Source organism: Condylostylus longicornis, unplaced genomic scaffold (assembly GCF_029603195.1).
Source record: "Condylostylus longicornis isolate FDR11 unplaced genomic scaffold, ASM2960319v2 ptg000135l, whole genome shotgun sequence".
Lineage (NCBI taxonomy): Eukaryota > Metazoa > Arthropoda > Insecta > Diptera > Dolichopodidae > Condylostylus > Condylostylus longicornis.
The window spans coordinates 8,203,830-8,275,918 of NW_026578103.1; the positions used below are offsets into that span (position 1 = coordinate 8,203,830).

The window sequence follows — 72,089 nt, forward strand, 5'->3', positions numbered from 1 at the left end:
ACACAAAAACCATTTCGATGGCCACAAAAACCATTTCCATGTCAAGACTTTAATGGTCCTAATAAAATGTAATGTGTAATAATTTTTGGTTTTTATTAATTTTGAGTTCTACAATTTCAATTTCAAAAATTTATAGTTTTTGATAAATTACCCTAAATTGCATTTTAGGGCAATGCAATAGAGAAATTAAATTTCAGTAATCAATGCCTTAACGTATATCAAAATGGTATGGTATAGGTCAAGGCACTAATTCCGTAATGTGGTTTAAATATTCCACATCCTCGGGAGATTCATTTTACAATTCAGATTTCAGACCTGGTAAGACTAATGGGGGGGGGGGAGATTATATAAAGAAATTTTTTAGTTAAAGAAGGAGTTTTAGCTTTAGTATGCTATACTTTATAGTAGAGTTATGGGACTGTCTAAGTTGGACCTGGGTTATTTTTTAGATGGAGTCATCCGATTTCTGCACAGTTTCGTGTTGAAATGATTCAAGCTCGTTTTCCAAAATTTTTCAAAAAAAAAAATTAAGAAAATATGAAGAGAATTTGCACACCTTTGTTTAAAAACCTTTATAATATAGTTTTTAGTTTTTATAGTTTCATATTTAAGTTTTTAAATTTATGCGAAAATATAATATGAATGAAATTTTCTCAACTTTATATGAAAATTTAATTTTATTTTCTTATCTTTTGTATTTAAATATTGTAGAATGGAATAACGTATTCCCTCTAAGAAAACGATCTAAAATATTATAATCTAAATTCTATAGTATATACATATGGAAATTTTAGAGGTACACTTATAACGTATACATTATTTCCTTTTACTCAATTCAATTTTGAAAGGATAACGAAAATAAAAAAACAGCAAAAATACAAAGAATTTTTTTTTTTCATTATATATAGTAAAAAGATACAGAAAGAAAAAAAACTGAAATTTTTGAAAATCAATTTGGAGAGAATCAAGTTTTGTGTATTTATATAGACTTTGAATGCCTAATATAAATTTTAAAAAAGTTGAAAATTCGGCTTAAAAAAATAAAATGGTGAAAATAAAAAAAGTGAAAACGAATCATATCATCTCTATATATACATACATATGTACATAATATTAACGATTTCGATTCATTCTCAACAATATTTACACTGAATAAATTGAAAATTTGAAGATAGTACACATAAGATGCTTTTAATAACAATAAAAACAAAAATATAAGCAAACAAATACGCATACATGTGTTGTTTGTATTACAATAATACCATAATATAAAATTCATATATAAATTGTATATGTATGTAAGTAAATAACAATAATGGCACATGGTTGTACATACAAACATATACCTGTTATTATAATGTACAAAAAAATATTTGCATATATGCAAATTTGATATTTTGTAATAAAATCGTGTACATAATGAAAGCGTGTATGTAGGTGTAGAATAGGCATCGTCATATATACATATATGTATAATTTTTTGAATTAACCTCGACTTTTGTTACATTTTATTCAATTTGTTATTATAACTTCTAAATTTATTTTTTTCTGTGTACCTTTAACTTATAACATGCTTTTTAAGACTTTAACTACCGATTGATTTATGTTTTATTTATGCATTACGAGTATTATTACTGCATATTTTGTATTTAATGTGATTGCATATTTTTAGTCTGCTCTTGTGTCCAAAATGAGGGTGCAAACTACAACTTTTGAAATTTTGAGAAATTTTTTTATATATGAAATTTTTTTCTATGACTTTCGGCATTTATTAATACTCACAAACTATAATAAGGAGTGACGTGAGAAACTATTTGAATGCATTTTAATAGTAAATTTTAACTTTTTCAAAATTAATTTTTTCGTAAGTACTTATATTTTGCTTAATATTAATAGAAATTTGTAATTACATACTTGTATACCAAAACGAACGAATGTTCGAGAGTATACTAATTATATACCTGTACGAACGAATGTTCTTATACCCGTACGAGCAAATGTTCGAAGGGTATACTAAATTTGCCTTACCGTTTGTAACGCTACGAAATAATGGTCTGAGGTATACACTCAAGTGTATGTTTTTGATCAGGATTAAATTCTGAGTCGATTTAGTTTTGACTGTCCGTCCCTTACCAAATTTTCACAAATGATTTATTACAGTAAATGCCAGAACTCTATCTAAATTGGACATGACCGATATACTGGCTCAGGTAGCTCCCATACAACTTCAAAATTTATTTGGCACCATTGTGTTTGATAAGACTCATTGAAATCGCTTGACTCCTTCTGGGAGCTGCCATACAACTTAAAATGTTATTTGGCTATATCTTAAAAACCGTTTAACCTATAGTACTGAAATTTTGCAATATAAAATATGGTAAAATAGCAGTTGTACTGTACTCATTAAAAGTTTTTGAGATCTTATGAACACTAGTGATAGCTGCAATATAACTCTAAAAGTTATTTGGCATTATCTTAGAAATTATTGGAGCTATAATATAAAAATTTTGTGAAAGTTAATGTATTACTAGAACTGTTATGTGTGATAAAATTCGTTGAAATTTCTTGATTTCTTGTGGTAGTTACTAGAAAATATCCTAGAAAATATTGAAAGTACAGTACTGAAAATGTGCATAAATTAATATGGTAATATGGCAACTTAAAGTCATAGTCTGTCCCATAGTCAGCTTAATAACATATTTGCTCGCGCATAGGATAACAAATTCGTATGGGTATAACAGAGTTGACATAGTCAACTATATTTTTTCTTAACTTTCATTAGAATTATAAATATCCTTGAATTATGACAGCAATTAATGTTTTGCAAATGAGAATTTAGTAGAATTAAAACTGTCCGTCAAAAATGTTTATTGAAGATGTTGATATTTTTCCGAAATAGTGATTTTAAATTTTTAGATGTATTGAAAGAAAACTACTTTTTATTCGGGATTCAATATTTTATTTTTGCTAAAATGTAAATATTTCGTGCAATGCGATCTTCAAATTATCAGAGATTAATGTTTTCTTATGACAAAACGTATGTCTTGTTATAGTACATTGTAAGTGTTTAAAATTATTTTATAACAATCGGCCAAAATTATTAGATACGAGCGAACAAATAGAACGATTAAATGTGAATTCAAAAGCATTTCCTCAAAATGATCACCGTACATAAAATTTAGCGAATTTTAGTTTTGTGTTGAATGCCGTGGAAGCTAAAAGTATTTGCATTAAAAGACATCCTGTAATGCCAAATACATATTCCATGTATCTATAACTTATGATAAAATTTACATACATACATAATATGTGAAAATTTATTCATGTAAAGTTTTTGTTGGAACATTTGAGAAGCGAACAAAATTGTCATTTTTATCTTGAGCGATTTCTTTTATCATTTTTTGTTTTTTTTTGCTGATATTTTTTATTTTTGTTATTGTTATTGTAAAATCGCGAAAAATAATCACAATTTGCGACAAAAAGTAATTTACCGTTATATTGTAAGAGGGCTTAAATAGAATTCGAGAGGTTCCTTTTCTTTTTATCAGATTTTTTTTTTGTCTTTTTCAAAACATTTTCTTATTGTTTTTTTTTTTTAGAGTAGGGGGTAGAAAGTAAGTAGAGGAGAGGGGGTAGAAAGTAATTTCAAAGTTTTTCCTGTTAAATTTGAATTTTTTTTTTGTTCTTGATTTTCTACTGTTTATTGTGTAATGTTTTTCAAGTCAATTGGAAATAACATTTTTAAAAAAAAATTGTACATACATAATACGTATATGTACTTAACTATTTTTGTATATAATATTATGCACATATGTAAACAAATAAAATGAAAGAAATCATGGTTTAAGAACGTCGGTAAAAAGTTTGAAGGCTGGGAGTATCACATATATGCCGATTATACATGTAATGAGTATATTGTGATTTCGTATGTCTACACATAGTATGTTATTTTGAAATTAGGATTGCCGTATGTGAGTTATTTTTTGTGATTTAAAAACCTACATGTATGACTTTCACTGAAATTTTGTTCCCCCATTAACGTTTGTGTTTTAAATATTTATTTATAATAATATTGTAATTAGCACCCTAGCTAATTCAAATAAATAATTAATAATAATTGTGGTTACTCATGTCATGAGCAAAAAACATAGACAAAAATAAATTCAAACACATTAAAATTACTGATTTTCAATGAGAAAAGAATGAATTAAGTTTAAACTTTTAATATGGATATAGATTTTAATGTCATCGAATTTAATATTTTAATTTCCTTTTCTTTGAACTCTTCAAAATAAATTTCAAAATAATAAATGCCATGTAACTAGCAAATTTCGACCCCGAAGTTGATTGTTACTCAAATTCTAATTTTGAATTCGCCTACGATTCCAATTTTGAATTCAATTCTCAATTCGATTTCAACTATGATGTCAATTTCCACTTCAACTCTTAAAACGATTTCGGTTCCTCGACTCTTACTTGAATTTTTTGAACTATAATTTCGGTGATTTGCATTCGTGGATGGTGGCAGTTTGCCTTATTTTTCATGAATACTTAGTATACAGTCGAACACGATTTACTGTAAGACGTACATATATATATATATACATATATTGTGTATATAAGCAAAACTCATTAAATAAATCTCGTACTGCATGTTCCCACATATTATTTTTTTTCTAATTTTACCTTACCTTTTGCAAAACTTAATCTAATTCGCTTGATGACACAAAACTTTTATAAGCACAAAAAAAAACAAAATAAGGAATATTTTAATAACAATTTTTTTTTTTTTAAATTAAACTACATTAAACGGTGGGGCATCTAGCGTTAATTGTATAAAATATAAATTAATGTTCAATAATAAAAGAAATCCATTCTAAGTACAGTGTACACATTGTTCCATTAGCTACGAAGTTAATAAAAAAAAATTTCATTTTGTCAGAGGAAAATGGATTATTGGCACAACACGAATTTGAACACACAAAAATTTTATCAAAAACAAAGTGCGCATATAAGCGTGTTCTACTGTATAAAAAATTTTTTTCTTTATTTGGTGTGTACATACATGCTGTATATATATATGCATATATGTATATGTAAACCTTCACAGCCCTTTTGTTTACTCTTATAGAGATGGTTGAAGTAATATTATATTTTATCCTTATTTATTATCCTTGAATCTACAGAAGTAAAAAAAAGGAAAGAAACTTCTAAAGTAATTTTTATTTGAATTTTATACTTACTTCATTTTTTTTTTTTCGCTTTTTATTGAAAATTATTTTATTTCATTTTGGTTTTTTTCTTTTATTTTTTTTTTAACTGATATTTTCATTGATTCCACACACATTGACTCGTAAAATCGTTTTACTTTTTTGTTTGTTTATTTATTTTTTGATTTTTTAATTAAAAAATAAAATATTCTTTTACGATATTCCTGATGGAAAACCATGGAGGAATGGAAAATTCCCTTACTTATTTGTGTTTATTTTTTATTTTCAACTATAATAATAATTATATGAAATAATGAGCTTTAATAAAAATAACAATAAAACGGAAAAAAAAATCCTTTTAAAATAATTTTTGAATATTAATGGGAATTAAATGAAAAATATTTTTTTCGATTAAATTTTTATATATGTGTGTATGATTATTTTTGAAAATGCTTATTGTTATCTATATCGTAAGGTATTTGAATAAAATAAATGAATAATAAGCTGTTTAATTTTCATAAAATACTCCAAATATTCAATTCCAATTTATCGTACGAATGAGTGTTTGAACTTTTGTATATATAGGATGATTTTCGTATTTAAATGCTTGTGGGTTCGAATATGTTCTTAAATACATACATATTTTGAAAATTAAGGATTTTTTGTTTTCATCTTTAATAATATTCATTAAAAAATCAAAAATATTATAAAATGTTTATTAAAAAGATTTTGGCAATTATTTTCAATTACCATTTTAAATTTTCAAAGTGTGTGTTTATCATATTTTGAATTATCTGTGAATATAATAAAGTGGAAGCAAAATAAGTTAAGATTCAGACGAATGTGGGGGAAAAATATGGGGTAGTATTTAAATTTGAATATTATTGAATTATTAAATTCATTTATATTTCGATTATAATTTATATTTAATATTTAAATAAGATTATTTTGTTTTTCAAAAGATTTGTTAAAATCTTTATTTGATATTAAACTTGAAATTTAATTGAAAGATTAAATTATAAATGGTAATTATTTCAATTGCCTCGCGCTATGAATTATGTACTAAAATTCAAAATTACAATGTTAATGAAAGAGAACAAGTAAGATTGAAATTTGTTCAAGATAATATCAGCTTGTATCATGTGCCGAAATAGCTCAGTTGGGAGAGCGTTAGACTGAAGATCTAAAGGTCCCCGGTTCAATCCCGGGTTTCGGCATTCAAAACGTTTTTTTTTTTTGTTTTTAAATTCTAATTAAAAGAATAGTATACAATTTGAAATTAACAATGACATACATTAGACACATAGCTAATAATGCCAATATTTGAGATTACATAAATTATGATTGCTTCCGAAATTATTTTTCATATGTCATACTAAAAAATTTACGGTTCTTGTTCATTAGAAACGTTATCGTTGAATTTAAAGGAGAGCATTAAAATAATTTTTTTTTTAAACTTGAACACATTCTATACTTACGTTCTACTCGTAATAGGCATATTTGTTTATTTTAAGTTAGCAAATCATATAGCATCCTTACTTAATATTTCTTTTTTCTTATCTAGATTTTTATCTGTACTTAACGAAACTTATTCTAATTTTGAATAGAAAAAGTTTCGTTGACAATATGGTTGGAGGTGCTGGCATATTTGCTTATTAGATTATTATGTGTCGTAATTTGCTTGTTTAATATTTAAAATTTGTTAGATAAATATGTGATCGTATTAGTTTTCTTACTTGTTTCTCCATTACTTTTCCAATTAGTAACATTTATTTATGAATAGAAAAGTACAGGCAGTTATAATTAATCTTATACTACTCACATACGTCTTCATGTTAACAAAAACATTGATTTTAAAGTATTTCCTACTTCTTGATCCTAATATGATAAAATAATAAAAATGTATTAATTTATTCTTATTTACAGTTTCAAAAACACGTTTAAGATATGCAGACAGTATATTTCTACTTTCCATTTATTATAAGAATTGCAGTTCCAGTTTTATTTAATTGTGGTCTTTATGCATTTACTTATTAAATTTGATTTCGGATTGCAAATATAAAAAATAACTTTTTTTGAGTAACTCAACAACTGGCCCATTAGCTCAGTTGGTTAGAGCGTCGTGCTAATAACGCGAAGGTCGTGAGTTCGATCCTCCCATGGGCCAACTACTTTTTTTATCTCCTTTAATATAAAAAAATCATTGTTTGAAATTTTATTATTTATTGATCGCTCACATTTTGTTGCGTATGATACAATACACAAATAAAATAATGAAGCGAATATACAGCCGCAGCGAAAAACAGCTTGTTTGTTTTTTATTCTATTTTTTAAGAGCCTTTTACCATTTAAATAGTATTGCGTGTTAAAAATACATATATCATTTTTCTCACTTGATATTGTTGTTACAGTAGGGGAAGTAAAATTGAAAAGAAGAAAAAAATCTCGTGAAAAGAGAAAAAGAATTTGCTTATTTCTCATTTCGTCTATTGCAAAATTTCTTATATTTTTATACCCTGCACTTCGTGAAGGGTATATTAACTTTGGTATGGAGTTTGTAACTACTTGAAGGAGTCATCTGCGGTATGGACATATATATATATATTCTTGCTCAGCGTAAAATTCTGCGTCGATTTAGACATGTCCGTCCGTCCGTCCGTCCAAGTGGCTGCCATACAACTCCAACAGCAAATTTTTTATATTCGGAAAAATAATATAAAAAATATAAAAAATTTGCCTTTGAAGTTGTATGGCAACTACCCGAACTGGTGCAGCTATCCCATTAAAATTTTTAGAGCATATGTACAATATAATTGGACACAAGTATACAAAATTTTATGTTTGTACCTTTATTAGTTTTTGAAATATTTAAAATAAACTCTTTGAGTTGTATGGCAGCTACCTGAGCCCGTTGTCCGAATTAGTCCAATAACAATTGGGTTCGTCCATGGCACAAAAGAAACAACTTGTGAAAATTTGGTGTCGATTGCATTATTCGTTTTTGAGTTATCGTGCGATTGGACGGACGGACGGACATGTCTAAATCAACTCAGAATTTTACGCTGAGCAAGAATATATATATATATGTCCATACCGCAGATGACTCCTTCAAGTAGTTATAAACTCCATACCAAAGTTAATATACCCTTCACGAAGTGCAGGGTATAAAAAGCGTTTGTTGATTTGATAGTTAATGGTGTCTGTTCATTTAATTTGATTAATTTGCAAGCATTTCGACAATTAGTGGGTCCTATGCTGAAAGAATTAAATGTTACAATGACAAATTTAAAAAAAGAAATAAACTTGTCCACCTCAATGTTAAGAAAAAATGTAACTTTAAATTTGAAAAATAAATTAATTTGCTTGAAGCCAACAAGCTTGATGAGGTTAGAAGACTTAACAGATCTGTTCTCGGTATAAATATACAAATTATAAACGGCACTGAAATTGAGATATATACTATAGGAATGGTTGAAATGAATGGAAGCCATAGCGCTGAGTATATTAAAAATATAATTTTAGAAAATTTGAAAAAATATGAACTAACTATAGATCAAGTGTATTCAGTTACAACAGACAATGGAAGGAATATGCTTAAAGCAAGTTTTCTTTTAAATTTGGAAACAGTGAGTGACGAATTGGATGATTTTGATGGCGAAGAAGAAGAAGACAATAACAATATCCGAATAGACGATGATAATAACACAAAATTACATAATATAAGTTTCCCTTGGAAGCAGCACTTTTTAGTAAATACCGTTCGTTATGCAGCTCATACAATTCAACTTTGTATAACTGACTTGCTAAAAGATTTGCAACTCAAAGGAAAAATTAGTATATACTACATAATAATAGCAATAAAGTTATGTACGCCAACACACAGAGGTCTCATTAACCAAAATAAATTGAAACAGCCAATAATAGACACTTCTACAAGGTGGAACTCGTCATTTGACATGGTTTCACGATTACTGGAATTAAAAGATTACTGCATTCGTCATCAAGATATATATTCTGATCTCAAAATTGATACTGAAAATTGGGAGTTTGCAAAAGAATTTATTGAGGTGTCCGAGCCTGTAAAGCAGGCAACAATGGCACTACAGAAAAAGCAACTTCCAATTGGTGATTTTTATAAAATTTGGATTGAGATGAAGGTAAAAGTTAAGCAAAATCACCATATATTATCAAAAACACTAGTAAAAATTATAGAAAAAAGAGAAAAGGATCTTTTAGAAAATAAGACGATGTTAGCTTGTTTATATTTAGACCCGCGATTTAACTATTATTTAAAATTTGAAAATAAACAAATAGTCGTTGAGCATTTAAAAAAAGTGTATGATTACAGTGTATGGTTAGAAAATTCGACATCTGAATCCCAACTGAGTGAATCATCATGTTCACCTAATATGTTTGTTTCACAATAATCAAGAAATTTCGAATGGTCAAGCTCTTCAAATGCGTGTGACGTTAATGATGTAGAATTTTTAATGGCCGAATATTTAGCAAACGATATCTGGTAAAAGAATCGATATTGTTGAACGAATTCAAGCATATAAAAAAATTGAAAATTTTTCACCTGAAAGATTAAATTTTGGTGTTAATATCTTACACTATTGGGAAATGAAGCGTGCTGTATCATCAATATTATCAAAATTGGCAAAAATTGTGCACGCTACTCCAGCTACGCAAGTAAGCGTTGAAAGATGCTTTTCCTCCTTAAAATTAATTCTTTCCGATAATAGAAATCGTTTGTCAGGAGAAAAATTGGAAAAAATATACAAATACAAATTCAATATACAAATTCATATTAATATGAATAAATAAGAATATTTAGACCTGCAGTTTTCAAAAACTTGAAAGTATAAAACTTGGAGTATTATAAGTTTAATTAAGTTTTTCAAAAGCAAATGGAATATGTTTATTATAAGTTTTCTAGTTATTTCTTCAATATTAGTATGTAATATAAAATAAAATAAAAAAAAGGGAAAAAATTTCTAAAGGCAAAATGAAAAACGAAACAAAATAATTTTTTTTATTTGTTAAAAATTAATATTTAAAAATTTTTTTGTTTCCTATTTGTTTTTTTTTGAAAGTAAAAACATATAATACCAGATTGCCGAAATTGATCTCTGAAACCTATCGTCCGTTAAATATTTATTTCGTATAACGTGCTATTTAAATGATGCGACTTTACAAGCACAAAAGAGTAACATTATAATAGAAAAGAATATCACCACTGCAAACAAAAATGTAAAAGAAGGTTATTGATTTTCCGTTTAAAAAATAACATCTACGAAAAGTTAAAGGCTTAGATTTCCATAACATCAAGCTGGTCCAAGAATTAATGTCTTCAGACATATTTACATACGGAAAAACGTATCACTTGGGATAATTGAACGCTAGTGATATCTTCAGATTTTATTTACAGGAAAAATTAGACCGGACCTCACACTATAGTTCATATCAATGACATTGTGTTGACAAGAAATTATATGGAAAATATATATTTGGACACATAATAGGTTTTACTAAGATTATACTACCTGATCATTGATACCTGATAAATTACGAGTATAATACGATAAGTTGATTTAAAAAAATTGACCTATCACTTGTTCTTTAAGATCTGCGGTAAATGCAGTCCTGGATTTATGCTGATGGAACCAATTTGGTGTCTTAAGAGTCAATTTTGTGTTATTCGTTCTTAATATTGCGTTTATACAAAAACGTTTTCAAAGTGTCAATTTCATGTATATTAATATCATTTGACAAACCACAAGATTTTGAATTAAGTTTCTAAGTTATTAAAATGATTTATTTTATTTTTTTCAATTTCAAGTTTTATCGAACTTAAAGAAAGTAAATAGCTACTTACTATAATTTAAATATAAAATTTTTGTTTTATAGTTTTATAGTTTTATGAATCCAAAAAAAATAATCGCCCCCGGGTGGACTCGAACCACCAACCTTTCGGTTAACAGCCGAACGCGCTAACCGATTGCGCCACGAAGGCATATAAACTATTATATTCAACAATTCTGGTGATTATGATTTTGTTTTTTGTTCTACAACTATAAAATCTGTATTTAATCATTTCATAATTCCACTTTTAATAGGCCATTTTATTAAATTTTAATATGGAATAGAAGAGTATGTAAACAAAACATTGAAATCATGAATTTAAAAAGCTTATTATTTTTTGTTTTTATTTTGTTTTTTTTTATTCATAGAACTTATAGAATTGCAACAATGTTCTATTCGTTTAACTAACGAAGTAGCACTGTGCTAATACATAAAATAATTTTCAAACAAAAACTAATAAAGCTGATTATAAAAGCTTAAAAATTATTATTAAAAAACAAAATCACTGGTTATCAAGAGCTTATGGTCAGTGTTGTTGTGAAGTTAATTCCAAATGGAGTTGTAAGTTTATATAAAAAACATTTTTTTTTTTTTATAGACTATGGTACATATATGACATCAGATTTAGTTTATTATGTGCCATTTTTTAAAATGCCATAATAACCAAATGGGACTTGATGAGGAGGTATAGTAATATACAACGAATTACAAAGATGAAGTAAATTTTTTGTAATATGAACATTTTATATGTAGTAGGTTTACTATATGAATATCGCCTATGAGATCATTCAGAACAAAATAAAAACTATTAAAAGCTCTTACAGTTGTGTTATCTGAAAGCATTTTTAATCGTGTGAAACTACGAACTACATATCTCTTGTTTAAATTACAAACATGTAAGGTTATGTATGACATGAATATCTATATGTACATAGTATGTGCAGTGTGTACGCTTATAATTTTTAATATAATGATATACAAGTGTACATACGTATGTCGTTCAGCTATAAGCTATTGTGGCAATGTATTTTGTGCTTAAATATTTGTTAGAATGGAATTTTGTTATAATTAGAATAGAAATTGTGTTGTAGGTAAAAAAAAAATTGTGAAATGGTGTAACTTGTTGTTTAGTTTAATAATTATAGTAAAAATTTTATGGAAACTATTGAGAATTAATTAATTTAACTATGAAACGTAAATTGTAAGAAAATGTATGAGAACGGAAATTTGCCGTTTATAAAAAGGTGCTTTAGAGAAAACTCTATTCATGTTTTAACCATAATAATTTTTTTAAAACATTTAAGTAATATTGGTTGATTTAATTGGTTTTCCTGAGATGTAGTAAGTGCTACGGCTTGTATTATAAAATACCATTTAAGTAACCAAATAACGAAATTTTAATTAATTTCTTAAGAGTAGCAGAAGTAATTGACTAATGCTATATTTGATTTGGATTTATTTGAAAAAGTTGCTCTTAAAATAAAAATAATTCATTTGAAAAAGTTGCTTGATATAAGACCAAATGTCTTATTTTCCGATAAGACATTTGGTCTTATATCGGAAATTATTGAGGCAGCAGAGAGTCATTCTTTCAATCAAATTCGGTTGTCATGTTATAAGCTCTTTAAATAGTAAAAAAAATTTATAACTCACAATGTAAAAAAAATATTAATTTCATCGAACATTAAAAAAAATTCATTTACAGAACTATTTAATGTTAACTGTACGAAAAACGATAAATCATCCCATCCCGTATTCATATAAAAAGACTAATTATATTTTGGTAATAATTTTGGCTGAAGCGTTTTTTTTTTATAAAAGGACAAAAAAAAGGTTGATGTTTTTGATACTAAACATCCTTTTGTGGCCATTATTTCATCATTTTTCAAAGAAAACAAATTATTAAAAAAACGTATTAGTTGCAAATATGAGAAAAGTAGTAGGAAAAAGTGTGCTTATACTAGAAAAAAGGAAGGTTTTCTATTTTGTAAAGTTTTTTCAAAAAAAGAAAACATTCTACAATTTTAATAACATTTTTAATATGTACAATTTTTTTTATATTTCATGGTTACAGATAACAGGGATGGTGCAACTTTTAAATAATATTTAATTGGTTATTTTATTTGCACTTGGCGCTCCAATCGGCTCAATTCATGCTCGCGCTTGTAGAGTTGGCATCAACAAACAGAGTAACGCTCATTTGGAGGCCGACTGTCAATGTCTTCCATTAGGGGCAGACTTGGCGCTTTGCATGAGGGGGTATCGAATCTACACTAGGAGGCTACTGAGGGATGTTATCATGCGAAACTGTCCCTTCCATCTTGCATAAGGAAGTTTTTCCCAGAGCTGTTTGGAATGGACAGGAATCGGGTTTGTGCTGTTACTGCTTTCTTCACTGATTCTACCAGGATGACGTTGAGTCGGACATACATATTCTGTGTAGGTGTTCTGCTCCGGCTGTCAAAAGGTGCAGATGGTTTGGCCGGAGCTTTCTTAGTGTTGGACAGCTAACGCAAAAGGGATATCTCTATGTGTTTACTAGGAACCGGGATATTTTAAGTGAAATAAGTCATGTTTGGCTGCAGTGGTCGGAAGGGCGGAATTCCTTCGCCTATATCTTGCTTTAACAAACTACAATTAGTTTATCACAATATTGTTAAATTTTACTTTTTGAATTTTTCTATAGCTATTCAAAAAATATTAAAAATTATTTTATTGTATGCGTGTTTTGCCTTTTTTGAAATAGGTATGTAATGTAGGTAGAGTTTCAAAAACACGTTTAAGATATGCAGACAGTATATTTCTACTTTCCATTTATTATAAGAATTGCAGTTCCAGTTTTATTTAATTGTGGTCTTTATGTATTTACTTATTAAATTTGATTTCGGATTGCAAATATAAAAAATAACTTTTTTTGAGTAACTCAACAATTGGCCCATTAGCTCAGTTGGTTAGAGCGTCGTGCTAATAACGCGAAGGTCGTGAGTTCGATCCTCCCATGGGCCAACTAGTTTTTTTATTTCCTTTATTATAAAAAAATATATAAAAAAAATTGAAAAAAACCATAACAAAAAAATAAATTACAAACATTAAAGATTTTTTTTTACAGTTTGATCCTTTACTTTTTATGGTAACCGTATAAGATCAATGAAATTATTTGTCACTTTGTAAAAAGTGTAATGAGTTACATTAGCACAATTACTTGCAATTTTTTGACATTTGTGGATATTATCAAGTTAAAAACAGAACAAAGGTAATTTTTCGCGGATTTCATCGCGACGGTGAAATAGCACAAATTTTAATTTTACCTTTGGCGGGTTTTTATTTGACATTATCCGTTTCCATTTGTATGTGAAATTATATGGAGCATACTAAGCATTTTGCCTTTCCGCTCTTGTTTTGAGTTAACAACAGAAATCGGGTGTCGTTGTCGTTCTTAGTGTTGGAAAACTAACGCACAGCTCTCTGAGGGAAATCTCCAGATGTTTACTTGGAACCGGGATATTTTAAGTGGAATATGGATGGGCTACAATAAGCCATGATTGGCTATGGTGTTCGGAAAGGAGAAATTCCTTCGTCTATATCTTGCTTTAACAATCTATAATTAGTTTATCACAATATTGTTAAATTTTAATTTTTCTAAATTATTATAACTATTCAAAAAATATTAAAAATTATTTTATTGTGTATTATACTCGTATTTACTTATCTTATTGTTATTTGTAATGTATTTACTTATCAAAGCGCACCGCGCATCTGCTAGTCATTCCATATAACTTTAAGTATTTTGCAAATGCGGCCATGCTCTTTTATTCACGGCTGCTAAACAAAATCTCTATGCAAAATTTCCAAACGAGAAATACTATATAATTTATTTAAATAAGCACATTAATATTTTTTCCTCATTTAAACAACATAATTATAAAATATTGTTAATAATTTTCAGTTTCAGTATATAGGCCGTTCAGTTTCATTCTGAGAAATTGGAATATAACAAATTTTGTAGCTCAAGTGTTATTATTTTATTTGCAAAATTTGGGATTTTTTTATTCAAATGTATCTGCATATGTATCTGCATTTTTAGCTTAAGCGAACATTTACCGCGCAGTCGATTTTTCTGCCACCCCTGATATTTTTCAATGGGAATACAAGAATGAATATAAATATATAATAACATGTTTAAAAAGAACCATATTACATTTAATATTAAAAAAAAAATTTAACAAAAAACAAAAAAAAACTCACAATTTTTTTTGGTCTAAAGACCTGCCTATCCTTGAAACTATTCTGTATAATGTTTACATAAATTTATTATTATATTTTACATTCCAAATTTTGAATAAATTTGTTTAGGTCTGAAGTTTTAATATTTATGTTCTTTATATGCAAGAAGTAGTTACCATACCATTTCATAATAAAGTTGTTTTTTTTTTTAAATAGTTTTCGTCTGTAAATTTTTTTTTTTCAAATAAGTTTAGAATTTAATTTTGTCAGTTCAAAATTAATATTATGATAAATTTTCAGAATTGACTTAAAAATAAAATTTTAAGGCAAAATTAAAGTGGTACCCATTATACTGGTCTTCGGTTTCATGAAAAATTAATCGTTATTAAAATGAAATGTAAAATGAGCTTTTTAAAAAAATTTGTGATTTAAGAAAGACTCTTAATTTATTTATTCTTAAACTATTTTAAATTTTTTCGAACTTCAGTCATATAATTCAAACTATGTTGTACGATGAACTTTGGAAACTCTTTTTAAATTCCCTACGTCAAGGTGCTCAAAACAAGGACTCTCATTCTGAATTCTTAGACCATTTTCAGCTATAGTATTCCGTTTATTTTTCAGATAAACCATTTCTTTCTAAATTTTCTTTATAGGAAAATGAGGGATAGCTAAAAGAAGTGCCAATGTACTACAAAGGCATATTGGAAGCTGTTCCTGATTGTGTACAAAAAACACATATTGAAAAAAAATTCCATTAAATTTTATTTTAGCATTAAATTGCTTTAAGGTGTAACATGGTTCTGAAAAATAAGCTGGGCTTGTTACGTTCTTAAAAATATTTAAATAATTTTTGGATTTCAATTAAAAAATTTTAAATTTTCTGATACTTTCAGGTGATTTGAAACAATTGGTTCAGTTATATAATTGACGAATAAAATTTTACACTGATCGAATTTTTTATATTAGAAAAATTAAATTTTACTTAAGTTTTGTAATTTTGTTTCTTTTTAGTAGCAATTTACTTATATAAGCTGCGTCGGAAATAGCTACTTTGGTTTAGTATAAATCAGGTTAAGCAATTGAGCTCAGTTTTAATTGGAATTATAGGCATTTTCACAATATTGAGTACCAAGAAAACACTCGATACCAAATAAATATTCGTCTTTCATAAAAATTAAAATTAGAAATGTCGTGTTTTAAGGTCTTTTTCATTAATTATTTTAGTATATATAAATGTTTGCGTATGTATAGAAAATGCATAATAACCATAATTAAAATAAACTTAGGATCAAAGCTTAAAAATGATCCATTTTCTTCTTAATATCGTATAATAGATAAATGAAATTTTTCCGAAGAATTACGTATACTAGTTTCTTAAAAGGAAAGAATTCAATCCAATTATATGGTACTCTTTATTCCTATATTATAAAGTCTCAATGGATTTTCGTAACAAATCTTTGACTTATTTCAAATGAAAATGTAAATTTAATGTTTTCACAAAAATTACATTAGTAACAGAACAAGAAGAAAAAGAAGGAATTGTTTCCTTTTCATGTTTTTCTACAAATTTTCCTTTTTATTTTTTTTTACTTAACGTTTATATAATAACATGAATATGTATGCATTTTTTTGTTTTTCTTTTAATATTATTTATAAGAATACAAATAGTTGGATTATGTGAATTAGGAATGAACAAAGCAATAAAACAGCACAAAATATATTTAAAAAATAATGTATGAAAAGGAGTGAGACATTGGAAAACTGTGTAGGAAAATAGAATAGAAAAAAAACAAGATGACAGAACTAATTTTTTGGCATCATATTGAGTTATCCTTTTTTTTCTGTTTTATTTGTTTGTTTCAATTTCTGTAGAAGACCCTTTTCTAGAACTTTTAATGCTTGTTATTTTTTAAATCTATTATTATACAATATTTTAAGGATTGCAGGCAAAATGATGAGAATTTTATATATTTTGATTTTAACAAGAGTTTTATTTTTTATTTTTTCAGAAAAAAAATACAACCATATATAAAAATGATTTGAAAATGATCCTATCTAAATTGCTTTTCAGTTTCAGGACTTATGTGAGTAACTATTTATATACATTATCCTTTAAAAAAAAACAAAATTTTTATTTTTTAGACAGCATGAAAAGTTTATTTTGTTTAAACGTTTTAGTTAAGTTTTTACATTATGTTCAAGGTTTCGTACTAGAAAAACAAAAAAACAATGTGCTAATTGACAGTGTCGACTTTGATATTTTGTATGAACAAATAAATTGATCCTATGTACTATTCGTTTAACTCGTATGTTTTCACAATTAGTTTGTATTTAAAACAATTTTGAATCTTGAATAGTCTCTGAGACTTTATGAAACTATACGTTTTAAAGATAAAACATGAAAATTATATAAAGACATATAAATTTACGGAACATATTTAGAAATACATATCATACTTCAAAACCTTATGTGTACATACTATATTAAAAAGCTCAGAGCGAATATTATTTTCGTTTCCTTCAAAAAAAATTTTGGTTTCATAGATGGCATGCGACTGTTCTGAAAATTTATTTTGAGAAACATTTTGAAGACAAAACTGCTAGTTGTCAAAATAATTTCTGAAAGTACTTTAAATTAGCCACTATATATTATCGGAATGAAAATGGAAAAACAATTACTTTGTTCTTTATTTTCAAGAATTCGCTCGAATAGAGAAAAAATAAAAGTGACGTATAACTTGTCGAATTCATTCGCTATTGTTTTATTATTAGATTTTGAAAATAAATTGTGTGAAACAAGAATTATCCCTGAAATTATTTGCTACCTTATGCGAAACACCGTGTATAGAAAGGGCGAACATTTATTTTGAGAACTCAGAAAATCTGAGTTTGATAGTACAAATATCTTATATACTCCTATATTCTATGAGTAGGAAATTAAATTATTTGACAAAAAGAAAATTATTCAAATTAAATCAATTTTTTCTGAGCTCAAAACATGTTTTCTGAAAATTTCCGCTAGACAAAGAGTTAATGGAAACGATATTTTTCAAACTGCTTGCTTAGAAAATTTTTGTTTGTATTAAAAGGATTATTTTATTCTAGGCTTCTCTTTGAGACCCATAAATACTCAGCTTAAGTAGCAGTTTTTCCACTAACTCTTATACACAATTGTAGCGGCTCAAAAATAAAAAAAAAGTGATTTTGTTGCAAAAACTTTGTTATAAACAAAATATTAAAAATAAAGAAAAATGTAAAATAAGGATACAATGTGAAAAAGGTGACATTGCAAATTGCAGTTTTATAACTATAATAGCAATTATTGCTGAAAATCTGGGCGCTACAGAATTTGATACCAAAGTTTTTTCCCCTTACCTCACCCTCTCAATATTTTACAGCTCACCCTTCAATATTGACGTATTGTCTTGTTAATTTTCTAGTTTTTTCAAAAATAAAATCACGAAACGCGATGCGCCACAAGTTCTTTTTTTTAATTTGTTAATTGATTAAAATTACAATGTTTGGATTTATGCCTCCATATTATATGTGAACAAAAACAATGAAATAAATATATTTGTATGTAATCAATCTTTTTTTTTGGACTATACAACTATTCAAAATTTGCCCTTTGTATGGAAAAAATAATGACAAACTATATAGCTGAGTTTATTAGGATTTGTTTATTTTACAACTTAATAATAATTTTAATTGATTCCATATATATGTGCTTACTTGATATAGCACACAATTCGTACGCACACAACATGCATACATATATATATGATATAATGATAATATAGAGATACATAGATGACACTATTCAAAAATTTTCGTATATGTTGGAGAATCAAGTATACCTTCATCAAAATGGGCTCTTCTATATATTTGAATGACAGGAATTAACAAAATCCCCAATTGATATCAATTTTTTTGATCATGATAGAGTGGGTGTCATTATTTAAGTATATATATGTATATATAAAAATAAAAATGAATCTCCTATCAATTTTCCCAAAAAACACAATAATAAATGCGAAAATGTAGGAATATTCCAGAATGTGTGCCATTACGTATATGTATGTATGTAGAAATGTCATGCATATAAAATATATTAAATTGTTTGTTGAAAATTCAATTTTATATTTTTATCAACCAGTTTAAAAAACAAAAATAAAAAAATGAAAAGTAAAAAAATATTGTGGAAAAAGTTTTTTTTTTGTTTTTTATTCTTGGCACTTCTTCAGTTTCCAATTTTTATTTTATTTTTTGTCATTCTAGTGTTCTTCCCACTTTATTTTTCCATATTTTGAAGTGGATTCGCACCCAACAAAAGGCATTGATTCGGAAAACGGGATGAAAGAGAAAAAAACAAAAAAGTGAAAAACTAAAAAAAAATTTTGTTTTTCAATAATCCGGTGAAAAATTGACACTTTATTGACAGTTTTAACATTAGTATATTATATTGTGATTGTGAAAAACATATCCTGCGAATAAATTTTCATAAACTTCTTACACTCACATTACGAAATGCACCTAATGCTTTTTTTTTAGAACTAGATAAATTAAATTAAAATCTTGACAAATAGAGTTCAGGGATACGGTTTTCTATTAGCGTTTATTATTTTACAATTTTCGTTTTTGTTTTTTTCTTTTTCCTCCACGGGGACCGAGGCCCTCAGGATCCAATAGGATCTTTTGTGATTCCCATCCCCCCCTACATTAGCTCTATTCCTACATTAGCACATCAAGCTGCGAGATCCTCCCCAGGGTAACAAAGCCCCCCCGAAGCACCTCAGCTGCAGGCGACCAACCGCCTCGCACTCACACAGGAAGTGCTCCATGGTTTCGTCCTCCTCCAGGCATTGTTGTACAGTGCTTATTGATTAAATACTAAACACCAATCTAAATAGTAACATTTTATCGTTTTGCTAGACCTATCTGGCGAAAACAGGATATCACTGTGTGATCAGTTAAGGGTTGGCTCGTTTCTTTGACAAATGTATATACATATATATATGTCAGATAAGTTCTCCAATATCTTTGATGTTTAAGGAAGTTTCGTATTATTTTAAAAATGAAGGTAATAAATATAACGACATGCGTCACTTTATCGCTACTAGAGTAATTAGTAGTAGAATTATTTTGTAGATTTTAAGAGTTTTTAACAAATTTTGTGTAGAAAAATAGTTTTTGGTTCTTTTTAACAGAAAATGTATAACAACGTGGAAAGTTTTAAAATTGTGTTAGATATTGTGTTCCGACATAATTAATGTTAATTACAGGGTGTGCCTATCGCAACCAGTGTGACAAAAAAATTTTTTTTTACTCTTCTTATAGGAAAGCACTAAAGCAGGGTATAATTTTGGATTTTTTTAGATCTAACTTTGCTTTTAGATATGTGATAGGAAGGTGGTTAAAAAGATTATCCAAAGTAAGTTGGAATAAAGTAGTAATAAAATTTTAGAAAACAATGTTTAATACTTAATTTTTTCGCTTATACCAACTCATCTTTTTCAAGTCAAGTTATAAAGAATTTTTTATCATCTAAACTTGTTGTGATAAAGACGTGTTGGAGACCATAACAATAAAACAAGCCTAGAAAATTTCGACTAATATTATAATAATTTAACAACGGACGTTTTGTAAGACCAACTTAGATTTCGTATATTAATAATAACAATAGATTATAGAGTCACTCCAAAATACAAGGATAAAAATTAGAAACCTAGTATAGGTTTTAGATTTGAATGATTTTTCACGCATAATGTTTAAATTTTCAACTTTAATATATGAAAACTTTTAACATACTCACAAACACAAATGCATAAACTATACACGTATATACATATGTATATGTTTAAGGCACAAAAAAACTGTATACCTGAATGTACATAAACATTCAAATTTCTTTTATTTTTCATTAAATGTATAGAAAAAAAAAACAAAATGGAAAGGCTTAATTCGATTTAAAAATACTCGATGTCAATCAAATCAAATTAAATTGGTTAAAAATATGGTTGAGTTTTCGTCAATTTGTTTGTGGGCTAATTTGACATTTAAATGTCAAATTAACTATTTCTATCTCTTGATCATCATCATTTCTGAATGTTGAATTAGATTTAGATATCTATTCTAGCTAATGGAAAATTTAAATTTTACAAAAATTGTTTGATTAGTAGAAGAATTAGTAGAGGAACAATAAGTATTGTTGTATATTGTTCCTATAGTGGAAATCAATCGCTTAATTAAAAATTTTTAAAGAAATTAAAAAAGAAATTTTGTTAAGTCAACTTGAGGTTTATCTGTTTAATAAATTGAAAGTCAGAAATTATGTAAGTTTTTGGACAAAAAACTTTTAATTTGCTGATTTCTTAAATTTGTTCAATACTTTATCTTAATGGAATAAGCAAAGTAGAGAACATTTCGTCGGCAATTTCTTCATGCCTCTGTAGCTTAGTTGGTAGAGCGTCCGCCTAGAAAGCGGTAGGTCACTGGTTCGAGTCCAGTTCGAGGAGAAAAATTTTTTTTAATGAATTTTTCTGCCTTTAACTCGTTCCTTTGATTACGTCATCCATCTGTTCTGCAGTTGCATGAAGAAATTTCCATTAAGATAAATTAGTAGTGTAATAAGCACGTTCTTATTAATTCCGCAACTGTGATGTTGTATTAGTAAAATTCATAATTTGTTCAATACTATTCGCTGCATTCTTGTTCTTCTTTTTGTCCATTATTATCTCTCATTTTCTTTAAGTTTTTCTGTTTAAAAATAGATACCCCGCTGGAACGAAGAGTTCTACTATGAATTACTCTCATCTACAAGTTTCTTCAGTAAAATTATCTCTTAAGTGAGTTTGTTTAAAATTGTAACTTATTGGCGATTCGGGTAAAAACAATAAATTTGCCAATTTTGACAAAAGCGAATCCAGATTATAATCAATCCTTTCCTCAGATAGAATATAGTACGACAGCATTTCCTATTGTCAAGTGGGTTTACCAAGTTTTGAAACCGTCTTTAAACCGTATTTAAAACCAGATTAACTATAGACTCAATATCGGAACGCGTAGAACATTTTAACTTTTTTTTTAAGATTCAACACGAAACGCGTGAATATATTGTCAAACTTTGCTTTAAGTTTTTTGCTTGAATCAATTCAGAATAGTGGCCATCTTTATTTGTTTTAAAATTTTCTTTTAAAGAAAAATATATTTCACTTAAATTATTTTACGAATAGAAATTGTAACACTTCTTTTGATTGCATACTTTTAAGAGGGATTTCATTTTTAGAATAATTAACGTATTCATTTGTTCCAATGAGAAAATATTTAGTGTTGCATTTTTGCTTTAACAAAATTTTAGTTATGTTTAAAATTTTAATGAAATGAGTCACCGTTTTCCATTTGATGGTTTTAGTCAATTTTCCATTTGATGGTTTTAGTTTAAAAAGTCTGGCAAAAAAAATTGTTATAATTTTTGGAATTCTAAAGGAATAGGTTTGTTCAATATATTACATCACTAGCTACGACTTTGCGTATAAAATGAAGCTGTTTATGAAAAAATTTTTATAAAAAACGGTCCAGATTTGTTTTCTGCTTAAAAATATTTAAAATTTCTGTAGTTTTTAAAAAAAAATTCCTATGGTTTAGAAAATTATCATTAACTTGCACGGTGAGTATCTTCATCGGATTTTGACAGAATATTATGGAAAATTTGCAATAAAATCAAAGAAATCTCAAATTTATTGATTTCTAAATGTGTTTTACATTTATAAATTGTTTACTGTTTCTTCTTTCATTCCAAAAGCTTTTGTTCAATGAATGAATCTTAATAATTCATTCATTTTGTAAATAATCCTTAAGTAAATTACAAGTGTATACAACTAAATTTTAATTAATAACATTGCACTATAACTTTTATTGTATATTATGTACTTTAATAAGAAAAAATGTTTATAACAAAAGCTAGTTTTCAATAAGATACGATTGATTTGTATACGTCAATTCTAGTTACAAAACACAACAATTTTATGTTAAGATTGAATGAAATTTTCAGCTTGTACGAATGACAATGCTTTAATTTAACAACAACCTTACGTCTGATTTTTGTTTTTATTACTCGTATTATCAAAATATTAAAGAGAATGAACAATTCGATTTTATAGCAAAATATAATAGACTTGAAAACATACACACAATTTCGTATAGCTTAATTTTATTCAGTAATTAATACGAGTACATGAATAAAAAAAGTTTTCTTTAAATTGCAATTCAAACAATTCAGCAGATTAATTAAAAGTTTTTTTTTTTTTGCTTTTTTTTTTCAATGAATTCCAAAGATTTATAATTGTCAATTAAAAATTTTCAATTCAGATTAATATTATAATAAATTATAATGGTATTTTGTTTTAATTGTTTTGAAAATAAATTTCATTCAATTATAATTTTTTTGTGTGTATTTTCACTCTACTTATTCTACAATTATTTTCTGTCATTATAATATAACAAAAACTTTACCATATATGAATGTGTATGTATATTGTTCCCCATTGTATTATATTGTATAGATGGTATACATATGTAATCTTGTGAATAATAAATAGCTATATATATATATCTAAATACACACTACATTGTTTATACATAATATTATAATAAATATTCCTGATGAAATGGTATCCTTAACAATAAAATAGCAATACATACACACATATACGAGTACACAAAAAGGAAAATAACATTCAAAAATGTTAGAGAATGAATTAGTAATTTTGAGACCATAAAACCAATTTCAATTGTGTCAATTTTATTGCAATCAAATATCACTAAAATATCATTTTAATGGAATTGAAAGAAATATAAATGAAATAGAGGGAATAAAAATAAAAAATAAAAACAAAGAAAAATGGAAAAGAAAAACGAAATGAAAATGAGAACTTTTTTATGAATTGTTTTTTATCACGCAAATTGAAAGAATTTAAATACGAATAACAAACATTGAAGAAAATGGAAAATTTAAAGACGAAAACTAAATTTAATCCGAAACAAAAAAAAAATAAAAAAATATTGGGTTTTTAGTGAAAAGAAGAAATTTTTTTAGTTAAAGAACTTTTTCTTGCTCTATTTTACTTTATTTACATGTAAGTATGTACATATACGTCTTCTCATTTTGAAGTGATAAAATTTAGTCACATATTATTTAAATAAGTTATTTTCCAATCAAATAAGAAAATTCCAATCAAATAGTCGAATTTACGAATAGTTGCGTTTTTAAGAAATCTAAAATCTAATCGATTGCAAGCGTTATTAAAATTATTCAAAAATCTTGAATTTTTCACCGTGCGTATGGAGCAGAATTTGCAAATTATTTTATATTTCAAGATTTAGTTCATAAATTTTATGAAACCCGACTTTAATATTTCAAATTTAAAACTATAAATTTGTAGCGGAATTCTTATAGAGGTATTGGCATTTCAGACTATTTATGTGTATATGAAGGGAAAAATCATTTTGTTATTGTTAACCTTATTCAATAAGGTTTACAATTTCATTACGGGAAAATTTATCCCTGAACTATGTTTAAAAAATTGCTTAAGTATTTGTCGAAGTAATCTTTTTGTGATTGAAATCTACTCAGCTTTTTTTAACAATTTTCGGTTGGTTTTCTGAAAAAATGACAAATTTTTTCTTAATGAACTTTAGTACGAATGAACGTTCGGCGAAATACTGGTTCATATTTCTTTGAAAATGAGAAAAGAAAAATATTATCTTCAACAAACGTAACCACTGTAGCTCGATTACTCATCGATTTTTGTGGCTACAGTGGAATTACATACAGCCACGTAAATATAATCACTTTATTGCGTAGAAAATTTGTTGAGTAGATTGTAGATTGAAGCAACAAATTATTGTTTGTGGCTTATTAAAGATATTGCTCTATAAAAATACAAATATTGAAAGTTCTAAAAAGACATATTGAACTTCATTTGCCCAATAAGACCTTGAATAATACAAAAAAAAGTTCGAAAATTATGATCACTGAGTTCTTAAATATTTCAAATATGTAAATAATGCACAAGTTTCGACATATTTAAAAATTCAAATCACCTGCGAATAACTGCTATTTCCCTTCGAAATTTGAGTGTAACAAAATATCCTAGTTAATATTATAAACAAAAATAACTTTATAAATATCTTTTATTTCTCACTAAAATATTATAAACGGATACATATGCATAACTATTGTGATATTCATATGATATATGTATGTATGTAAATATTATAAGACTATTGTAAAGACTGCAGTCATATTGTTTATTTTTGACTGCAGACTTCTAAGTCTTTAAGTTCAATGTACTTAAAATTTGGATATTTATCAATAATTTGAAATTAATTTATGCTGGAACATAAATTTTTCTAGTAAACATGTTATGAATTTTCTATTGAATTGACGTGCATACATATAAGTGTTCATATTAATGTTTATTGTCGCACTATATTATAAATGTTTTATCATAAATATTTATTTTAATAGTGTGTTGTGTAATGAAAAATTTTATTTGTTCTTTTAAGGGATTTCTCCTCTTTGAATAATACCATTTATACATAAAATATTAAATTATACTTTATGGTTTCTTTTGGGGAATTGATAGCAATATAATATAATTATTATTTATTGGGTGAAATTGAAATACTAAATTTCATATTTTTTACATAATATTGGTATACTACCATATAATAAATTAGAAAAATTTTTTATTAGACTTCAATTGAGTTTTAATGAAGAATATTGAATTTAAAGGTTCTTATAAATAAAACAATTTTCTTATATACATAAATCGCTTCAATAAATATCGAATTATAATAATCAAGTTGTATAATGGTTTCTAATTAATAAAAAAAAATTTGATGTGATCAGTACATAACCGACCACAATGTGTATTGTTTAGTTAAGTGAAAATGTTACAGAATATTAAAAAATGCCTTTTAAATACTTCTTTCCAATTTTAGGGCGTTAGTAAGCTTTTAGTTAAAATATCTAGAAAAATATAAATTTGGCTCTTAGTAGAGTTTCGCTTTGAGCCATCTGAATTCTCTGAAATCGCCAGTTAGTTTCTGTAAGACCCAGAACTCAAATATCAAATTTTAAGAAATTCAATCGATTAGTTCCATAGATATGATAAAAAATGTAAATTCGGTCCCTAGTTCGGCTTCCGAGTCCTGATCGTTCCAAAAGATTTATATGTTCATTGTTTTTATACTCCAAATTTAAATATTAAATTTCAAGGAAATTAGTTATTTCTTATATGAGCAATGAAATTAGTTATTTCTTATATTTATATGAGCAAAAATCTAAATTTGGCCCACAAAAAGGTCCAGTTCCAAGGCCTAAAAGTTGATCAATTCGTCACATAGCCAAAACAAACTCACATATAAAGTTTCATGAAAATCGGTTCAGCCGAACTTGAAGTACATGCGTGCACACACAGGCATACAGATCGATAGGTTGTTGAAAATATTTTATTTACACTTTCCTACCATAGAGAAGTTGCGTTCCCACCGAAAACTCAATATACAAAATTTGTTGCCATCACACAACATCCCTTATTGTATGCAATGCGGTCGATAATAATGAAATACTATAATGAATATTTAGAATTAATTTGGTGTTATAATTTTATTGGAAAGTTTTTGATCATAATTATAAATAAGAAAATATTGCAGGTTTTTTTTTTTGATATGAAGGGGTTAAAAAATAATTTTTAAAGTTTGAGATTCGATATTCCTGTCAATAGCTAAGAAAATTTCGCGAAATGGTCATTTCGCTAAAAATTGCTATTTTCTACTGCAAGATGTCGCGTTAAATTGAAATATTTAATGCGACATTGAGCTTTTGTGAAAAATATCGTAATTATATAATAAAATGAATCGCATAACATAACTAAATTGCTATATTTACAAATATCGTTTATCGGTACGTTACGGTCAGAAATAACGTTTTGCCAACACTGAATTTATGAAATAAATTATAACATGTGCATATGTACGTATTTAGATGTTTGTTTTCCCTAATATTCTAAGCAAATTTGATTTGTGTTACAACATATTGCGATTTAATAAAATAATTACCCAATAATTGCAAAATATCGTATTGTATGTTTAGATTTTTACCCGATCGTATTTTGTTGTTTTCTAAATATTTAGTTACTTAATATTGGTTACGTTTCTAGTATTATGACATGAATTCAGATGTAACAAATACATAAACGCATAGTACATAATTTGTATACTTTAATATTTTGTGTGCAATTAAAAGGCATGAAGGCAATCCATCATAATGCTGTTCTTTATGTATTTTACATAAATTTAATAAAAACGAGTTAGTATTACTCTACCTATCATAATTTCATTGCAATATTTTCCTTATGGATATTATAAATATTTATTAAAATCATTGTGTAATATGTCAATTAATATTGGATGGCCAATAATGAGATATATGGACCAACATATAAGTTAGTACATATTATCTGACTCTAGGCATATATGCGAAATTTCAAATATTTATGATTGAAAAAGAAAATATGAAATTGAATACAAAAACATAAACATGAGAATTCACTTGTGATTTGGTGTGACATGGTTTTTGTACCTATATAACACGTTGTTTTGGTACATCAGAGAATTATGTGCTTATTTACAATAGTTATATAAAACATTATATAAATTAAAATTTGATATGTGATAGAATGCAAAAAAAAACGTTCTGGTGAGTATATACAAGAACGGAATTGTTAAGAAATTTATTCGTCCGTGAAATATCATGTGAATATTTTGTAAAAAAGGATTATTGTGATAGAATCTTAGGTATTTCAAATAATTTTAAATATTACACCTAAAGTTGAATGTGATGCAAGATTGGGAATATGTGCCCAATTCAAAATTTTATTTCGGTTTAACCAATGAAGATGGAAGTAGCACGTTAAAAAATTAACAATAGTATTTTTGTACTAAGTATACTTTAAATTAATTAGATATAACTAGATAGTGTTAAAAAAGTTACAATATCTATACTGGGTTAATATTACTTCGTTTATTTAACTTACATATATTTGAAGTATATAACGGGTTTTTTCTCATTGCAACTGCCTTAATAACGATCTCATTGTCATCCTTAAAAATATCCCGTATAATTTTTCAGTAATTCTCATTTAATTAATGTTTTTCCGATGATACACTTAACCCATTAAGGCCATAGGCAGCTTTTTTTTTGGAGTCACCAGTTTGGTCATTCATAACTGGTTAATTCTTTTATTGTAACCACGAACTTATTTAATTACCAATATTTTTTTGGTATGAACATTAAAATTTTATTTTGATTTTGAAAAAATAAATTTTGGTTAGCAGATTTGTAACGTATAACAGTTAATCTTGTTGCGTATAACAGCATTAAGAACATTCTTATCGGTTTTCTGGTATTTTCTTATATTAATATCGTGTTACGTTTTTTGTTCAAATGTTCGTAGTCAGTAGTGTTAACAAATCACTATACAATCGAAGAATAGAATTATTTAAAAAATGTGCTTTTCTGTAATTCTGATTTAAATGAATGTTATCTACTATGTTGTATCCTAAATTAGCAGTGGTAATTTTTAATTTTTAAAATTATGAGATCACTGAACAAAATTACCTTTAGAAAGAACAATTTTACATAATTGTAATTAGTATAATGCCCTATATACGAATTACAATTACATTCGTGAGCACACGCTTATATATATATAAATAATTCATTTCAACATACTTTCAACATAATAGGATTTTTGTATAATGATTTGTGTTCACCCACCGTTCTACATGAACTAAAAATTTATATTTATGTACCTATTGCATTCCTTTATATTACGCATAGATAACTTGCCTGGAATATAATGATATTTAGGTATATGTACTAATTTTTTAGAATAGTGAATTGTCAATTTTTGTTAAAACTTTTATACAACAGATTAAATGTAAAGTAAAAAATTTGATTATTTTTTTTACAAAATTTTACAAAAATGCTTTTCACATACATTAGAGATATATGTATACAAATGTGCATAATGCATTAGATTCATCAGTAAATTGAAGCGTTGCTAATGATTTATTCAATTTCATTGCCTTGTTTTTTAATTGTTGTGTTCATAGAAAAGAGAATTAATAAATTATAAAATTTCGTATTTATTTTCTCTGTTCTAAATTCTGTCATTTTCGGGTAAACAAATTATAAAATTTAATTAACATTGTAATTATCTATTGCAATGTAAAAGGATATAAGGTTTTTTAATGAAATTTTCCTTTTTTTTTTTGTTCCATTTATTCTCTAAAATTTAGAATATAAAACCGATTTATTTTATAAAATGTAAATTGTTTCTTATATCTATTTATTTCATACATACATACATTCATATATATTTGATATTGATGAATGTATTTTTATATTTACATACGAATAATTCTCAATTATAGTTTCATTATCCTTTAATCTTATTTTATATTTAGGGAAATTGTATTGTATAAATTGTATACTAAAAAATTTATTAATATCGTCATTTTAGAATAAAAGAATTTCTATATCGTATTTACTAGTTTAAATCTTATTAATTTTGACAAGAATAAAAATACGTATATATATACATATATAATTTGTATAAAAGTATATGAAATTGCTAATTTTATTTGTTCTTCGATTAATGAATTTTATGTTTGTATGCGTATATTATGTTCGAAATATCCTTCCAATGCAATTAACAATAATAATTCTTTTTTAGAGAAAATTTTAATAGAGAATATTATTTATTTCAAAACTTTAATTTTTGAATCAAATGCTGTTCATTTAGATTAATAAAATGTGTTATTCAAAGTAAAGAAAAACCCAAAAAATCAATTTTAATTAGAAATCAAAAGAAAATAATATGAGGAAGAGTGAATTAAAGTTCTGACAACGATAAGCGGTTAATATTCAGAAGAGTATAGATTTCAGCAATGATAACTGCTGGTGTAATCTTGAAATATAATCGGTTGAGGAAAAAAACAATATAACAAAGAAGAGCAGTACAATTTGAAGTGAAAAATACGATTATCAAAGCAGCAATAACTTAGCTTTAAAAGAGTAATCAGTACCAGTAAAGTAAAATGTTAGGTACCTATAAAAAAGGGATTTTACTTACTAGAATGGTTTCGATAATGAAAAACAAAAATCGAGTAGGAATACAATTAACAAATTATTTATAAAATTTCTATTTTTTTAATGAAATCCTTATTTTTTAATTTATCCTTGAAAAGTTACTCAATTCATAATTATTGCGAAGTTATAGTTTTCCAAATTATTATTTTATAAAAAACAAATACCTTTTAAATTACAACTATATGAATTTAAAAATTACTGGAGGCTTTTTAAATATTACGGTTCAATTAAATTCATGTGTGAATTTTATCACTTCCAGTAAGTGAAAATAAAAACTTTATTCACTTATAACACTTTGTAAGTGAATCAATTTATTTAAAATTATAATGAAATTACGATGAATTAAATTAAAAACTGTATTTAATAATTTATTGACAACACTTTCATTTTTCTAGGTAAAATAATGATTTCTATTTTTTTTTGAGATAATTAAAGGCAATTATTTTTTAATTTTTAATTAATGAAAATCTGAATATCAATGTAGAAGCAAATTTTCTTATTAAAAGTCTAAATTGGTTAACTCTGTCTGTCTATCCGTGGACCCGTTTCCAAAGCTTTTACATCCTGGAAGATAGAAAGCACAAGTTTCATATGTACATAGATCTTTACTAGAAACTTATTACTAAAGAATAAAATTTTTATATCTACATATATCTTCCTCCTCTAAAAATTATAGCCCCTGAAAGACTAAAAATGCCATTTTTTGAAATATTTTTTTTAGGAACCAGTTTTTTTTTAAATTTTTGATATCGTTTTGCTTATAGACAATAAGTTGTACGTGTCTTAAATTTCTTAGTTTCAAACCCCGTCTCAAGTTATTGCCTTCCGAAATTTTTAAAATTTGAATTTTCGGCATCTTATATTTCCATAACTGTAAGCTCTGGGAAATTTCTATAAATGCAGAAAGCTAACAGTAAATGTAATGCCTTAAATAAATATAATTCGTTTTTCATAACTCCCTTAATTAATCCTGAAATTCGAACATTATGCTAAGACCTTTTTCATTTTTTTTTGTCTCATCCTAAATGTATGCAATTTTTGTAGTATTGCGGTATATGAATGAAAGCAGTTGTTATAAAGTAGTAGATTGTTTTTAAAAGTGGTTGTATTTTCATTTGTTGAAGGGAAAAGTGAATTTGTTTGACCTAACTTTATTTTGTTTTTATTGTATATGAATACTAATAAGATATAAGATTCAAGCTCCAATTTCCCCGTAGTTACAAAATTCACATTATCCTTAAATTATAAAATTTTACTATTTCGCTATTTTTATGTCTGATCTTGATATTTTTATGATACTGATCCTGGCAAGTGCCTTTTCAAATGCTTTTAAAAATTAATTCATTAATTTATTTTTTTTTAATTTTACCCAATTTGGCAAACCAGAAAAAGATAGGCCTAGATAATATTAATTTTAAACTACAAAAATTATAACAGCAAAATTTTAATTGAAAGTTTCCTTGAAATCAATGCATTTTGTGTAGCATACCAATTAGGTGAAAAATAAAATATAATTATAAAAATCAAAATAAAACAGAAAAGAAAAATAGAAGATGAAAGAAAAACAGTCTGCTCATTTTCTGCACCAATTCACAATTAACAACTTTATCTAAATTGCATACTTGTCCTAAGTCAACATTTATAGTCGTATAATTGCCACTCAAAGTTAACCCAAAAAAAAAACAAACAAAAAACAAAACAACAACCAAGTGGTACTACAAATTTTTTCAGATTTTTTTTCATTATATTTATTCCTATTTTGACTGACATGACATCAGCCTGCCATCATATAATGGCAATGGCGGTTTTAATATTAAAAAAAAAATTTACTTATTTAAATAACATATACGTATTTTTATATCCTATGTGTCTATGTGTGCACATATATAATTACATTTACATGTTTAAAATGTGCTTAAAAAACATTCAAAGATGAAGTGATTCGTATAGAATAAAAAAAAATTAATAAAACTACAGCAGTGTATGACTGCATTCGAAATTGAATTGCGGAAATGAAGAAGAAATGAACACTATATAAGAGTTTGTTTGTTGTAAAAAAAGAAAAGAAAACAAAAAGGAATGTCATTTCTGTGCTCTGTAAACTCTGAATTAACTAATTTTCCATGGAGATAAACACAATAAATAGGAGAAAAAAATTCTATATTCATATACATATATGTAATGTGTATGCAAAATATACATGTACATATTAACATCCGTATATAGATACGGATATGTTCATTTCATACAAAGTGTGCCAGGTAATCTCATGAGAGATGTATACATGTTAACAGGACAGTAAGTTCAATTTCTTGAGAACTTACTACCTTAACAAATTGCTGTATTATTGTTTTTTAATGAAATATTACTAACAGTAGAGAAACTTAGCAGCAGTAATTTTAAGGCGCATTTAAAATTTAATTTAATAATATGTATGTACAATAAGGACGAAGCAAATGAATCTGAATTAAAACACAAAATTTTAAATTGTGCGTTTAATTCGACTTGTATCTCATTTTGTTCGCTTATTCATTTCGTGAAAAATTTTTTAATCTATAATAGTCTGTATATATTATGGGTTATATTTATAGCAACGTTCCAAAGTTACTAATATTCAATAAATATACAATTAAGTGGGCAATGAAATGAGCATTATAAATAATTCACTTGGCTGATGAGAATTTTGAAACTTTCTTGTGTATATACTGACCATTGGTAATTGACTGCAGCTTTAAGAAATCATAATCAACTCGACAATCCTGAAATAATTTGATGAAAAGTAGCTCTAGATTGAACTTTTCAAATTGGCTACCCGAAATGTAAATGTGAACCGGTTAATTTATCGGTTTAAACAAAAATTCATATTATGCAAACTTGTAATTGTTCTGTGCTTTTCTTAAAATTAAAATTGTAATGTTAAAGAAAGCAACCATTATATGTCATTACATACGTAAAATGTGTGTATAATAAAGATTAAAAAAGTTGAAGGATATTTAGTTTTTATTTCATACAAACATTTATTTTTTTTTTCTATAAACATTTTTTTCAATTCTGTAGTGCTCTCGACTAGTGGGAGGTTAAGATACTACTCGTATATTATTTATTAAATAATATGTACATGATTTTTTCTTTATCTTTCTTATTTATATTTATACTAAAAGTGACAAAGTTACTATATAAATATATAATATGCACTCCTAAATCTAATGAAAAGGATATTTGTACCGTTAATAATATTTCAACTGTATAATTTATTTTAAATATTAATGTTAATATTAAAATACAGATATGTGCATTTTGTTCATCATCATATACACTGAGCAAAAAACCATTGCGAAATGATCAAAAACATTTCATAAATTTTCACTATAAAAATGCGCCATTCGCGTTTTTGGTAATTTTTACATTGAAAAATTGTAACAATTGATAAAGTTGTAAAGTTATAACTTTTCGCTATGATTTTACATGATAAAGTAGTAAAAATTGCAATGACATATTGCGTTTTTTAAATATAAATTTACAAGCTCAAATGTATGAATTCAAATATATAACATGTAAATTTTACTCTTCTTCTATATAGATTTACCCGATGATAAATAAAAATCATACATAAAAATTGTAAATAATGAATTTGTGCTGTACACTTTTACATTGAAAACATGCAAATATTACATCATTGCGATGTGAATTTACCCTGTAACAAATATGAATTTATATGCCCAAAATAGTAAAAACTACATTGATGCACGCTTTTTGTACCTATAGATACGTATATATTTACTAGAGATATATATGTATGTATGTGATTCTTGTACCTGTAATATAGATAAATAAGAAAACAGAATTTTTCAAATTAACATAACATTTTATTTTAAACAATTATTATTTCACAAGTTTCTTTTTTTTCATTAATTTTAAAGAAAAACAATTTCATTTTTATATAACACAAATATATGTGTACCTACATAATATATTATATAAGTACGTATTAAAATCTTTCATTTTAACAATAAACAACAAAATAAGTTTTTTTTTCTTTTATATCTTAAATCATACTATGTGGTAGGAATATGTTGAAAATTGCACTTTTTTAACAATTATTAATCATAAATATTATAAAGTAATTTAAAATTATTTTATTTCTTATATATTTTTTACCATTATTAATTAAATGTGAATTTAAAGAAGGACTTGTAAAGTCCTTAAGTTTTTTTGTCTGATAAATGTCGGAGTGTCGAGCCGGATGGCCTCGATTTATGCTTGAATCTTGCTGAAGTTTGTATGACAGCATTAAGTAAAATTGTATATATGTAGTCAATATAATCTACAAGTCAAAACAGCAAATTTCATTATAAATTCCAATTAGAAAATATTTGTTAAAATACTTACTGATATTAGTAATTTTTTTTTTGCTTGAATAAGTTTTTTGCTTCCTTTGTCATGTATTTGACTTTCATAGCATGGAGCTATCTTTTTTTTAAAGTCTTTCCAATTTGCTAAAACCCAGAAAATTTGCTATGCTCTTTTCGTGGGTAAAGCTTTTCAAAATCGCTTCGAATCTATTATTAAAAAAAGTTAGAAACTGTTCAAAAATTATTAAAATAATGTAAGTTTCTTGCATTTTCTTACCAATTCTGGGCCTCTCGCATCTTTGTACTTCGGCCACTCGTTAAAAAAATTAAGATTATTTTTTGCAAATTTTTTGTCATGTTTCAAATAAGTATACATATATACACTTTTATATTAAATTTTATTTTGTATTTGCCTAAAATATGGTAAATACGAGTAATAAACCGTTTTTAAATTAAATTTGTTTTTTTTTTTTTTGAAATTTATGGCTTTTATGCATTTTTTTTCAAACTATTTTTTTTCAACTCAACGACACTTTCGTTTTACAAACTTCATTTCACAAATGAGCGTGCTTAAACGCGTTTATGAAATTTTAAATTTTTTAGCAAAACACTGTAAATTTAAAGGTACTTACTGATGAAAACGTCATTAAGCCTTATGATTTTACATGTATGCGATATCAATAGATATGCGTTCATTGTAATTTCACAATGGAAGTACTGTGTTTTTACTTTGTGAATTGTAAAATCATAGTTGGTTTCCATAAATTTATACAGCTGGATTTAAAACAAAAGTAATAAAAAAATTATATAGATTGTGTATCAATTTACATGGCATTTATTTTGGGGCTCTCAAAGTCTTACATTTTTGCATTGTAAAATTATAGCGAATATATATAAATGCACAGTGAAAAATGTAAATAATTGAAGTGTTAGCAAAACGATATAAATTCATAACTAACATATTTGATTTTTCAATGATTTTGAATTTTTTCAAAAAAATTTCAAAAAAAACGACTAATTTTACTATGCAAAAAATTTACATTGAACAATGTAAATTTTACATTGTGGTTTTTCTCTCAGTGTACCAAGTGAATGCATAAATAAATGCTAATACAAAAATTAATTTGAGTGAATTTTTTATTTATAATACACATAGAGAATATTTTATTCGAATAGTATGTATAAGTATAGTTGTATGTATTAATTAAAATATTAACAAACAACATAATATCTTTACATTTAAATGTCAATTTATAAACAGTGATTTTTTCTCCTTTTTAGTGTTAGTTTGAGCGGAAATTAGTATGAATGATGAAAAAAATGGAAAAATTAAAGAATGGGATACAGTGAATTCATGATAAATTGAACATTTCTACCATGATACCAACAAAGTAATGGAAAGTTTAAGGTATTTATACTAATTTAATTTATTTACCATTATATCAATTTTTTATTTTTTTATCATACAAATTTTCTGCCAAATAAAAAGCTGTTAATCGCTGTAACCAGCTTTGAAAAATTAAAATAATTAAAAGTATATGCATTTTGCCAATAAGTAAGAGGTAATAAATTATAAATCGGCATACAAAGTAACGAAAACTACTAGAAACTATGAAATGGAGTTACGTTAACTCCATTCCATATTTAATGTTGTTCAGTTGATTTCAAGTTCTATAAAAAACATACACATGGTACAATATTTTTAAAATGAGTTCTATATTACTTTTGTTAAATTCAAATGCATTCCTTGTTACACTTAAGAAATATATATATATACACAGAAAGTATATTGTTTGTTTGTTTGTTTATTTGTGAAAGGTCTCATGATCAACTTAATTGAATTCAATAAAAATTCGATTAAGATGTTCAACACGTTATTGAATAATTATGGTACGCTTTTTTGAAAATATTATATAAATACCGAAAATCTTTCATATAACAATAGACGTGAATGTTTTACTGAAATTAAGTTAAGGCGAAGATTATTGAGTTGCTTATATTTTATGGACCAGACTTACTTCTTTAAATCTGCTTTCTATTTTTTAAATTTTTCATCCTCTTTATTAAATAATAAATACAAGTTCAACACTTTAATATTTTTCTTCTTACTTTTGTTCATTTTTCTTCACTGTTCTATAACATGAAAAATGATTTTGTTCCGCAATAGTTGATAAAGCTCTACTCAAAATATAAACGATCTAATATTTTATAAAAAATTTCCGTTCTCAAATTATTAAAAGTAGGTTCTACTGTAATATAAAACTACAAAATTAAAAGAAAAAACAAAATTAAAACGCATCAAGGATACTATCAAGTGAATTTAAATAAGAAATTAATATTTAAAATTATCCTTCTGCAATTAATATTAAAAATATAAATACTCTAATGATTTAAATAATTGTATATGATATAAAATGATGTTGATAATCAATTTTGATATTGATGTTAATTATGATGTTGATTTAAATGGTGATTATATAAGTATAACTAATTATTATTTATATGATTTTTTTTTCTTCGTATTTTATTCTACACAGAATTTTTGCTTTTTAGTAGAAAATTTTTTATTTTACAGGTGAATTCCTTTCAAAAGATTTCATTTCTATATAAAATAATATTTTTAAGTATTTAGTGATTTTTATTAACATTTTATTAAAAATAATTAATTAAAATAATTATTAGAATAAATGGGTATATTAAATAGATTTTTATATTAATGAAAATTCTTAATAAAAATATATTTTTGATTTCATACTTTTAAGTAGCTCTATATATTCAAATGAATTAAAACAGGATGTTAAGAAAAACAAAAATCAAAATTACCTAATTTTCCTATTGAAAATCACTAGTGTTCATTTATGAAAAAAGGAGAAAATAAATTTCATGGAATTTTAATGAATGAAATGGATTTTGCTTAAATGAATAATAATTGTACAAGTATATGTAAAAGGACATTTTTAGCTTTTATTTTATATTATTAAAAATATTTTAGGTATATTTAATTTGCTAATTAAGTTTAATATGAATTACCTTTAAAAGAAGGTTCCTTTTTTTTTCGAAATTTCTTTAACATCAATTAAATTAGGTACATTCGAATAAATTTGTTGATTGGAATATTTTCATTTGTACTTAATTTATAATGTTGACTTTTTGAAAAATATTTCATTTTGCCTTGTGATCATTATAATTAGGTTTTGAAGAAAAAAGTGATCAAAAAGGTTTGAAATATCGCAAATATTTTTTAAAGTATATACTTTTAATTTACTCAATTGAATATTTTGAAAATAGCAGTTTAATATATTATAGAGGCCAATAATGTTGAATAGCTCGAATAAATATGCTTTATATTCAAAAAATACCTTATTTCTCGCTCTATAAGAGCAAATAAAGTAAAAAAGAGAAGGATTTTGAATTCCCATTAAATTATTATTGGAATTTATAATTTTAATTGGTTCCTTTACGAATGCTTTTAAGCGATTTATTCTAATATTTCTCTAAAAGCTTTATTGAATATTTAATGCTTAAATTTATAGTTTAGAATTAATTAGTTATTAAGGGAAAGTGAAGATATTCTGTCTTGGAAACTACAAAATTAAATATGGAGGTACAGTAGCACTTATATGAATTACTTAAAGTCAGAATGGGTTCAAATAACCGAACTAAGTAAAGGAGGTATTAAATTAACAAAAAAGTAATTGAAATGTGAATTGTGTTCATATAACAGAGTAGTCACACTAGACTTTATTAAAAATCTATTTCAAATTTTATTCGCTTGTCATTGATTAAGAATGCAGTTCGAATTTTAATTATATAGAATATTTTCTCTAGTATTCTAATTCAATGTTGTTATTCATATTTCTGAAAGTTGATTTGATGTGAAGGTCCAGAATTGTGATTGATGATATACTTATATTACAGTTTTTAATAAATAGTTTCATTGAATTCAATACCTGGTTTTAATACTCAGGAAAAAATTAATAATTTTTTCTATTTTCCCTTCTATAATTGAAATATTCATTCAATATGAAAAAATATCTGAAATAAAAAATATTAAAAACAGGTCATCATATTGAATACTTTAGAAAAGGCTTTCTGAATATCTTTTATGCTAAAAAAAATAGATTCTTATAAAATTATAAAAGTGATATTAAAATGGTCACTTAAATGTCTAGACCATCTGCAAAAAAAAAAACAACAATAAACGAACCTGGAAATAAATCATAGAAATAAATAAACAAGCTAAAAAAAACCAAAAGAAAAAAATAAATAAATTAATCCTTAAATGAACGAAAAAAAAAATATAAAATTTTCATTGTCGACCTTTAGTTGAAGAAGAGCTTTTGTAATGCAACTTTATTATTTTTACTGTCCTGTCAGTAAAACTTAATCATATTTTTTCCTTTTTATACCCACCCGTACGAACATGTGTATGTTCAAAGGGTATTATAAACTTGCACTACTTTTATAACGCTTAGAAATAGGCGCAAGTATATCTGAGACTATTATTTCTAAGTACGTTTGTGACCAGTGTCGAAATCTGACATTTCGTTGATTTGGCTATGTTTGTCCGTCTATCCCAGCGCTAACTCAAAAATTAAATTAGTTTAGTTTAATAAATTTTCACAAATGACTGATTATGCCAGAACTATTTGGTTTCCATTTAAATTGGATGTGATCTGGGCAGTAGTTCGGGTAGAACCGGTAGAAGAATTATTTCACTAGACCTCTAAAATTACTGAAATATTGAAAATTCGTACAAGAAAATATATGCAAAAACCATTGAAATTAAATTTTGTAAAACCAAATTTGGTAATATGGCCACTATTTTCGATAAAAGTTTTTGAGATTTTGTTAATTTGTAATATGATAATTGCAATATATGTATAAAATAGCACTATATAAGATGTCGTATGAAATAGTATGGCAATTATTATACAATTCTTGAAATCATTCACTCGTACGGGTATCACGGAGTTGACATGGTCAACTTTACCTGTGCTTGTCATACCTTGTTTTTTAAATAGGTAGACAGAAAAATAGAAAATCCATCATATTTCTTTCTATTTGAAGACGACATCTATCGATCGCAAATAATAACAATATGTCCTTATTTTTTTTTTGTTTGGAGCAGAGGTAGAGCATAAAACTTATGGACTCATGCCTTTTTATTTAATATGATTTAAAATGTAAGTTTAATTGTGTATTAGACAATTTACAATTATTTTTGTTAGTAAGTAGATTTTAATTTTACAAATATCTGATTATTAATAAATTTATTATTATTTTATTGATAATGATTAATTTGACTGAGATGTCAAATTAATAGTATAGCTTATTATTTTATAAAGTAAGAATGTGTTTCTTTATGTTTATGTGTTATGTTGAAATCAACAGAAGAACTTATCAGGTTAAATTCTTGGGTCACATTTTCTTCTCTGAATTATTCTTCGAGTTTTCGAAAATTCCTGTTTTTTGGTCATAAATTTCGTTTCAACACTAAAGATTTTGTCGAATTTTTAAAACAGCATGGACAGTTGATCTCATGCTCTTAAATACATCCATATACCTTAATTAAATGAATTAGTAACTTAACTTAATTTGAATTTAAAAATCCTCAATAAATTAATTCTTCCCGAAAGTATGCAATGTTACGTAGTAATAATTAGATAATTAAGGAATTATTGGAATAATAAGGAGATTGTTTTATTCGTTATGCCCATATACGAACGAGAATCCGAAGAATATTATTTTGACATAAAGTTATTAAAGTATAGGTTCGAGACTTCAATTGGTAAAGTAGATTGAGCTATTGCACAAACCACAACTTTGATCAAAATATAATAAGGTAAATATAGACAGAAAATATCATGCGGACTTTGTTTTATACATTATGACGTTAAAACACTCATTCCATATACAATTCATTGTGAAATCTAACATTTTATTCTATTTTACGTAATACTTTAGTATAAATAATAATATAAGAGATGAATATGTAGGACGTCGGCTAAAATAGCATGTTAAATGCAATAAATAAATAAATTTTGCATTCGGTCAACATCACATTGTTATCCTTTAGTTTATTTAAACAAAATATCTAATAAAAAATCAATTCTTTCTAGTATTTGTATATAGAAGATTTTTAAATAGACCGCCACTCTAAGCTTCATTCTATCATATAGTATTCAACGTTGTAGTTATGTATATGGTATGATATAGGAGCTTCTATAATTTTTGCATTATGGACTTTTTATATTGGACAGCTTTATTATTTACAAAATTCATTTCCTTGCAATTACAGTAGCATAGTACATTCAATTTATATCCTTTTATATAATAGATATATTTTATGCAAATATGTATATGTACGTGTATGTATAAATTATATAATATTGTAGGTATTTTTGAATTAAATCGGATTGAATATCGTTTCTATTGAAAAATAAAATAAGATTGTTACTTTTTTTTTTTTTTTTATATTTTTAATTTGTAAAAATATATAAAAAGTAAGCAGACAATTTACAGAAACTATATATACATACATACACTATATATTATGTAAGCAAGCAAATATAAGCCATGTGGCAATAAGGATGTATGACAATTGCTATAGGGATATTTTAAATGATTCTAACAAAAAAAAAAATAATGATATTTTTTTTTCGAAACTTTTATATTTTTCTTTTTAACTTGAAACCGTATTGAATCAACATGGGAGCATCATAATACAGAAAATGATATTTTATACAATATGAAAAAAAAAACAAAAAAGGAAAAAGGATATAACAAAAAAAATTAAAAAAAAAAAAGGAAAACTTAATCAAACAAAGTGCACTTAAATCTGGTAACAGAAAAGAAAAACAAAAAAAAATGAATTCAAAAAAACCAGTTCTATTCACTTGGGATGAAGACATACAAATTCCGCATGATATTTTCTGTCTATTAAATCCTAATGTCCTGATATTACATACTTTATGTGCATGTATAGTTTTTTTTTTTAACAAATAATATGAACTAAAGTTATCGTTTTTCATCATATACTCATGTTATACTTCCAGTATTTTATATCGTAATAAATATATATATATATATATATATACATATAGAAAATTTTAAAGTACTACCATCTATGATTTTAAATTTTCATTGTTAATAGATTTTAAATAAAATTGATTTGAAGAAATTCTTTTCTTAAAAGAATATTATGTTAAAAAATTTTCCCGATCAGTTAACAATTGAAGTTTTCTAATTAACAAATATTTAAAGAATTGCAAGTGTTCTTACGAGTATGAAGTATTTTAAACACCTTTGTTTTTAAAATTAATACAATACAGCTCCAAATTTGATATTTCGCCAGAGAGTTCTGTTATATAAAGGCAATATTACAATTAATTGCAAGATATTACAATTCTATTTAAGAGTTTTTAACAAATATGAAATCTCTACTCGTAAGTGTTTAAAACTGAAAATTAATTCATTTTGGTAATTTGTAAAATCATATAATAATGAAATTTTAAATTTAAATTAGGATAGCTTAGGTTAAACTGATGCAGCTACTGTAAGGTACACCTGATCCTCACCCTCATACAAACCTTTTAAAAATTGGCTAGAATTCCTGCAATTTACAGTCTTAATGTCCATAACTTTCAGAAAGAATTGTGTTGCAAGGAATTTCCGCCTTTTCCCTGTCAAAACTGCTCAAGAGCAAAGTAAATGAGACACTGCGTCCTCATCCTCCTCTTCGTCGTAGCAGCTCCTGCTGAGATTATTCGCAAAACGGACCACCCTCTTGGACCCACAAACATTTGTAGGTTTGGTTTGCAGACTCATCACTTGAATGAGGAAACACGAGTTTACAAATATCTAAGGGTAAGAAAGGTTAAAATTTATTTAAATGTTTGAGAAAACACAATTTGTTTGAAAAACCCATGTGGTTAATTTAATAAATACTAAAAGCAAAATTTGTGTGAGCAAGGAGATGTAAACACTTTTTTTTTAACAAATTACAAGTGTTAATTTAAAAAATAAATTTAATATCAGAAATTAAGATGAACTCTCCCAGATATATTTTTTCAGGTATTTCATTTTACGTTTTATTAATAACATCGAGAAAATATAAAAAATATTTAAAAGAAAAAAAAATATTTATTTTTTTTTGCATTCAAGCGTCATTTGAAAATTCTAGATTTATTTTACAAAAGAGTTTTGTTTCTATAAGCTGTTTAGATCATTAAATTTACAAAGTTTGGTATTGATATTGTAATAAGATTTGTGTTTTAAAATATTTTCAGCTTCAAATCCTATTTAGTTATTTTTAAAACCAACGTTTTTATATAAAGAAAAAAAATTAAGACGATAATAACTTATTCTAATTACAAGACTACACTAGAAAATCATCGATATCGTTACGAAATGCTCTATAAAACACTACTATATTATTGTAATTGAAATTTCCTTATTAAATTGCTTTTAAGTACAGACATAGGTGTATATTGTGAAATAAATTTATGATTTATGTCATCGCATTATAATCAGTTCTTATAAATTCAGCACACCTGATTCTGTGATTTAAGTAAACATTCGCTATTTAAACAATTCCTCTTTTGGATACAGAAATTTATAATTTGACAATGTAGAATGTAATTAAGTTTAACAGAAAAAATGCAGGGAGTTTCGTTTCAAAGTGTGCTGCTATATACCATCCTATAGATAGACCCTTATGAATAGACAAAACTTTTGTAGATAGACGATGTTCACAGTTCAACCAGTTCAGAGTTACAGAACCTTAAATTCAACCTTAACCGATTTTTGAAATTTTATGTTTAATTTCGTGCATATGGAAAATCGGCACATTATTAAATATACTCGTAATTTGGAAACTCAGAATAAGCACTTTTTTGTGAATTTCTACATTAGTTATAACATGTTCAAATTTCGGATAACACATGACTTTAAAGTTTAAAAAATTTGAAGTTTTAACTTTTAATTTTTTTAAAAAGTTTTGATTTTCTAGGTGACGTAATATTGGACTTTTCCCTAATTTTAGCACAACTGGCAACTCTTTCTATTGATCTTTAATTTGGTATATGAGCCATCATGCTGTCTGATCTAGTTAAGAGTTAACTGCAAATGTTATTTTATACCAAAATATTTCTTTCCGTGACTTAGAAAGATTTACAACAACCATTCAAAATTTTGTGTCTCTTCTGTTATATGCAAATGTTGAACTTAATAATCGAGTTTCCCTTACATTTGTAAGAATTAATAGCTCGGAGAATATCATATGGTGCCTTGAATTGGCGCCACATCAGTGTCTTGTATACGCCTTTGTAAAAAATTCAAATTTTCTATAAAAACCGAAAGTACACGTGTTAATGATATTTAAAATGCAAAATTGCTTATATGTGTTTTGATAATCTAAGATTGCACCAGTAATTTTCAAACAGATCAAAAAGTATTCCGATTTTATAATAATTTACAACAAAATTTTAGGAAATTTTTTAAGATTTTGAAAATTTTCGTATTTTTGTTAGAAACTATAAGTATATTTAGCATCTATTTAGGTATCTATTCGAATTATTATCACATACATCTATGTACATATATCAAACGAAATCCATGAACATGTATGATCGGATTGTTCACATAATGGTCACCTACATGTAGCACTTATGCAGTGCTTAAAATCATACATTTCTATTCATATGTTTAAATTGGGTTGGGACTGTCATTTTTATTGCATAAATTGTACGTTTCTTTTATTATTTAAATTTAACATTTTTATTACAAGTTGTTAAAAAAATATTTAAGGACTCATTTCATTTTTATTTTTCTTCAATTCAAGAATAATTTTACCTTACTGCTACTCTGAATATTTCTCCATAATTTAATTAAAAATTTATTACAATGCCATTCACAATAATAATTCTATTTGAAATTAAAAGAAATACAAAAAAAAAAAATGTAAGGGAAAACATTCCCTTAATTTGTTTATTAAAAGTTTTGGTCCACCACATAAATTTTCAAAAAGAATGATCCAATGTAATATGCTTTGAACTTTGAAAATTTTATTTTAATTTAAAATGAAAAGAAAAAATAATATAGTATATAAATATATGTATACATATATATATACATATATATATATGATGTGGATGAAATGGGAAATAAATTCATAAATTTATGTAATAACTTCATATATTATGGACCATATAAAATTCATTTCATCCTCATCTCGTATCCCCCAGAGTTATTAAATTTTTTCTTCTATATCTGTTAGTTTTGGCGTAAAAATCTAAAAGATTTCTTCATATACAATTTTTATTTTATAATTTTTTTTTTCTGCTCTTTTTTGCATGTAAAAATGTGGAAACTATGTGGATACAATCATGAGAGAATATATAAGTATCAGGATAAAAAAGTAAAATGAAGAGCAGAAGAGAATGACAAAAGGGAAATAAAATAACAAAATAAGAGGAAAAAGGAAAAAAGAAATTTTTTTTTACGGCTCTGTCCATCCCTCTAAACAAATGACAATTTAATTTTTTCATACATGAAAAGTCAAAGTAATCTTCGGTTTTGATGATGCAAAAAAGATAACGAGCACAATAATATTATATTCTGTCAAGGACACATTGATGGCAATATAAAAATGTTATTGAAATTTTGTATACTTTGATTAAAAATTACATTTTAATTGGTCAAAAGAAAAATTAGAGAAAAATAAATGCAAATTCTTATTGTGTAGTTTTTGATCAATTGTAAAATAATTTTATTTAATTGCATATACCACAGGCGCTCATATTTTTTAATTTATTTTGTTGCTCTTGCGTTATGTATTTGAATTTCGAAAGGATATGTTTTTAGTATGATTTTCTCATGAATTTATTTATAGCTCAACAGCATAGAGTGCATGCTTCAGCGTACTTGTCGAGAATTTTAACCGGTTTTGCTATCAACTTTTACTTGATTTTTGTTTTCTTAAACATTATCTAATTATTCACTTATCATCTAATTATTTATAAAAGTCTGAAATACTGAAAATCATACCCTAAAAATGAACAATATACCTAGTAACTAAAATTGAACTAATAAAATCTAAATTTGAATTTCTAATTTAAAATATTCACGAAATTTGAAATAATTTGTAATTTATTGCTCATTAATTTTAATGTCCTGTAGTGTAAAAAAATTCATTTTACCTTCATATCTTAATTCCTTTTTTTTATTCCCTGCCATTCTTTCTTTGTTTTTTTTTCGTATAGTTATTTTCTCTATTTATATATATATATATATTTTTTTTCTTGTCCTCTTTAAATCCAAGTTAAATTGCAAAAATGTCCTGAGACACAATAATGGATAAGAATTTCATAAGAAAAAAAATTTTTGTCACATATGTTAAACAAGGTTAATCAAATCGTCCTTTTATTCATCTTGTACCAGAAACAAGAAAAATAAAAATGATATAAGAAAAAGGTAAAAATGAATATTAAAGGGTTTTCTTTTCTGTATCCACCTACCAAAAAAAAATTTTTTATACAAAATAGTTTAAACAATAGAATGGGGTTGAAATGAAGAAAACAAAGCAACAGACCTCATTTTGAACTTTAAGAATCAGTGGGAGGTTGTAAAAAGCAATGAAATGCAAAAAAGAAAAAAAAGAAATCATTTCTCAATCCAGAAACAGGACGAAAACAGGAAAGTAAACCGACTTGATGAATTTTTTCTTGTTTCAATTTATAATCATTTTATGTGCTTTTTGTGTTCCTTTTAAAACATAAACGTAACAGTAAAATATTTATGACAAAGGGTTGGTTGCTTGTTTGTGTAAAGTACTATTATGATTTTGTAAAAAATTTTAAATAATTTCGTTTAATCATTAAAATTTGTATAGATTTTTACTTCAACTGTAGGTTAAATGATTTGAGAGTCCAAAGGGATGGTTAACTGAAAATCGTCCAAAGGGACGGTATGTCACAGATAACGTTAGGCACTAAAAAGAGAGCGAGTATGATGTTATGTTCAAAAAATGGAAATAATCTTTTACTCATAAATTATTTTTAACTTTAAGGTAATTATGCATATTTTGATTCAAAAATAAATTTTTAATAAAATTAACATTAAATTAAAATAATTTAAGTATTTGTGGAAAAACAAATACTACAGTAATTTGATTTTTTAAGGGAACACACTCAAGTATTCAATATTTTATTTCTCACTAAAAATCTGGTGCTAAACATGCTATTCGGACTATTCGAATTTTTTCGTACATGGTAACTATTCGGATTAGATCGAATTTTTTGCATGAAAATTTTCAAATTATTTTTTAATTCTGACTTTCCTATATACGGTGACATTTTTATGAACAAGACATGTTTGATTGATTTTGCTTGTCTCTCTTTAATTAATGTAATAAATCTAAACATAGTTTAAGATAATTTCAATTTGTATTCTTAACACATAAAATAATAATGAAGAAATTCAAATTCTCCCACTAATTTTATCCAAGAAATACGCTTTGGGATTTACAAGTAAAAGTATAAGAATTTTTATGTATTGTAGTATGTACGTATGAGAAGATTTTAACAATATTAATAGAGATATTATGGGTACTTTTATTTTTAGTGTATTATTTTTTAAATGCGGGATTGTATTATATGTATGACACATACACATACTCACACATATATGTGAATTTTGTAGATCCCTTAAGGATATCGTTCACAGATGTTTAACAAAGTAACAATTTTTAATATCCCTTTTTATTTTTTGGTCCTTATATTGAATTTTTACATTTTATTTTTTTTTAATTTTTGTTATTTTCTTGTTTCTTTTTGAATATTGTATATTTGTATTGTTAGATTTGTGTCATGGTACATGACAATCACTGTAACAACAAAAAAAAAAATAAATAAAAGAAAAAAAAGGGAAATTAAAATATACAAAGGTACACTTATATGTTCATTTTGTGTACACATGTGTGTGTTCCTTTAAGGTATACTGGACTGTTTCCTTTAAGGTATATATTTCCATTATAAATATATATGTATGTATAGATATCTATTTACGTTTTTGCTTATTGTATTTTCTTATTATTTTGTTAACTGTAGGATTAAATTAATTTGTAGTTTTTTTTATTATTATTATTAACTTTTCCATTTTCATATGGATATTTTTATTTTCTGGTTATTGTACTGTGTGTTAGGAATTTTTTTTTTGTTATATAAAGCTTTAGGATTTAATAACACGTGTTTCTAGATACATGTGTTTCTATATACATGTATCTTAGCATGTATAAGTACATATTAAATGCTTTGAATAAAAAGTTTAACAGGATTAATAGAAAAAGATAACACAATCATGAAATTAAACTAAAAGAGAGATTTTGGGAAAAGAGAGAGAGAGAGAGAGAGAGAAAGAGAGCGAAAGGAAGAAAAATAATTTAAATTAATTTTTTTAAAAATCAATTTTTCCAATTACTGATTGGCAATTTTTGAGAAAGGATGACATTGAAATTTTTCAAAAAATGTCCTTGAAAACTATTCCATTTAAAAAATAAAGAATAAGACAAGAATGTTAATATTTCGTACAATAAGTATCAAAATTCAAATTTGAACAATTTAATCTTAACGAATTAAAATTCAATATTTTTTTTAATAATCGTTTTAAGCTAAATTAAAATTATTGTAATTTTCTTGAAAACTTTGAAAAAAGTTTAAGAATTTGGCTTTGCATATATTAACATACGTAGGGTACAGTATATGAGATAATCATAAAAAAAAAAATCAGCAAAAAATCGATGGAATTTTATCTTAAACAATTTTTTATAAAATTATTTTATAAAATTTTTTAGTTTATTCGAATGCGTCTTGTAAATTATTCAAATCGATTGATTAACTCAATCTGACAGGTTGGATTAAGTAAAATTAACTTTTTTTATGTAATATTTCGAGTTGACTTGTAAAGTTTTATATCGTTTTAACAATTACAGTGCTTGAACTTCGATTTCTTATTTATGGTACTTTGTCAGCAATTTTTAGTTTTATAACAATTAGTGAGTCTAATTCATACTGTTGATTTATAGGGAAACTTTTCTTTAGGCTATTACTGTTGCATTGCTGAATGTCACAAATGTTAGATGAAATATCGTAAATTTACTTTTATCTCGACTTTCGGGGGTTAAACATTAAAAATAAAAAAAAAATTCTAGCAAATTCTAAATTATGAGAAAGTTATATGAAAAAATTTTCTTAATTTCACAAATAACTCAAAATAACCTTGCATGCCTACCTAACTTGCCATTAATTTGGCATTGCTTTCAATATGTAGCCTCAAATCAATTTTGATCCGTTAAACTTTTAATTTTTGAAAACTTGCTATCCCCTCTTGTTTTCATTTGAAATTTTTTATTAAGGATTGAGGATTGAAGATGTATCTATACGGGAAGCTAAAATATAGCATTAATGTCAAAAAATTTTCAATTTAAATTATTTTACAATTAATTACAATCTTTTTCACAATACGAGTATAACAAAAAAATTTTAATACCTACCTTCAATAAGTAAGTTCTTACTCATAGTTTATGATAATTTTTAGCCGGTATTTCTTTTTATATAGTTGCCGATTCACTTACAATGAAAAATTTAATGCAACCACAACTGATCGATAAGATAATCTTTTGTGATTTTTTTTCCAACTATTCTATTTTTAAATTTGAAAACACACTACCATTACACTACGATATACCATATATACCATATATACAAAAAATTTTACCAAAATACTTGCAATCAGGAAATTTTCTTAAATTGTTCTATTGTCTCAAATTACTTTTGAGTGAAAATAAGTTGAAAAATAAAAAAGAAAATTAGTTTCGTGTTTTGGATAAATTTTCATTTTTGTTTTAAGTTACTTTCATGCAAATATCGTTTTCATTTCGATATTAAATTGATTGCATGTAAAATTTCACTTAAGCGATTTCCTATCACTAAAAAAAATAGAAAAAAAAATTGTTGGAAGAAAATTAGTTTGTTCCTTCCATGTTTTTCTTTAATACAACAGCTCAATGTATATATATACATGGAAGTATATACTTGTGTAATAAATAGTATAAGTTGGAATATTTTAAGTTCAAGAAAATTCGAATCGGAAATAAGAGACAAAAATATAATAAGCAAGTATAAAGTGTTCACTTCCGAAAATAACTGCATAAGAAAATGTTAAATTCTTTGTGATAAAGTAATAATAAATAAAAAAAAAATAATAGTTATAAATATAATAAAAATAATAATAAATATAAAAATAAATAATAAAATGAAATTGAAATGGTTTTTTTGCCGCCGTTTTAACACAAAAGTAAAATAAAAAATATATAGAAAACAAATGCAAAGAAAATATTAAATAGAGTAATATAAAGGTATAGAAAGAGATAGATAATATATAAAAAAGGTAATAAATATAAAATTGAAATTCTAGTTTTTATTGTGCAATATAAAAAGTATAGAGGAGCCTGCCTATAAAAACATTTATGATCGATTTATTGTGCAGTCTTTTATTAAAAAAAATTAATGTAAATAGATACCATATACTATAAATATATAATAACATTCACATAAAACAGATATGCGTGTGTATGCCGACAGATTGATGCCCACATACATGTAACAAAATTGTTTTTATAGGTTTTGTTAAAACTTCTTTTACATGTGATATTGACGTGAAACAATCGTATAAAATGCATGTGGTGAATAAATATTATGTAATAACTGAGTTTATGTAATTGAGACCTTAAATGTTTTCATATTATTTCAACACTATGTGCGAAAAAATTACACAACCTGATTGTGAACGACACCTGATCGACCTTAGAAATTGATAGTTGCATGTTGAATACAAATTGTCATCATCTTAACACGATTTTCTTGCATGAGTTACCATCAAGTATAGTACCGAAATTACTGCAAATCGTACAGAAGTTGTGATACAAACCCTATTCAATTTATTTTGAATTGAAACGTTAGTTCGGAAATTTGCCATACAATTCCAAAAATGAATTGATTATATTACAGAAAAAAATTAATTCAAACTTAGCATAAAATAGTTGGTAATCGTGTGGCGAATCCAATTAGAATCAATTGTGGTTGTATAAGTTTCTTCATAAGTTGTTATGAAACTTCTAAATTAAATTGGCCATTGTATTGGAAACTAAAAACGACAATGATAAAATTTTTCATATAAGAGTTTCTAATATAGGTTCCAGTTGCGCACGTGTTTACAATATAGATACAAAACAAACAACTGTAAAAACAATTTATTCATACCTAAAAAATTAAGGCTAAAACAAATTTTACAACATTTTGGCAAAACAAGAGCTCTGACATCCCACTAAAAAGTTAATAGAAGCAATGTAACCCATTCATACGGGTATCATACAGTTGACTCAATGAACTTAATTTTTTCTCGTTATAAACAAAGTCTGTAAATATATGCAATCATGTTGGCAATTGAAAGCTTTTCTGAATGTAGGGAAGCTAGGTTATAGTTCATATTCCCTACAAATATTTGTACATACGTACATATAAAGAAGTATAGTATTATAAATAAAATTCTATTATAAATATTTATTCGATTATAAATATTTTGTAATGCTAAATGCAGAAAAAAGGAATAACGGTATGTAATCGACCGGATTTTGATTTATGTTTCTTTCTGACATATAAGTGAATTTTAAATAAATGGTTTTAATATAAAAATATTTATTTATCGCAATACATAAATCTAGATTTTTTTTAATAATGGAAATTAGTTAGACTTAAAGGCACCATTACTATATTTTATGCATACACATATTGTGTGTTAGCAAATAGACGCTTATAAAGCGTTATAATAAAAACTTTATGTATTACCTTAATAACAAGAAAAATAGCGGCATCACCAATGAATATATTCAATTAAACACAATAGAAATGGTGAAATAATTGACAAGTTGTTTCGAATATTAAAGATATTTATTGATTTCCAGGGTCGGATTATTGTTTGTTTTTGAAATTTTGCCGATTGACATCTTCCAACAACATTTGCTTGTGTTATTCGTAACATACCGCCAGAAATGTTTGAGGAAGTTGCTCAAAATCGGAAGTTTAACATGAGACTGGTCGATAATAGCCACACTTTTCATTATCAACTTTACAATGGCCTTGTAAATTTACATTCTTTAGACTGATTGGTTTAAATTTTAAGCGTTATTTGTTACATTATGGTCAACTTCAAAAATATCAAAGAATATTTACGATATTTAATATTTTAAATTTGCCTTTTAAGTTATTGAGTAAAATGCAATAAAATTATAAGTTCTCCTCGAACTCATAAATTTTCTCTCAATTTCTGTCAAACTCAAAATTATCAGCAATTTGCAACATTTGTTTATAAACAGAAATATAAGGCAATCTTCACTGTTTTGCTTGTAAAATTTTAAATTATACAATTCCATTAAGTTTTAATCAATCGAAAATTTTCTATACACTAATTGTTTTTTTCTTTAATTACAAAAAAATTATGCCAAAATTAACCTATCCGTAGGTTAAATCTTTTGCTTCCATTATTTTATATCTGCAGGTAAACATATACATATGCATACAAGCATCAAATTTCAATAATACACAACCTCAATAATTAAAGGCAAATAAGAAATGAAAGTAAAGGATTAATTAAGAAAATTCTATTGAATTTTCAAAATATTTCTAAAATATTGTGTACATTCAAAATGAAATCTTAGTTTTTATAATGAATGCTATAATTATGTAAAGCTATTATTCTAGAAATATCAAATGGAAAGGAGAATTCAGAAAAACAGGTACGTACCATGTAGTTCCCTTTTTAAATTCGTTAAATATGCAATTGCAGGATAGTGTTCGCAAATTCTGAATTTGAATGTTTTTTACTACAATTACAAAGTTATCTAATTTGTATGATTTAAATTTAATCTTGAGTTATATTGTGTTAATGGAAGTTACTTTCTATTATACTAATTCTCTAGACGTGATCTGGCAGATAATTAAGCTACTCAGTAATATTTTTAATTTCAGAATTTTTGTAGTACGTTACATACAACACTATAGAAATTTAGCAATTACAATTCATAAGTTATCATATGTTTTAGTTCTATGTATTAGTAGAACACAATACTTAGTGTTATTCCCATTAACCTGTCTAGAAGTCTCAAATTCCATTTCCTATCCATAAAATATGTAAACATTGAGAGATTACTTAAATCATATGCTAATTCTCTTGAAATGTTGCTAGGTAATTCTTATTTAAACAGCAATATCCATATTTGACCACAATATTGAATAGCGTTCTATATTCAACGTTATACAAAATTCACCAAATGCTTTTTATGTGTGAAATAAATTTGAAGCTTTAGGTATTTATTCAGAATGTTTAGAGATAGTAGAGACTGCATTATTTTAGTAAAAATTTTAAAATATACTTTTGTCTTACCTACTTTTACTTTAACATGTATATTTCTTAGAATAAAGATAATTTTAAAACTGTAATTGCATAATGTATTCGATATTATTATTGATTGTGTATGATAATATGACAATCAAAGTTTAATGAAATCTTAAGAGCAGCCTTTAGATTTATTTTAAAAGCATTTCCTTAGGAAATTTTTGAAATAATATTTTTTGAAATTTGTAGAAATGAAAGAGGAAAAGTATATAGAAACATTGATTAAAACTATTTACTTAATATTATGTAATCATTTATATGTACATAATTTGTGTGTACGCATAATGTTGTAGATTTCATTACAGATCAATTTTTGAGTGTATTTTTTTGTTGTTAAAGTGGTGCAGAACCTGTTTCAAAATTTTTGCAATTCTATAGAATATACGTATGTATATGCATTTCTGGGTATACTTAAAATAAAAACATAAAGTGTTTACAAAAATTTTAAATATGTAAGAAAATTATTATTGGTTTTTCATTTTACTACGTTATAGGTAAGCCAAAAAACGAAAACTAAATGCTCCTTGTCATACTTAAAAACAACTCCATGCAAGATTAAATTCTGACAGTTGACATCATACAAGAACTGATGTGATAGTAGAGTTCCATTTACTCTTTTGATTAGACTGGTGTAGATGAGATGAAATATTTAATACTTATGTCAAAACCTTACCTTACCGTTTGTCACGCTAAGAAATAATGGTCTTAGTTATAGATATGTCTGCCTGTCCATTCATCACAACGATAACTTAAAAACTAATTGAGCTAAGTTTTTCAATTGGATGTGATCGAGGCAGTGGTTCGGGCAGTTGCCCTATAACTTCACAAGTCGTTTTGCTATACCTTAAAAATTTTTTAAGTTAAATGTTCAAATTTTGCATTTGATAGCTGTTTGGTCATGTCTTATAAACCACTGAAATAAAGGTACTAAAATTTTGCGTAAATTAATATGGAAACTATTATTTTCGTACAAATGTGTCTTCAAAGGGTGCTATAAATTCGCCCTCCATAATTTCTTCCTTATTTTTCGGATAAACAGTTGAATGCAACACCACGTAGGTAATTTATTTCATAGTTAGAAATGACGTACTTTAAGATAACAAGTTCGTAAAAGTCACACAGTTGACATTATCCACTCTCTATTTTTTCTCGTTTTTGAATTAAAATTACAGATTTATTGTAGTATTTGTTAGATAAGATTTAATTAAATAGTTCTAAACACTCGCAGGTATTATTGTAATTAGATTTTTGAAATAATTTCCATTTTCATTTAAGCAATAATATTCGTCTATGCATTATGTATAGTGCGTCTGCATTACAAAATCGAACAAAGGTATAGCATTATTTTCATTTTTTTTAAACTTCAATTCTAATATAAATGTAGCTATCATCAATGCTATTATCATCATACGTAGTTTCATAATATTCGCATTCTACATTATGATAAATTATCAACATAATAAATAACTTTTATCATTATCAATGCTTAATATTTTCAAACAAAACGTGCAATTGTAGTTAATAATAATAGTAGAAATCCAGAATTTCCATCATCATGAGATTATTCTGCAATGATTTATTATTAGTTTATATTTTGCTTTTCTTTGTTTAAAATCTAATTACAATTATATCTCTAAGCATTGCGTATAGGTAAAGGATTGACTGGGCACAAATAAGAAAATATGTACATTGTAATTTCTATAATGGTGCATGTATGTACATATGTATGCATGTGCATAAAACGAACAAATTAAGGAAATTGTATTGAAGAATAGAAAATTTCTAATATAAAGTTAATTTGGAGTTTATATTCATATAAAGATTCTAATTATACATTTGGATGTAAAACGCAAATTGCAATTTAAAGTCTTTTTTTTGTACTAGAATATTTTCAACTTTTTAATATGTAAAAAATATTTACGGAACTTTTAAGTTTTAAAATTTGGAACAAATTTAAAGTGTAATATTAACGCATCGAATGTTTACTTAATTGTCATCTTAAATGGTGTAAGCTGAATGAATTATACTCAGCACCGTAAAAATTGGTATCTAACTATAAACTTAATTATAATTCTATTTTATTTCCGAATATTTAGAATTAGCTTCTCAGTTTGCATGGCAGCTGCCTTAATTGGTCAATCAATTCCACAGAAATTTTAAAAATATATCTGAAATTTGACACCGGACTATCAAATTTCACTCAACTAGATTTATTATTTATTCAACTATTTGATAAGAGCTTTTAGGGTTGTATGGCTCGAACTAATACACACAGAAAAAAAAGAGTAGAACATTTAGCTAAAACAATAGTATAAATCGCCTAATGAAATGCTTGATTTTCAGCCTCCTAAACTATTTAGCTACATTGCCTAATTTAAATTAGCTGAATTTACTTTTTAATAATTAGGAAAATTAACCAAATAAATTTGCTGATTTATCTACAATACTAGCTAAAATACCTAAAAATTTAGGTGGATTAGAACTAAGCAAATAGTCGGTTCACCTAATCATTTAGTTGATTTATTTTAAAACCTTTTTGAAATTTAACTAAAGAAATAGGAATTTCACCTAAATAAATAGTTAAAAAATATTCTCAACAATAGATAATTTACCTAATTATTTAGTTAGAAAATAGAAAATATAACTATTTTTTAGTTAATTATAATAGGGTTTTTACCTATTATATTAGAAAAAGTATCTAAATAAATTAGGCTCGTTTCTAAATTTATTTAGGTTTAATCCTGAAAATAAAAAGGTACTATAAATTAAAAATTAAGTTTTGTTTCGTTTAATTTTATTTTATCCAATATTTTTTCAGTTAATGTCACATTATGTTAAATGTAAAAACACGAAAGTTTTTCTAAGCAATACTCAACAACAATGATGATGGGTTTTGTATTTTTAAAATTATTGACAAGTTAATATTCCTCCTTTATAACATTGAGTTGTAATTTGATGAACGATGTGTGCTTAAAATAGTTTATAAGTTTTAATATCGTTAATAAAAAAATAGAGTAAAAAAAAATTCAAAGTATTGTAATACCGTAAGGTGTAATGCAAAACATCTAAATTTGAAGGTTTCCATTGTTTTTTTCGTCACATGTAAGGCTTTATGGTTTGTGGTTTCTAAAATTTATATTTTAATTATATAATTACGATTTATTCAGGATTAATATTATTTTTGAGCCAAATTACATTGCTTTAAGTTTCAGTCTCCTTTTTCTTAAACTGGGAATTAAAACTTGAAATTAATATTAAAGTTATAATAATTATTATAAAATTTATATAAAATTAAAATTACCTTCAGGCTGCAAATGTAATGATTGACTTTTCAAAACTTCTACATCATACTAGAACTATATCTTCGAAAGTAAGAAGCTGTTTTTATTAATAATAATAATTACTTTTAAGTTAATTTCAATCACGAAAAATTTATTTTACAATAATAAAACTATGCTTATTTACTACGCCAATATTCAACATGTACTAATTTCTGTTCAAAAACTTCAAAAATTAGAATACAAAAAAAGTAGCGGTATTTTGAATTTTTTCTTGATAAAACAAGTGTTTTTTTCTAAATTTAGCTAATTTTTTCGATATTTCAACTAGTGTTTTAGTTAATTCTTTTTTGAGTAAAATAAAGTGGCTGAATTAACTAAGGTAATAGTTAAAATATCTAGAAAAGTAGTCATTGAAGAAAAAAGTAACGGTATTTATTTCTAAGTAAAACATTTGATCTTTTGATAACTCAACCAATGTTTTCAGTAGTTCAACTAATGTTTTAGTCAATTTTTGGCAATAAAATGAAATAGCTGAATCAACTAAAGTTGTAGTCAAAATATTTAAAAATATAGTCATTGATTAGGAATTTACATAAAAACTGTAAACTTATTTTTTTGTTTTCTTTTCTAAAATAACTAAATGTTTAGATGAAATATCTAATTAAATTAGTTGAACTTTTTCAACTATTTATTTTAGATAATACATCTAAATGAGTAGACAAATCACCTAATCTTTTGAATATTGCATTCAACTAATTCCAAATAGTTGAGCCAGCTAATAGTGAATTTTAAAACAGCTAAAGAAGTTGTCAATACTTCTAATTGTTTATATAAAACACCTAATTTGAAACCAGCTAATTACGATTAGTTGAAAAATCTAATTCATTTTTTTCTGTGCAGCCATTCCATTAATATTTTCAGAAAATATGTTCCAATTACATTTTAGGACCTGTATTTTATATTATGAATTTTACTAATACAACATCATAGTTGCGGAATTAATAAGAATGTGCTTATTACACTAATAATTTAACTTAATGGAAATTTCTTCATGCAACTGCAGAACCTGTATTTTATGTTTCCATGAAATGATTTAAGTTTTTATTTATTTTTTGGAATATTTAAGAAACTCTTTTCATTGTGAGACAGGTATTCGAACCGAAAATTATAAATTCATACGCATCAATACAAAGTGGCGAAATATTCTACGTTGATTGAATTTCATGAACGAATGCAACGCGGATACAAATATTATTTTTTATACAGTTAAATCTCAAAATAACGAACATTCGAAATTTCATAAGCTTTGTTTCAATATGAAAATTTGAATATGTTACGAACTGATTTCCAGCAAAAATATCTAATAAACAAAAATTCCTTGCATTACAAACAAAAATTGGAAGCCGCGGCTGCATTTTCTATATAAAAATTTTTCTAAACTCTCAAAAAAATAACACCATATTCGACTATCGTTTTATATTAATTAAGCACCTAAATTTTTAATTTGAGATGGCTCACACTTAATCAAAATACGAAATTGCAAATGTTGGCTACAAAATGACAATTGAAAATGGTGAGAAACAAAAGAAAGTCGCACATTTAGGCACATATTTTATATTTTTGTGATAAATTTTGCAAGTCAATTTTAATTTTGAAAATTTTTCTATAATATATTTCGAGCAAATTTACTTTTGCCAAACAAATTACGAAAAATGGAGATTGTCCTTACATAAAAAATTCGTTATTTCAATATTTTACAACACTATTCCAAAAATATTAATTTCAATGGTTAATTTTCGAATTGGTCTAGGTCAACTAGAATCTTAGAAATTACAACTTCGATTTCGGGATTTCAGATTTTTTTGTATTCGAAACTATTCATATATACTCAGATCACAAAATGTTACAAGTTACTTAGCTATTGCATTTAAATATTAAATTTGAAATCATAAAAAAATTAAATGAAACATTGGTTGTAATTAGCCTTGCATTGTATAAGTATTTCGTAATTTCCATGAATTTGAATGAAATAAAAATTAATTTTGTAATTAAAATTTAATCTAAATTGGAACATTGTTCATTTATTTTGTTTATAAATTTAAAATTGTTGTCGTATAAAAAGTTACATAATTTTGTAACATGAAATGGGTATTATGAATAAATTTTAACAATTTATGAATTGATCGATTTCATAAATCTATATAATATAATGGAATTTATACCTTAAGGATATCATCCTTTATATATATATGCGTATAATGTGCATATTTTACATATAGTTTACGTACTATATTAAACTGCAGTTGAACGCTTCTGGTTCTATTATGAATTATAATGTATAGAATTGCGAATTTTCTTTAAATATCGTTTTAATGAGCAATCTTTTGAGCAAAACACACATAACTCAATTTGCTTTTGTTGAAAATATACAATGAATAAAATGAAAAATTTTTTTAGAACAAATTTTGTTAATGTGTATTTTTCGAATTTCAAACGATTCAGGATAGCTATTATGTTTAAAATATTTTGGTACACGTTAACTCTAATAATTTTTATGTAATATGAAATGGAATGATTGAAACTTTTTAGGTAAACTATTAAAGCGAAACTTAATTAACCGAATTGATTTAGAAAATTTATAAGAATGGTTAAAAATTGCAAAATTCAAAAACAAATTTTGCTATTATTGAATAGGACTAGAATGAACTTTCATGTCAATTTATGGAATTATTCTATAGAATATTTATAGTTCGTAGATGATTTTTTTTATATCATTTATGTAATAATTTTACCGCAATGATTTTTGAACGATTAAAAATTCTTTAAAGATTATGTACAACTGATTTTGTTTGAATGTTAATTGAGAAGAATATTTGAATGTGAACCCGCCTTCGCTCAGCATATTAGTGTATTAAGTGTAAGAAGTTTGTGAATTGTTACTAAAGTGTGCTGCCCTAGATATACGTTTAATTGCTTAACCCATTAATGAGATCATTTTTAGTTTTTCATGCAATGATTTACAAAAAAAACACGCACCTAACATTAAATTTTAATTTCTTCTATTCAAAACCCTTATAATTATTACTAATTATTCGAACTATTTTTAAAACATTAAGGCAATGAGTTGTAGCTGTGATAACAGTATCAATTGTTTTTCTAAAGTACAATTTACTATACGACATTTACTTTAAAAATTACATATTTCCAAATAATACGTACAAATATTTTGTGCGATAGTCCGCTTAGCTATAGAAAAGCTGTAGTAAATTCACACTTTCTCTAGAGAAGAATAGTCCCTTCCCAACCTAATAGTAATGGTCTTGAAACTATGTATTAGCTTTATAAAAATTTATTTTTCATTTCTTTACTAAAATTATTTCTCATCCTGAAGTCATGCAAAGAGAACAACGTTTATACGGTTAGAACAACGTGTAGTATAGTAGTTAGTACGAGTATGGTTATAGAACAAAAGAATTTTTTTCGCTTAGATTACAACTTTTCAAACTAGTGGTTTCAATCGAATTCCTTTCCATTCTTCTATTTTCACAGTGAAACCAAAAATAAAATATATTATTTAAAACAAATAAATTTAAATTATAGTTTCGTTTTGATTAGTTTTTGATGAAATTTAGATGAATTATTTAGTAGAAAATAAAATGATAAATGAAATAGCAATCAAGAGTTTATTTTTAATTATAATGAAATAGAATAATTGGATTTCAAGTTAATTTGGCAAAATGAATTGTTTTAGAAAACTAAATTAAAGTATTTAAATTGCATTTTTGTGTATAGGTTTAAAGTGTTGCCATTGTGTTTAGAAAAAGAATAATTTAGAAAAAATAATTTAATTAAAAATTGTTTGAAAATTTTTGTTGGATTTTTTCGGCACTAGTAGACTTTGTTTTAATTGATTTCCAAAACAGTACATTTGGAGTTGAGTTTTTATACCAATTTTTATTTTATATGTATCAAGATTTAAGGTACTGATACTCGTAATTTAATAATAATAAAGAAAATTTGATAATAATAAAAAAGTATTTTTTTTAAAATTTTTGGAATGATGCAAATACGACCCTGATCATCGTCACACCCCAGGTCATTAGTAAGTAGTTATATCAAATGAGGATTTCTCTTTTGAAATCAATCTGTAGCATAGTGATAATATGAATTACTGGAAAATATATTATAGTTAAACCGATTACTGACTGAACACTTTACACTAAGTTGAATCACTATGATTCTGTGTGAAATATTTGGGCCTTTGTAAAATTCTCATTTGCTCCATTGAGTGCACTGTTTGCTATGCTGCTTTCAAAGTTTAGTTAACGTTCATTTTAAGCTTGATTTCATTGGGAAGATTTTCTGTTTTTTTGGGAAGAAAAAAAGAGAAGGTAAATTTTTAATTAAAATTGATCATGCCTCATGAAATGGATTGTGTTTATATTATGTATTTGTTCGGTAATCCAATCATATTATCCTTGCTTTCGGAATTTGAAGTTTTTTAAGTTTGTATACTAATTGAAGATGACAACTATTTGACAATATTACTAATATAGATAGGAAAACATACTTTTTTGTAAATTTGGACATTTGAAACAATTAAAAGTATAGTTGCCAAAATATTTTAAAAATATTTCACCTTCCTAATGCTAAAAATTTTATTAGTAAAACCAAATATTGGGCTCAACTATTTCGATAACTTTTGTTAAAAAGTATAAAAAAAAATTATTTTTTTTCCTAAGATCAAACTAAAACTGGTTGTATTTTTTTTTTATTAAATAAGCAACCGAAATCGTTTATTTTTTTAATGCTCATTTTATTCGTTTTATTTTTGAAAAAAAAAATTGCAGAAAAAAAAGCAGATAAATAAATTATACTCATCCTTTTTTTTTCGTCCTGTTTTTTTTTATATGAATTTCTTTATCCTCTATTATATTTTTTATGACCTTTTACAACATTTTTTTATTATATACAATTCTATTTGCTCAGTTTCATTATACCAAAAGAATACAAAAAAAAATAATAATAATAAAAAGGAAAACTAAAAAAAAACATGGAACAGCAGTTAAGGCTCTTTTTCCATCTCTTTTATTATTTATTTATGCAAACATTAGAGCCCACTTCAAAAACTATATTATGTATATGCGACTATCCTTCTCATTGCAATATACTAACCACAACAGTTTGCCCCCTGGAAAACTTTTCTCTTCTTTTTTAATATATTTGAATTTTATACCTTAGCTCCTCTTAAATGCAAAAAAAAAGAAATAAAATAAAAATGTAATATAAATCTAAACATGATATGACGTTGGTATGTATTTAATAAAAGAGAGTTGACTACCTTATTACCGTTGTTTCATCTCATTATAGGCTATTTGTGAGAAAGAAAGACTTACCGCATTTAGAATATGAAAGATGGTGCTAAATATTGTGATACATATTTTAAATATGTAGTCTGAAGTCCTTCAGACTTAAGAAATTCTTTTTTTTACCTGCAAAAAAAAGAGATCCTCTATAGCGCTTCCAATGTGATATATGACGTACACAATCAAAATTTAAAATAGTTTAAAAATTACAAAATTAAAACATGTTTGACCAATCCGCTTTTTATTGTTTAATTGAAGTTGAAAACAGAACGAGGTTTACCTCGGCGAAATACCAAAATTGATATAGAATACGCATATTTAAATGCGGCTGACTAGAATCTAGCGAAATTACCATTGCGAGTTTAACTGCCGCCCGGTGAAATAGCCTAAATTCCTATTTTGCTGTATGTTTTTACAATACATGGGTTTAAAATATTTATAGGTCGGCATATTGCTTCTCAAATTAAAATTGAAAGAATGATAAAAAAATAAAAAGTCGCTTTATTAAGGAACTACATTGTTCCTTTTTATTAAAAACTTAAGAGAGAGAAAAAGTTGTGAAAAAGAAAATGTGAGATGAACTCTATTGAATAGTCTTAGAACAAGGAAGGATAATAAAATTTTAAATGGAATAAAATTAGTATAATCACTTCAATTTTAGGTTGAATTCAAATGGAATAGTTTAATTATTGTTAAGTGCAAATTTATTTCAAATTTAAGTGAAAAAAAAAACAACTAATTAAAGTTGGAACGGTCTAATTTAACGTCAAATCAAATTTAAAAGTTCATTGAAACTAAATATTAGGAATAATTAATGCTTCTGATAAAACAAGTGTTGAAGGTCTATATTAATGTAAATTAGTAAAAGTTCAGAAAATTTTTTATTTTAAAGCATAAAATTCAAATTTTGAAAATTATCCTATATCTTAAAGTTTCCTTACCTTGGAAAACTTCCTTTAAGTTAAAATAATGCAAGACTTGACGTGATATGTGACTGAAGTAGTCGATATTACGAATGTAATAACAGTTTTATTACATTTTCTCTTATTATTCACGGTAGTAAATATTCTAAAAAAGATAGTTTTTGCGGATCTATGTTAGAGAATAAAATACAAAATTGCAGACTAAGTAAAGGTACATAAAAATATACACGTGTACACGTACAATAAAATAAAAAACATAAAATAAAAATTCGAATAAAAATTGAAAAAAAAAATTCAGAATTCATAAAGGTAAGGTATAAGGTACTAGTTTATGTCATCTACAGGAATTAATGTTGATGTTGACTGAGATTTAACGTTTCAGGTGAATTTGTTATCATAATCATTTTAGTACAGTTATTATTTTTTTTTCATGTTATTTTTTGCTATTTTGCAATATAAAATTTTTGTCGAAAACCGAAAAAAGTTGGTAGAGAAAAAAAACTAAAGCGAAAAACTGAAAGATAAACGATAAAAAAGAAGGAATAAAATAAAACCACTTCAAATTATTTTATTTTAATACCAAACCATCCGCAGATATACGGTTAATATGAGAAAAATTTTTTATTGGGTATATGTATGAGATTTGACTTTTTGTTTTTTTTTTTGAAATTTTTGCGTTTAAAAACTTCCTGCATGCCTGCCTGTCTGCCATCAGATTTGGCAGACAAGCGAATAAGTCATGGTCTGAGGAAAATTATTTTATGAAAAATTTTAACAAGCGTATATACGATGAATATTGCATATGAGAGTAGCAAACATCGTGTTGGATCTTTTGTATTTTCTCATTCAAATTTTTTTTATTATAATGCACGCCGAACACACTTAATTTTTTTGTTGCTTGTTATATAATCTGTTTTCAAATTAATTTCATTTCATATAGCAAAATTGCTTTTCATACAATATACATATAAAAGTTATTATAAATTTCATTTCAACCGCTTTCATTCACCTTGTACATTCACTATAAAATTGGAAACATTTATAAATTCTTCAAACCATAATTCAAGTTAAATTTATTAAATTTAATGTACAAAAATATATTAGATATATACATATGTATGTAGTATATAAATATATGTATGAATATAAAAATACATGTATTGTATGATGTGGTTTGATATTTCGGTCATACATTTGAAATTTTATATCTAAGAACATTGAATTTCTATTTCATATTTTGGAATTAATTTTAGGAATAAGGAAGGTTATTGAGGGCGGGTATCAAGATTATAACTTTTAAAATAATTTATTTATTTTATAGACATCATAATAATATACAAGTGTATAATATGAGCGGGCGGTGTATGATGATTAAAATTGTGCGATTGTATAAAGTGAAAAAATAAAATGAAAAAATAGTGATATTTTATATGTGAAATGAATTTAATGACGGTTATATAATTTTTTTACCAGATTTATACCCAGAGAAAAATAATAATTTTTAGTTGTATACGATGAGGAATTTGACATACATAATATGTTTTATATATGTATACGATTATGAAGTGAAATTTTTAACAAAATCATTATTTAAGTAAAAAAAAAAAAAGAGTTTTCTGGTTAGGATTAAGCACCTAGTAATTTAGTATTAACGTTAGTACGATAAATACCTAACCAAAATGTTCTATAATGCAGAATTGGTAAATTTCTTTAAATTTCTTTTTAATTTTGAAGAAAAGAAGACGATGCAAAATTATAAGTTGAAATTCTTCTAAGATTTCGTGACATTGTCATTTTTCAGGAAATTTTGTAACTTAGTCTAAATGGAATATTGGTTATAAATCTAAGAATAGCTCAAATATGTAGATGAAGATATGAATCAAAAAAACATTCTATATAGATTGAAATGGAAGGATTCAGAAGGAGTTTTGAGCACGTTAAGGACAAAAAAAAATTGAAAGTTATCAGCTTCTTGTGAATAAAATTTGTGCCATTCGTTCAGCAATGCAACTCTAATTTTTAATATTTTAGGTAAACAGTATTCGTTTCATTTGTAGAAAACTATAAATATAATTTTTACTTTATTGTTGCTTATAATTAAAGCATTATTATTACAATAATATTAGTTAAAGCAAAGTCGTGCTATCAAAATATTGAGTTTTTTAGTAATTCTTTGAAGAAATAAGTTCACCATGGCAAGAAGGGATATAAGCTTTTCGGATAGCTCAAATATTAGTTTGAAAATAAAATAATAACACACTCAGTTTCTAAAATATTTTGAAATTGTCATATTTTCCTATTTATAAATTTAATAAAATTGGGTCAAACCAAAGGTTTGTAATGTAGAAACTTGCCCTTTAATAAGTGAAAATACTGCTTTTAAAAACATTCTATGTATACCTGCCACACTATTAAAAATACTTTCATTAATATACGAGACCATTTCAAGGATTGCATACATTTACGATGAACGATTTGTGCAGTCTTTAAAAATAAAGTGAAAATAAATTTAAGGAGGCGTATCAAGCTCTATTTCAAATATTGGTTGTGTGAGTTAAGAAAAGTAATTATGTCTTTTAGTGATATCAAATTTTACAAATTTCGAGAGGCGAATTATTGAAAAATGGCATTTTTAGGATTTTGGGGGTATATGACTTTTAGGGGGGTGGCGGATTGGGAAAAATTCTACTACGGAAATAAGTTTTTAGCAAACATCTATGTGCATATGAAATTTTAGCTCTCTATTTTCAAGGGTGTAGAAGTATAATGAACATGTCCATGGACGGAAGGAGTAAAACTTTTAAAGAGTAAACAAGCCCTTTTTTTCAAATTTTTTTTTAAAAAGTGCTAAAAACGGCCTTCAACTGTTAAAATTTTATATATTTTGAATGTCAGTTTTTATAAAACTGTTCGGCACTTAACTAACACAGTTTGAATTTCACTGCAATCCAACCGCATATTACAAAAATCGTTGGAATTACAAGTCAAAGTTAGTTTGGTTTTTGTAATGCAACAAACATTATGAAATGAAATATTCCATTTAATCAATTTTCAAACTTCGAATGACATATTTCAAAATTACATAATATATAAATTATAGGGTGCTCTTAACAAAAGTTTATAATGAAAAAGAAAACTTATAAAAAATAAAAGACATAAAATTGTTGAGCAATAAAGTTAAAGTGAAATCATCAAAAAAGATAAATTTATTATTTTACGGTTATGAACTTTTTAAAGTGTATATTTTATCCGAAACATGTTACATTATACTTACATATTATATTAAAAGTGAATAGGTTTACGTTTTTCATATTATATATAATTTGTAGATTGTCATTCCATTAGATCGCTCTCACAATAATGAGTATAAAAGGAATGAAAATGCTTTTAAGTATAAAAGTAATGGTAATAAAAATCTGGTAAAAACGTTTCTTGTTATGTTTAATCTTCACGTAAGAAAAATGTACTTAAATGTATATGTATGTACACATGTATATAATGAAAATTGCATGTAAGAAAAAAGAAAACATATGGAAAACATGAAAAATCTTTTCTATTTTAAGGCTCCGAAAATCATTTCTCATGGATAAAATTAACAATTTTTTTTTTGAGCTTACATGTATGACACATGAGATAATAATTACGTGGATGTATATGCTACTTAAATGCTCATACCTACGTAAGTATATAGGTGTTACGTTTTATGGAAAAATTTTAAAATGTATTAGCAAATGTGTTTTCATTATATACTTGATATGACTATATGTACAATCAAAACACTCGTATCTTTGGTAATATTCTAGAAATTTTAAAATTTCCGGAAATGTTACAATTTATTTTGAAATGTTGTTCTCTACGTTTACGAAAATTTAATTTGTTTCATTTTTTTTTCTTCATTAAAAATTCCAATTCATTTCTACGATACGTAAATATTTTTCGTATATAACGTATATAAATGGGTATGTGAAATGTATGTCAGTGTTTTTAAATATGTTAATGGCAAATATGATGCAATTGAGAATAAACATCATAACATTATTTTTTTAGGTTTATCAAATCACAAATTTTGTGGTTGCACGTAATTTTTTTGTGAAATATAACTGTATCACATGTAGTGCCTTTACATTTTCTATATCTTAATGGAATTATGCGGTAGAATTTTAAATTAATAAAAATAATATTAGAATTTATAGTGGTAAAGAATTTGTAGAAGATGCATGCAAATTTCGGAGATGATATATTTTCCTCCATAATGCAATAATTTTTACTAAATAATTAAATTTGCAATAGCTTGAATTTGAATCTTGGTTATATTTTAAATATTATAAGTTCATGAAAATTTTTAAACAAATTCATAATTACTTATTGAGTAAATCTTTAGTATTTGGATAACTCTGTACAAGTGTTTTTGAGTATTTCTAGCATTTTTTGTCACAATAGTAAAATAAAGACAGGGGATCAGTCATCTGCACAAAATACTTAGTCCATTGTAATATATTTTCCTTGTTTGAACTTTCAGGTTCTGACAAAATCACAAGTTATCTGCACGTCTATAAAATTTTTTACGTGCATATTTATGTATACACTATAAAATTGTTGATATTTAGATTAAATAAATCGATCTGAAATAGCTGATTTAATCGAAAAGAATTTGAAAACAGAATTTTATAAAATTGCATGGTTTTAGGAGTAAAACAGAATTCAATTCCTGACAACTAAGTTTGTAATACTAAAAAGAATATTACCGAAAAATCTTTGTTTTAATTGAAATTCAGGACATTGTATAATTTCAAAGCCTTATTAGAAACTAGTTGACAGGCGATTACTCCGAAAGTAAATAAAGATAATTTTAAATGACAATTTTTGCATAATGGTATGCGTGTGCTTCATGATATATGTTTTATCGTTGCTTTGTGGAAACGAAAATGTGTGGGTCATTCCTATTCGATTGTGTTTTTAAGATTTTAGGGTTCAAAAATTTGAAAAAGGTGAGAAGTACTCATTTGTATACAAAATATGCATCCTTCTATCCCACGATATATATGTAGAAGATCTGAAGCGGATAAACGGAATTCCAAACAGAGTAAAATTATAGCAAGTATATTTTTTTCCAATTTAGTTGTAAATATGCTAAAAGTGCTCGATATTATTAAAGCTTCTGAAACTCACCTTAAATTTAAAACCTTAGTCTTTTTTGCATTCTGTTACTCCAAGAAGAAATATAAGAAACTGACAAACTACTTACACAACTAACTGTTTAATTGTAACGCTATTAATATGATGCATTCATATTAATAGTGAATCAAGGATATTACAGAAAATTAAAAAAAAAAACTTTATTGCAAAATCGAACTTTATAAAAAAATAACATTGTTTTTTTTTCCTGTTTGAATTATACTGGTAAAGAAGAGTTTTTATATTTTACAAATCGATTATTAGTGTTCGTTGTACTAACGTGGTGAATTAATTTTTTTTTTTGAAACCATATACCAAGACGATTCTGACATTTTTTATGTAAAATTTCCAAAATAAAGCAAACTACACCAATTGTTAATCCAAAAATTAATGAATAAATTGGAAATAAAAAATGTTTAAAACATAAAATTTTTAATTCATCTTTTCTTCGATACCATTTAATATCATCAATTTCATGTAATTCTCTATACGATTCCAATCTCCAATATTTATTTAAACCAGTTTCTTTACTTCTCATTATAAATATATTAAAATCATCTAGAAATGGTGAATTTCTTTTAACAACATACGATAATAAATCATTAGATGATATACATAATTTCTCTGACATTATAAATTTTGGTTGACCTGGATCCTGATTATGACTTAATATAAAATTTCCAGTTATAACACTAACTGTATAACCATATTTTGTATTCAATTTATTACGATTATTATAGAAATATTCTGAGCTAACTGGATAAATCCATTTTTCAAAATATGGTGGTATTATACGATTTCTTATATTTTCAGCATAATAATAACTTGTCATAATTTTTAATTTTGATTGAATTAATTCATCCCATGTTTCAATAGTTTTCTCATAAATTGGTTGTATTGCAAATAAACTTGTTAATTTAGCTGTATATGAATTAATTAATATGAAACCAAATAATATTGTTATTAATTTTATAACATATTCTTGCCAATATATAAATTTATCAGATATTGTTGGTAAATATAGTATACGAGAAAAATTCTCTAATATTAATAATGAAAAATCATATTTTTTTATATTTTTCCTATATAATAGATTTTTTATAAATTTTTCAATAATTGATAATAAATATATTGAAAATATTATTAATAGCCATGATTCTATTTTAAATGGTAAAATAAAATATAATGATTGATCAATTTTAATTGGTGCTGGTATCATAATACACCATGGATCAGCATAACATGGATATGAAAAATTTGTAATATTACCAGAATTTTGAAAAAATGTATTTAAACCAATTTCTAATTGTAATTCATTTAATGATGCCTCAATAATTTCATAATGTGGTAGTCCTGATTTCAGTTCAATTGTAGTCTCAAATGTTCCATTAATATATTCAATATAATTTAATGGTGTTTTAGCATCGAAACCACTTAAAATAAAATTTTGTTTTTCTAAATTATACATTTTAAATACACGTGGATATCCAATTGAATATGGTGCTTTCAGTTTATATCCTTTGATATTTTTCACTTTATTTGGAAATAATAATAATTTATTATTTGTTATATTCAAATATTCAATATAAATTTTTAAATTTGGAAATGGAGAATATTGATAAAATTTTAAATTTTTTGATTTATAAATTGGTATTAGAATTAAATTGATAAATCGTTTTTCCCATGACCATTCAAAAATACTCTTAATATTTTTTGAATTATAATGAATATTAGGTAAAAGGATATTATCAAATAATAAAATTATAATTTTATTTCTACATGTATAACTTGTTATATTATTTAAAATTTCTAACACTTCAATATTATTTAAATTATTCATTAATACAAATTGTAAGATTTCTGAATTAAATTTTTCCGAAATTGTTGTATTAAAATTTTTATCATTAATTATTAAAATTGGAATTTGTATATTAAATAATATTTTAAATATTTCAATTAAATGAATATTATAATTTGTTGAAATTAAAGTTTTTGAATATATTAGAATTATAGTTTGATATTTTAATTTCTCTTGTTGAATTTGCTTGAGAATCTCCTTTATTAAAATCCTTATAGAGTTAAGTTCATTTTCAATAGGAAAATTATGTCTAATTGCTTGAATTATTTGAAATATTAATATTATAATTAATATTATGAAAAAATTATGTAATTTTATAATATTGTTTAATCTCATTTTTAATTAAATTAAATTTAAATTATTTTTTAAAAAATATTAATTTTAAAAAATCATGTCTGATATCAACTTTTGACAATTCTTTACTAAATAGTTTTTTAAGTTTTTCAATGCTTATATAAAGTTTTATTATGACTGTATATAGAAATAATTTTAAAGGCGTATCACAAATTTGTTATTTTAGTTATTACAACACAAAGTAATTATTAAATTCTTAAATTTATTTCCCAAAAATTAATATTTAACAACTATAGGGTTTTATTATGGTATTAGAACTGATTTCAATGAATTAAAGAAAATTTTGTTATTAAATAAAATTAAATGTTTTATACATGAATAATTTAGAGCCTGAAAGCTCTAATTTTGAAATTGAATTTGCTTTATAAAATGTAAAATTATTTGTAATAAAATTATAGTATCCTAAAGTTTTAGTATGGAATCCTTAAAATACTTTCGTTTTTAATTAAATTTTGTTAAAATTGAAATTAATTAAATGCTTGTGATATGGGAAATTTATGTTATTGACCTTTGTTTTGCCAAGCAAATTACAAATATATGCATTCGTAATTTGATTAGTTAATTGGTTAAAATTTTATTGCGTATTTGTGGTTTTTAAATTTAAAATTTTGGAGTCTAGACAAATTCTTTTGTTATATGAAAAGTTGATATAAAAAAATATTGAAAAAACTTTTCGTTTATTGCGTTTGTGGGTAACAGAAATTAAAAAAACTAAGTTTGTTAGTTGAATGTCGAAATAAAATGTCCCTTCCCACTCTATACTGTTACCTATTATATTTTATTTGCGATTTCTAATACGATTGAAGAATAATAGAAATATTTTCTCATCGAAAATTGAAATCAATATTCTATCAAAATATATGAAATTTAATTTGATTGTAATTAATTAAAATCATTGGAATGTCTTTCTTTACATTTCACCCTTAAAGCTCTAAAAATGTCAGTTTTTTAGTCAAAATAATGAAATTATTGAATGTTTGTTTAATTGTACTTTTATTCTTTTGTTAAGGAAGTACATTTTACATTCACAATATCTGTATTATATTCGCATACATATAATATTCCTTAATTGGTTGTGTACGCCTACCGCAAGTGGAAAGGTTAGAGGCTCTTTATTAATTCTATGGCACTTACATATTTAATATGGTATTGTAGTTTTATTTTGTAGAAAAGAAAATGTTAAAATTATTAAGAGTGACAAATTTGAACGCTAGTAATATGAGAGTAAGAAAATTATATTTAACCCTTTTGTACCGATTTCTGAAAAAAATCTTTTGAAGAATTAAAAGAAATTGATTAGGCTTAAATCACTTTACCTTACTCAGCTTTAAAAATTGTGCTAGTATTTGACAATGTTTACACAATGTATTCTAGTATTGAGTCCTTTTTGCCAAAGTTAGTATATGAGGGAATATTAGAAAAATATTGCTATGGTGCAAAATTCCAAAAGAAAAATCAATATATTGGGTATACAAACTCGTTTGGGTATAAAAATTCTGATTTTTTTATATTAATTTATTAGACTTCCAATATGAAAAACTCTTTATCCAATTTATTATTTATAACATTAGAAAAATGCTTTAATTTTACTTCTAATGTAATTGTGACTCTAGATTCTATTAAAAAGCCATTACAACTTATGAATGTAAGATTAATTATAGCTCCAAAGGAACTTTTGATATTTTGATTTTTCATTTAGTAATTTGCACTTATATAATTAGTATATTAGAATAAAGTTCATTGACTTT

The 72,089-nt window shown here is 25.2% G+C and overlaps 4 non-coding genes across 4 annotated transcripts; 3 read left to right on the top strand and 1 right to left on the bottom strand.

The window, feature by feature from the left end:
• The first annotated feature begins 6,354 nt into the window (after window positions 1-6,354).
• On the top strand, window positions 6,355-6,427 carry Trnaf-gaa (transfer RNA phenylalanine (anticodon GAA)). Its single transcript has one exon. It is a non-coding gene; the product is annotated as a tRNA-Phe (tRNA).
• An 876-nt stretch (window positions 6,428-7,303) lies between these two features.
• Window positions 7,304-7,377, top strand: Trnai-aau (transfer RNA isoleucine (anticodon AAU)). The gene has a single exon. It is a non-coding gene; the product is annotated as a tRNA-Ile (tRNA).
• Window positions 7,378-11,152: 3,775 nt separating this feature from the next.
• Window positions 11,153-11,226, bottom strand: Trnan-guu (transfer RNA asparagine (anticodon GUU)). Its single transcript has one exon. It is a non-coding gene; the product is annotated as a tRNA-Asn (tRNA).
• Window positions 11,227-14,007: 2,781 nt separating this feature from the next.
• Trnai-aau (transfer RNA isoleucine (anticodon AAU)) lies at window positions 14,008-14,081 on the top strand. The gene has a single exon. It is a non-coding gene; the product is annotated as a tRNA-Ile (tRNA).
• The last annotated feature ends 58,008 nt before the right edge of the window (window positions 14,082-72,089 follow it).